At 35.7% G+C, this 72089-nt stretch overlaps 2 protein-coding genes and 1 pseudogene across 3 annotated transcripts in view; 1 reads left to right on the forward strand and 2 right to left on the reverse strand.

Moving 5' to 3' along the window:
• LOC126848170 (inactive tyrosine-protein kinase 7-like) overlaps nucleotides 1–4282 on the forward strand; it is a 5796-nt gene extending 1514 nt beyond the window's left edge. The window contains exons 2-6 of one of the 2 annotated variants that reach the window (XM_050588830.1): nucleotides 636–796; nucleotides 1527–1737; nucleotides 2056–2206; nucleotides 2702–2850; nucleotides 3830–4282. In XM_050588830.1, coding sequence (XP_050444787.1) covers nucleotides 636–796; nucleotides 1527–1737; nucleotides 2056–2206; nucleotides 2702–2850; nucleotides 3830–3930 — 773 coding nt within the window. In that variant the 3' untranslated portion in view covers nucleotides 3931–4282. Of the gene's footprint in view, nucleotides 1–635; nucleotides 797–1526; nucleotides 1738–2055; nucleotides 2207–2701 lie in introns of both variants that reach the window. The other variant, XM_050588829.1, reaches the window with a different exon arrangement.
• A 25248-nt stretch (nucleotides 4283–29530) lies between these two features.
• Nucleotides 29531–35732, reverse strand: LOC126859417 (uncharacterized). The gene is made up of 7 exons (XM_050610697.1): nucleotides 35619–35732; nucleotides 35037–35140; nucleotides 34872–34964; nucleotides 34214–34357; nucleotides 33125–33256; nucleotides 32804–32943; nucleotides 29531–29727 (listed from the first exon to the last, which is right to left on the reverse strand). Exons 1-7 carry the CDS (start codon nucleotides 35730–35732, stop codon nucleotides 29531–29533), a joined length of 924 nt encoding a protein of 307 aa, XP_050466654.1.
• A 17841-nt stretch (nucleotides 35733–53573) lies between these two features.
• On the reverse strand, nucleotides 53574–57459 carry LOC126859418 (band 7 protein AAEL010189-like; annotated as a pseudogene).
• Nucleotides 57460–72089: the final 14630 nt, after the last annotated feature.

Genomic DNA, 72089 nt, shown 5'->3' on the forward strand with positions numbered 1-72089 from the left:
AATCGTGCTCTCGAAAAGAGTAAAGAATAATTAATAACTCCCCTCTCGAGATAAAATATAAATATTATAATTAAAGGATCGAGGAAATTACGATGTAAACGTATTATCGCAGCGATAACAACGCATATCAATTTCTTCGACAAATATATAAAATTACAGTTTTACTTTTCGAAAATATTTCTAGCAATTTCATTATCATATATATATACGACTGTCAACAAAATTAAAAAATTATTTAAAATGTATTTTAGTTATTTAAAATGTATTTATACTATTTTCATCAAGAAAGATTCAATATTTAAACATGTTTTTAACATGCTAAAAACATATCCGAATGAAGTAAATACGTGCAAAACAGATTAATAAACACACGTATATTAAATCTAAAATATTAATTTATTTTAATTGTATAATTTTTATAATAATTATTTAGTTATACCATTAATGTACACGTATACATTTAAAGCTTGCGGCTAATAATATATGTATACTGAAAAATTTGGAGAGAAATTTTATCTTTTTTATTCGAACTGAAAAAAAATCTGTAATTATATCTGTAATAATTCTTTTTCGGTAAGAATATTACCGAGAATAATAATTCAGCGATTTCACAACACGGTTTATCTCTATTTCAGCGTTTTTGCATCTCAACAACGATACATTTGGAAAGGGGGAAAAGTCGCAGCGCGGCACAAAGAAGACTTATTTTTTCAAAGATTCCCCGCAAAAGTTAACGGTGGCCAGAGGTCAGGCCGCAGTGCTATTCTGTCGCATTAAGAATTTGGGAAATAGAACTGTGAGTCTCACACGAACACGCGTATCTCTCCGAGCTTTGTTAATTTCATCGATCTCGAAAGCGGTTTGCGTGCTACAATAACTTAGATGCTCGCGCAACGCGCATTAACCCTTTCGCTGCTGGCAAGTCAAATGTAGCGTGTTCATTAGACATTTATTAGATTCCATAGAGTTTTAGAAATAGGAATTTCTGTATGATATAATATCTGTTGTAACTTTTTTAATAAGAAGACTGATAAAAAAAAAAAAGTATATCAAAGAAGAATGGAGAAGCATCTGCATTTCTTCATCATTTATGACTTGCAGCCGAAAAGTCAGAGAATCGATATTCTTATCTATCTGTTCAAGCTTCTTCTCTAACAATGAGTCACCATTATGATAATTCCGCGCAATCATAAAGACGAGAGTCTGTTTCTCTCGCTCTTAGATTTTTTGCAGACAGAAAGAAAGAGAGAGATCCAGAATATCTCGCATTTTTTTTTCAACATTATAAAATTTGTGGAAATTGATACACGCGCATGAATTCTCTTCTACGAAGTTGTCAATTTACAATTTCTGTGTCTGTATAAATTCTCGTCTTCATCGGGATCGACTTCATTATAATGCGTGGTGAGAAACGAAACGCGCGCGGACGGATTAAATCAGCAGCAGCGAAGGGGTCGACGGCAAACTTTGCCAGCTACTTATACCTTATTCACGGGGAGGGTTTCCCCGTGCGTAATAATCCGCAGGTATCTTGGATCCGAAAGAGGGACCTACACATCTTGACGTCCATGTTCGCGACTTACACGAGCGACGCGAGATTTACGGTAGTCAGCAATCCGGAAACCGACGACTGGAATCTGCGAATAGATTACGTGCAACCGCGGGATGCCGGCATTTACGAGTGTCAGGTTAATACGGAACCGAAGATATATAGAGCCGTGACTCTGAAGGTTTTGGGTAAGTTTCTGCGAGGCGAGGTGGGGCTCGTTCTTCTTCATAAATCGCGCTTAAAGATCTCCCCGAGCGTCTATCGCGCGGCTGTTAGAATCAATTGTGTTTTAACTCTATTCACTGTCCACCGTCGGTTTGCCGACCATTTCATCAACGATCCGTTGAGAGAGCTTTAGCTGAAATAAAGTAGAATCTATCTCTCGGATGGATTCTGAAACGGATAATAATTCGATCTCTCTTGTGCATTTCTCAAGTATAATAAAGCCAATGGCATTGTTTCACAATTTTCCCCTCCTCTCGTCTCGTGATTATTGTTTCTATCAGATATACAGGCGAAGATCACGGGTCCCCAGGAGTTATATATCAAGAAAGGTAGTACAATCAGCCTGACCTGCATCATAGAACTACAGGATCTGCCTCCGAGCAACGTGACTTGGTATCATGCCGGTGCAGTGATCGATTTCGACGGTCCAAGGTACAAACAGATGTCTATTAAACTCCGTGACGCACAATTAGCTGATAGAATCATTGTTCAAATTGTGTATATTGCACGCATTTCGTATACGCAAACACGCATAGTGGAACAAGCAGTCGAATCGAAAATCTAATTAGAGTAATCTGGGGCTGGCTTCGAAATTATCTCTGTCAAGTCACGCAGCTGCAACATCACGAATCGTCTATTTCTATGCTATTTTACGATAATTCGTACAAACAATTCTATTACCCTGCGAAAACTCGTTGCTTCACCGCGACATAGATGCAGACGTAATAGAGTTTAACGCAATCGGCGAAGAAAATCGATTGTAACGAATTGCGATGTGGAACGAGTATTTCGTGAGGCACAGAGTATCTCGAAAAACGAGCGAGATAAAGCGTAGTTTTTTTTATAATCGACACGGATTTTGGTTTGCAAAATTCTCGCAAGTCAGCTTGAATAATGCTCTCACTTATATGCGTATACGTTCGACAGGGGTGGCGTATCGCTGGAGACCGAGAAGGGTAAACGGGGCACCACGAGCAAGCTCTTAATAACGCGCGCTCAATTTAACGATAGCGGTAATTATACATGCGCTTCGAGCAAAGTCACCCCGGCAAGCGTCATGGTGCACGTATTAAACGGTGAGCAAAATATCGCGGCGGTGGCAATATCGGTAGCGGGAGGGTGGCAGGGAGGGAGGGAGGAAGATTTGCGACAGTTAATTTCGAAATTCTCTTTTAGCGAGCGAGCGAAGCGTAACGTCGCGAAATTATTCCCAGAGCACTTTGCAATAAGGAGAATATTTGTTTTACTCAAATCTCCCGCGTCTCTCTCCTCGCTCTCTTAATTGCATTAAAACTCTTGTAAATAATGCCGTCCGCGTGCGTTCAAATATTAAACATCACTTATATACGGATTATTTTGATTCTATCGATACTTTAACAATATAATATCCCGAAGACTTTAATAAAAAAAATGTTTAAAATTTATTTCTTAACTTCTATTGTACATGATGATTTTCTGACAGATGTCAAGGAATATATATATAAATTTTTATCAAGACTTTTTCAAGCATTTTGAGACAATTAAAAATGCGATATTGTGACTCATGTGTGACCAGGAATAGAGCAAAAAGAATGTGTGACCTATAAAAGTTAATTATGTAAAAACTTGGTAGGGTGTGTGAAGCACGATTTATCGTTCAATAATGAACAGGCGACGTTGCGCCATGCGTTCGTTCGCTGCAAGATATATAATGAATATTTACCGCGAACGTATCATTTAGCAACGATAATTGTGTGTACACAAATTATTTAATGATAATTTCAGATGTAGCGTTATATCTATTTGTTTCTCTAATGAATACCATTATTGCATATTCGGAATTTAATAACGAAAGAGATGATGTATCCTCGGGACGATCCGTTTATTTTTGAGGATCCTCAAGCGCAATTCCTTTTATGTTCTACCGTCCCGCTGCCGCACTTTCGTAGAGCCGTTAATAAATTTAATGTTTGTTAGCGAGTACTCGAGAAAAATTGACGAGATTGGGCTTGTAAAGATTCGAAGGAGGGACACAAAAGCGATACGTAAGCCGTCTGGCGTAATTCTCTTTTACAGGGGAACATCCCGCTGCGATGCAACACGGCGGAACTGGCGATGTAAATAGACGACTCGTTCTGCTCGTCCTGATTTTTCTCGTCGATACGATGTTTCGGTGAATCGATCTTGGCGCCACCGATCTCCTGAAAATAAGTTACTCCCGAATTAGCATCTCTTAAGATGCCTTCCTGAAAATGAGAGTAATCAACGAGATAGCGTATAATTTACAGTAAGAGCAAATTTTCTTTTTATTGAACGCAAAGATATCGGTCAAAGTATGTGTTAATGCTAATTTAGGATCATCTACGTATGTTTGTTTGAAAAGCCCAAAGAATTTTCATCCAATCTCTAATGTATGTGAATTGCGAGATTTAATAAACCATCTTAATATTAGATTCTTTGGGTTTCGTCGCTCAAATATCTTTATCCGAAATGTCAGTACGAATGTAATATGTATGTAATATAATAAACTTTTTGGAGTTACACAAACCGTCTTTGTCTCTATATAAATCTTAATCCCTTATTTCTCTTCCATTTAGCACGATCAAGAATTTTTATATAAAAATAGTTAATCACAAATTAATATTAAGTATATAAGTATATCTTGTGGATTCAACAATTATTACATTACATTATTGATGAAATTTGATTCTTTGAAATATTTCCTGACATAGCAGGTTATCAAGTATTTCGTTGTTGTCATATAATATAATAAAATTGCGAGAATATTACAAATATACAGTCCTATAAATCTGCAAACACTAAGAAGCTATCATTTTTTTCGAGATTACAATAAATCGTGATAAATCGCAGTATCTGACGATAGCAGCTTGCAGACCACTAAGATGAATATAAAAATGCACCGCCGAGCGTTCCTAACGTTAAGTGCAGGAATCGAAAAAGCATAATCCGTGAAAGCATGTGCGTGATATGCATTCGCCGCCAAGGTAATCGGTCGCGGGGGGTCAAAGAGTTAACGCGCGTTGCCCCTCTTATCCGACGGTATATTAGAGTCTCGGGATCGCCGCTACCTAGTCCGATAATGGAACGGCAGTTCTCTGGAAACGTCCCAGAGGAACTGCGGATTCTGTCCGGTCTCATTTTATGCAAATCGCGCGCGAGAGCATCAGTTAGGCTCCGCTTCACCGCGAAGCGGAGTCGCCTCATCGCCCGATGAAAATTCATGGCGAACGTAACGGCGATCTCTTCCACTCGCACTGTCGTCGCGGGAAGCAGAACCCTACTTCCTGCACGTTCGTGATATCTTTCCGGAGTAACTCGTGCAAAACTGAGAAAAAAAACATAGATCCTACATCTCTCTCTCTCTTTCTCTCTTTTTCTTGTTTTTCCAAGATCGCTAGTGTATATTTTAACAAAAGTAAGAAAAAAATAAATTATAAAAAAAAATCCCTTCAATCTTATGATCAATTTTAAAAGAATATTGAGATGTAAGAATATTGAGAAGAAAACCAAAAGTTGGTTTTTTTTTGTCGAGAGAATTTCCACAGTATTTTCGATATCTTAAAGTTATCAATTTATTTTACAAGCTGTTAGATATATATATACAAAAAATTGTTACGTATAAGTTTTATAATTATAATAAATTCTTTTAAATAACACGTCTAAATAGCAAAATTTTGTGGAAATAAATATTTTCAAAAAATCTCTGAAAAACATTCTGAACAAATCGGTATATTATTTAGATGAGCGAAAAAGCTCTTTTGCAAGTTTGGAAAGTTCTGCAAACTTCGTTTGCAGATTTTCCGTCCGTGCGGTATGACAATCGGAGGAACGTTGGCGAATGTAGTCTAAGAACGGCGGATTCTATTTCGGCAAAAGTTACGCGAGACGGTGCGAGACATACATTGAGATGATCGAATTTTTGAACGCGCTCGCGTAGTTTCGCTCGCGTGAATATCGCTGTAATGAACGAGTTTACGCCATAATCGCGTGAAGCTTTTGAACGCAAAGCAATTTTCCCGGATATTTCGCGAAAATCCCGGCATGCGATAGTTCCGCAAAAGCCGTGGGAAACTCATTCTCGCGAGCCATCCATGAATCGGTATTGTGACCCCTTTCTCTTTCTCTCTCTCTCTCTCTCTCTCCCGTTCTGGATCGCTGATTTTTATTATACACGTTCTTTGTCACATGTACTTCAAAAATACATAAGGAAGCCGCATGAAAATAAACAAAACGCAATGCAAATGTGTGGCGTAAAAATGTATCAAATTTCGAATTTCCGAATGATGTTATACTTCTCTCGAGAACAGTCAAGGATCCCTTTTGACGTGAGCTCAGGGAAGTTTAATCAATAACAACAATGTTGTTTGACGTTGATCGTGTCCGCAATCCATCGCGATATCGAATCGCATAAGCCATGAGGAGCAAGTTGAATTATTTGCGGAATGCACTATACACGCAAATGCGGCCTTTATTGAGGAGTTTCGCCTGTATTCGAAGCCTTATAAGCGAAAGAACGAATGGCGTATCCAACGAAGCTGTGCGATACAAAGGGATAGGATAACGTGGGTATAAGATACGTTTATAAGCAGCAGGAAGGAAAATCGACACGGGGAGGACGTTCTCTTCTCGCGTCTGGCTCAACAATATATAGGCTCCACATTTCTTCCACATAATAGTTTCCAAACCGTTTCCAATAGCACAATAGATTATTTCAGAAACTGCACTAGAAGAGATTGATATTATATACGCGAAGAACTTAGTTATAAAAATACTTAATGTTCTGAATTAAACAGTCGCGAGAAAGATCGTATCGCGAATTCTATTTTCGCCCGAATATAAAATTTAATTGATCGAAACGAATGCCTAGCTGAAAAACACCATCGATAGAATAATCTTTCAAAATTGTTAAACAATCTATTTCCCCAAAACATTTTTCGATCCTTTATGCGCTTGACGAGAAATTTAATATCTCGAGGAAAGTAAATGTTTGCTTGCATCGGCAAATATCTTTTTATTGGCATCGGTTTTTCGGAAATAGTGATACTCTTCTTGAAAGTCAAATATAGAAAGAGAGAAATATATATATATATATATATATATATATATATATATATATATATATGGCAGAAGAGAGGGAAGAAAAAAGCAGAAGAAAGTTTCGGGGCTGTGCATCCAAGAATTTCGCTAAGAAACTAAACTGGGCGGCTGCTGCTATTAGATGCTTGTACGGCACGAGAGCAGAGTTTTATTGAGTTAGCCAACGAATTTCTGCGACACGTTCGTGAAAGTTAGTCCCGTAACTGCTGATCGTCCGGGAAATTTCGTCGATTGTTTAGCCAATCCTTCGCTTTTATTGAGTTCATTAAAAAAAATCCCAAATAAATTTTCCTTTTTTTCGTCAAAACTCGTTGAACTCGAACAGAATAATTTATAATTGTGTACTTTATATGCTCGAGTAATACAGAACCGCGAAAAAAGTTCAGAGAAAATTACGGTTAATTGAAATCATTGCGGTAATAAAATAAAACGCCGTGAAGTAATAATGACGTCGTTACTTTATAATGGCGATGCGACCGTTATGGTTGTAGTAATGCTTCAATTTATGATAATCTACGGTCATAATAATTATGTCATTAGAATGCAAATCATAAACACAATAACATTAATTATTTTATTATTATATCTGTATTCACGATTAAGACTGTCAATAAAAATCTTTTTTTTTGCGATACGTTGAAATATTGTATATTAAAAAATGTTATTTGTTAGATCGATCACACGAGAGGAAAGATTCTTTCAAATAAATATTTTTTACGCATTGTTCTTGATATGTGTTATCGTGTATGTTAAAGTATAGCTAAATATTACAGCGATTACTAGATCTCTAGCGGGTGTCTTGTTTTCAGCATAGTTGAGCTGAGAGTATATATAGGTAAATTTCCTTCAGTTTGTCAAAGGAAGTAACTTAACGTTCTACCGTTCAAAGCTCAACAAGCTCGAGGGCGTAACTCGTCTTATATATCGATCGCGGTGTTTGCAACAGCACAAGCGTGGGATAAACGCGGTTCGTTTGTGGTGCAGGATCATCTGCGATTGACAAACCGTGTCGATACCCGGACATCGTCGAAGTCGCTTGATATCGATCTCGATCCTTAACGGTTCCATTGAGCCAAAAGCACTTTGAGATAGGCGGACGATGAAACTTACAGGTATCTACACTAAATAATACCGTTCAAAATCTTGTTATCGCTATATAAAGTGATGAAATAAGCTTTTCTTCAAAATATAAATACGATAATATTTGGTTTCTATTATCAAATACGTTTCTTTTTTATTATGAATAAATTAAAGCAGTTTTGCAATTTATCAGCATTCACAATCATTCACTATTTAATCAAATTTTAATATTCTTCTTCATGAAATTGATATTAAATATTAAAAAATAAAGGATTTAAAAAATTGAACACTACATTTATCCACAGTTCAAAAAAGAACATCTGAAGAAATTTATCATAATCCCACTTGAACGTAAAATATATGTATATTAGGATGGTTCCTGTAGCAAAATAGTTTAACGCGGGAAATTATTTGTTAAAAATTATTCGCGAACTTCAAATAGAAATTGCAATAATTTCTTCTTTTCAATGCAAAATTTTTTTAATGAAAACTCTTTGTTTCGCGCTGTCATTTGCGGTAACTTCTCACCCTCGAGAACAATTCATTTATGTCACTTGAAACTGGAGGCTACTTAATATGAATAAACATTAGAATAAAGGCTCTTCGGAATCGATATCAAAGAACAGATCGTAACGCGCTTTGATGCAAATATTTAGCATGAAAGTGGCAATAGGTACTAGAAGTAAATGCTCGATTACATGAGATGCATTTTGTAAAATTATTTATTAGCATAATAATTTGACGAGAAAAACACATCTGTTGCAGAGTGAATGACACCAAGAGATGATCTCTCAGAGATTTAAAATTTGATCGATCGCCAAAAGTAAAGTATATTTTCGCGAAAATAATTATTCACATTGGTGCATCTAATGCATTTCCGATGTTGCCAATTTTTTCCTTCTTAATGTAATATTTCTTATTGATTTAATATTGTAAAATGCATAAAAGTGGTGCTAGAAATATTCAATTTAATCGAAGGAGCTGAGAAATTTATGCGAAAAAACTTCTTTTACATGTTTTTTTTTTTTGCGGAGCGTTATATCGAGCATTAGTATCGTCAAAGAATCTAAAATGTTTCTTATTTCCGGTCCAAAAGAAAAACGCTGTCGAAGCTTTCCATGATTGGTTTCAATGGGACCGGTATACTCTTTCACAGACGTGGGGATCCCGACTTAAGGTACGTTCTGCATTCAGCGCGGCGGAATAAATTGGATGGATGCAAATAAATTGAGTGAGCGCGGAAAATGAACAAGTTTTAATACAGGTGAATCTCTCTCGATGCGCTTGGAGAATCGTCTCGCTCACTCTTGAAATGAGATGGCCGGAAAAAAAAATTATAGAGGGCAGATAACAATTTCGCGTCATAATTTCGAAGAGGCTCCGCCCCTGAAATTTTGTTTGGCAAAGATAAAATTTTACGCTACGTAGGATTTTGTAAAATTTCATTTTAGTTTAATAAAACTTATTTATACATTTGAATGACTATATTATATATCTCTCAACTACATGCATATCTTATAATTTGATATAATTTATATTTGACGCTTTTTCTCATCTATTCGTGATTAGATTGTTGATTTATTACATCTCGTTCCATCTACTTTAAGTTCTATCCTTGTTGATAACATTGATGTAATACGTCTTGTCATCCGATCAAATCTTGAAATATTAGAATATCGCCTGGAACCATTTAGACAATCAGTCACATCAGCTCACAAGCAAACGTTAAAATTGTATTTGAAAATCGCCGCTGATATACTGAAGACAGTCAGCAAGAAAGATTAAGACAAATATTAAAATTATGGAAATTTATATTTTAGATTAATTCCGCTTCTTTTATTGTTTCTCTTATCATGTCCTATTATGATCTTCTATAAAACTAAGGATGCCTTTTGCATTCTATTTATCGGATCATATTTATATCGAAATTATCTCTGCTGTTTTTATCTAATTCTCACATATTTTAGATCAGATAAAATATAATTATTATTATATATAATTGTTTAATTTATTAATTTATTATATATGATTATAATTTGATAATTATATATACTAAATGCGATGACACAAATGTACATAATCCAGCGTACATATTTCAGCAAAATATTCATGCGGTCTTTTAGGTGTCTCAAAGATGCAGAGTGCGATAATTACTCGTATTATAATTTGTTCGAAAACAATAGTGGCTGTATATTCAGTACATATTACGATTAAACGACATAATAATTGAAAATTAATATATCGCTCGCACCGCGCGCATTAAACTCAAGCACGCATTAGTTTGAACATCGAATTATAAATTGCAACGCTTATACATATTTATTCAAGTCATTGTGTAACCACATAGACGGTATTAATAGTTTCGTAATGGCATATATCATAAACAATAATGCTGTAACGAGTACAAGTTTATTGGCGCAAACACTCGCGTGTAAATCATAAAATAAAGTAAAGCATAAAATGTACGAATGCATGAAAATATAAAACATCACGTATAATGAGAAATGAGCCGGTGAACGGAAATTAATGATACGCGTTAATAGGAATAAAACAATCTGTAACATACGTATATACAGGATGTGTCAGATCTAATACCTGCTAATAGCAAATTCTTAAGATCTCATTTAGAGATAATTTTTCTTCAGCGAAAATGTCGAGAGAAGTCATTATTTTTTGCAAAATTTTAATTTTTTCCATCATATCTTTGTAACTAAATCTTAAATTATTTCTCTCTCCCCATTAAAGTGAACTCTATTAGAAATTAATTAAAGGATATATTTTTGACTTTCTATAAAGTTTAGTTAGCATAAAAACTTTTCTTTTTTAATGGCTTATAAATACGAAAATTATTGATGCTTTGACATTTTTACTCAGGAAAAATTATTTTAAAATAATCTCAAGAATCTGCTATTGGCAGGTAGTGCGGTAGATCTGAGACACACTATACACTACAGTTTGATACAGTTTTTGTATACATATTTAATTGTTCTAGCAATAAAAAGTTTCCGAATGATATTTTACAGAATCGAAAACTATTACACAATGTGTAGCATAGGTAAAGTTAAAATTATTCTTCGCCAAACGCGATTTAGAGAGAAAAAGAGAGACAGAGAGAAAGGGGAGAAAGCCAGTTAATCCCTATTTCAATCCGCTGATAACGAACGATAATAATTATCGCTAATGCGGCATTCGAGCAAACTAATCGCTTGTAGTAAAATACACCGAGCGACGCTAATGCGAGAACAATTACTTTACCGCGAACGCATGGCTGCAGCCATACAAAGCCATTGTTTTACTCGCGGCAAAACGAAAAGCTTCTTGCACGGTTTCCCTGATAATTACGTTTCTTCAAGTACGAGCGATGACCCGGGCGGGATCGTGTCAGGCTGGAGTGTTTAAAAAGTCCGGTAATTGTTTCTTCCCTCAGCGGTATGAACAAAGGGTGACTTAAAAAGGTTTCCAGGTATAACTCACTTCTTGCACGAAGCTCAACTTATAGGGTGTCCTGAATTTATTCTGTGTTTTCCTTTCTTCACGAATTGTCCGATATGTTCAGAGTTGACATTTCACCTTAATAAAATTTCGATCACGTCTTCATCTCTTCCGTAGTTTATTTTAAAATTCTATTTAAAGTATATTAAATATTCGACTAAACTCTATTCTCTGCTGAAGTAAAATGCTTAGTAATAGAATTTTAAAACAAAAGATTTAGAAAGTTTAAAATTGATTACCTCGCGAAATTCCTCGAGTTATTCAATTCTTTAAAAACTTAAAAATTGCCGAAAAGGAAAGTCTTCGAGATATTCAAAGGATCCACGGAACATCCGATATATCTGGATATATTCAGCGAAGTTGTTTCAACTAGCGGAATGACTGGAAAAAGTTCTGATCGATTATGCAGTAACCATTCCCTATTAATATTTATTGCTCTCGCGACTCTTCGTGCTTTCTATTCTCCTCGGTTCTACGATGATTTATCGAGAAACTTTCGGTCGGCTCGTCTATCCTTCGTCGGAATAATAGACGGCGGTTTAAAGTTTCGGAGACACCGCCAACATTTTTATGAACATTGGCACGCTCGTTGAAACGTGTCTTCGATCGCGAAGCGGGACGGTTACTTTTGCGAGCGCGATTGCACTGTGGCGGAATGTAAGTAATTTTAACGTCTCTTTGAGTTCTTTTGTGAAGAAAAATGGCGCGCAAAGACAGATTCGAGAGATGAAAATGTGCATTTTTATTTATTCTTTCGTAGCAAATTCAGAACCCTCTCGGGCGTGTAAATTCTCTCGCGAATTTTAAAATATGAATTTTAAAACGGTAAATTTAATCACGCGTGAAAGCGAGTTAATGTATATAATTAAATTAATTAAAGTGATAATAATACTTAAGCCTGTTGATTGTCTCGATTGGATGCGGGCGCAATCGATCGCACGTGTTATGTGCAGCTCATGACGTTGTCAAACGCAGACGACGGTGGTTCAGTCGATCGAACACTTTCAGCATCATTACGCGAGGGCTTAGAAGAAAAATGGATCAATGTAACCGACGTACAGCGATGATAAGCAAAAGATGGAACAGATTTTGGGTTATATATATATATAAGCGGCAAAACGCTTTCGCGATTTACGCGCGCCCGCAAATCTCGTTTATCTCACGATCGATGACGATGCGGCTTATAAACAGGCCCTGCTCGAACGAGCAAAATTTTAACGACAATTCTATCATAATAGCAGATTATATGTTATAATTCCTACGATTATTATTAAAATTCTAACGTCAATACAATTGTCTCGTATGCATGAATATTATTGAAATATAAAATACACAGTTTTCAAAATTGCAGAGCAAATTTGAATCAATATCCCACGGGCAAAAAAAATATGTAAAATTTTTACGCAGTTACTGTTAACAATGTCAATTCTTAATTTAACGATACATATAGTGTATGAGAGTCAAAATAAATAAAATCATTCGATCGCAGAACCGAATACAGCACCCCGAAGCAGTTTTATGTCTCCCACATTACTCGACTGGAAATTACCGAGAAAATATGTAATGGTTTTGTCCCTCTCTCTCGTTAAATTAATTGTTCAATTTCAGTTTCCTGCCACGTGACATGAACACTGTGTTGCACGCGAGGGGTGTTTGCCGCCAGCAAATCGAAGAACGAAACGAGAATCGAGAATACATTTATAGACCCTCGTAAAACAGATCACGGCTAAAGTTTTGTAATGCTATACTTGCATTTCCGCGACTGCTTGTCGCCGTTATGCCATTTGTCCGACTGGCTTTCACGGTAGTACACTTTTAAACAAAACTGTTCGATCCCTCTAGCCTGAAGACACCACTGTAAAATACATATGATGATTCTCTTTTCGTATAAAAAAAAAAGCTGAGCAAAATTCCATTTAAAATAAAGATATAATCATAAAAGATAAGTCTAAAGAAAAACATGTCTTATCAAATTACTGTTGAAAATATATTTATTATTAGCATCATAGCTAAAAGCCTTTATAACATCGATTTCATGATTTCTTTCGGCATAAAAAGACTATATAAAAATTAAAAAAAAAAAATATTTTTTTTAATGTAAAACCAAGACATATGAAAACCAGCAAACTGTTTTTTCGGAATTTTTTAACATTGTAACTAATAATTTATACTTCTTAGATATAATTCTTAATAAGGCTTTGACAACTGTTTTATGTCGGAAAAAAAAATCATGAAATCGATAAGCTTAATGAGCTAGGAGTAAAGGGTGCTCTTAAACCGCGATGCTAAAATAATAAATACCTTTTTAGCAGCGAATGGACGAGACGTGTTTTTCCTCAGACTCATCTGTTACAAGTATAGCGTTGGTATAATCCGCGTTGTTTAAAGAGATTACGTGTGTTCTCTGTGGGATTTGTAAAATTACACTTTATAGAATGACCATGTGTGTACACAGCAGTGTGCACATATATATATAGTGTGTATACTGGATATAGAATGGCGGGTACTTTGTTCATTTTAACAAGCCGTGCTGAGATCTCGCCTTCGAAGTTATAATTAAATTTTCCTCGTTAAACACAATTCGCGAATAGCGAAGGAGAGTGCGGTGGATCAAATATTGTTTTCGACAATTCGTTTATTTTATTCAACTTTTAACGAATTGAATTTCAAATATCGCGTTTAATGCAATAGAGCATACCGTAGCAAAATTTTTGACATTCAAAACGTTGAAAATGATATCGGTCTAATTTCACTTTTCAAAGAAAACTTAATTGCTGTAATGCACCTCCAAAAAAAAAATAAATAAATAAATAAAACATATATATATATAATAATTATAATTTATTACTTTGCAGAGCACGAATTACAAATTTCTGGAATTAATCCTTGCGCTGCACGTAGAAGAGACGCATTTTATGCAAAGGTTCATGCTACACGGAATGCACTGGTCAGAGGGAATTCTATAGAGCCATAAACGATGCATGATTGCACACGAGCAAGGAACTTTCTCTACGACTTTAGGAGAATCGTAAATGGTTACTAATTCCCATCTGCGTATCAATTCTATCATCTTTCTTTGTCTTTTCTCGCCGCTTACTTCTTATCGTCCTCCCTTTCTTCGCACTTGCCATTAATCATTATGACAGAACCGATTAACATTCCAAGAAATTTCCTTTTATTATTGAACATTTTTATTCTTAGTTATTTTCATCCTTCTTTTGAAAAATGTTATGGCAGATGCAAGAGATTTCTCTCTCTCTCTCTCTCTCTCTCTCTCTCCACACACACCACACACACACACACACACATATACACACACATTGAATCTATTTTTATAAAATATGTTTCCATCTTATACAATTATTTATAAATTTACTATATTTATTTCAACATTTAATTATTAAAAAATTTATTTATTTATTTATTGAAGTGTGAAAAAAATCTTAAATTACATTTCAGAGATTACAAAAGAAAATTAATTAATATCACAGACAAATATAACAACACACAAATATAAGGCATAGAAAATAATTTAGTCAAGAACACTACTTGAACTTGCTGCAATTTTTTCTTTCTCTGTCTCTCTCTTTCTCTCTTTTCAGTCATTTCTATTTATAATACTATCGATAATATTGTAAAATGTATGATGAAGTGAAAAATATATAAGATGAGAAGTGCTATCGTTGACAGGAAACCATATCCGTATATCTGGACGTTAAACTTTAAACAGTTTCTTCAGTTTATCCTAGGATCGTATTTTTGGTGTGTGTACACCAAACATATCGAGATATATCGCCAATGTGTAACCCCTGTACTTTCGAAGATTATACGGCGATAAAATTAATGAAAAATATAGATGCTGGCACACTTAAAAGTATTATGTATAATATAATTTTCTGTTAAGTATGGAGATATTTTCATGCATTTGCCCTTAAAAAGTAAAATTTTAATAGATAATGACTTCTCTCTTTCTCTCTCTCTCTTTTTCTCCCGCTTTCTTTTTTTTCTTCCTTTCTTTTAAGAGAATATTCTTAGAAAATGTTGTTCTCTTTGTTTCATTTTAGGACAGAAATAAACGCTTTAGTCAGTTAGTCAGAGTTTCTCTAGCAAATTTTAAAAAATTGAAAAAAATTTTGTTAATAACTATGTGCACAGCAGATAATTTTTTCAAAACGTTAAAAACGGATAAATTATATGTACAATAACTTTTATTTAAATTGTTTTTAAATGAAGTTTTGTTTGTCATTCATGTTATTCTCTTTATTTATATTATACATATTAATTTGAAAAGTATTTTTAAAATAATATTTCACTGCTATGTCAACAGTTTCTAAAAAAAATCATTTTTGTTTGTAATAATAATAAATAAATTTAGTAGTCTATTTGCAATATTTGCATAAAGAATTATTCATTTGCGGAAATTGTAAGCAAACTGATGTTAATTTAATACACAATAAAATTCCGTAGAAAAAATTTATTGTCAAAAAATAGTCATCACATATCTACGTACAATTTCACATCTAGCAATTGATTTATTAACAACATTAATTAAATTAATAATAACAATAAATCAGTCTTATATCAATAAGACGTTTCTCTCTTATGGGAGGGAAGGAGGATATAATGTTATTATAATGTTCACGGTTGAAAGTTATTTTGCGTTTAGAATTAAAAAAAGAAAATTTAAATTTATATAATATATAATTTTAATCATGAACACAATCTAAATCACGTTATTATTTGCGATGTAATTAATCTGCGATCACGGAGAGTTTACGATAGAGGCTTATCATTCAATTTATTTTGGCGACCCAACTTTATTTTCCGAAGTTTAGTTATTGAAGTCGATTACCGATTCTGAGATTTTGATGTAATACACATTATGTGTAAGAAAAATAAAAATATAGAGACAAACTTCTTCGTCAACTCGTTCTTAATCAAATTTTTCTTTTTGTGTATCAAAAATGAATGATTTTTTTTTGTATCTCTATGTATGTATTCAAAAGAAAGAGAGATGTAAGTATCACCAGATATAGTATCAAAGTATTAATTTACGCATTGCTCATAATTATGATATATCTATTGCAATACATTACCCTAGTTCGATTTTCCGCGATATGTTTCCCGATGCACACCGGTTATGCACAAAGAACAACTTCGTCATAACGTAACGTGAAAGTATTCGTTACGAGCATCTGGTACACCGCTCGACGAATATCAAGAACATGTCGCTTCCACGTCGTCACGAGCTGACGGTTCTACGTTGCATTATCATGTCAAGTACGCGGTGGAAAACGAGTTGCAACTTTTGAACGTTGACTCCGCTGTGATATAATTACGATAACTCGACGCGTCTCCGCGCAGAAGAGTGACAGCATTTTCTATAGACATGCTATTATATCCAACGATATTTTTGCAGATATTTCAAGGTGTAATAGAACATTACACGTTATATATATATATATATATATATATATATATATAAGAGGAGGAGAGAAAGAAAGTAGAAATATATATATATATATATATATATATATATATATATATATATATATATATATATATACGAATAGATGTTTTCTGTAATTATACAATTTTCTATATTTTTCTTATTATTCACATATAAATAATAAATAAAATTTATCTTCATCGAATATACAATATTTTTTGAATTATGTGTTTTTAATGGACTGAGTAGTTCCTGTTGCTCATCCATTAATCGATTTCAACATTACCTAGCATACTTAAAAATCCTGTTTTTAATGCTATACTTAATAAAATCTAGATAACTAACTACTTCGTCAAGTCATTTATCTTCCCCCTGTATAATCCTATGAATAAGTCGCAACTTGTACATAAAGTTAGTGTATGTCATTTAATTAGATGTTAATTAGACAGCTGACAGAGAGCAGTTATCTTTTTTTTTTAATCGCTCGCGATAATACGAATTCATCACGTGCATCACGCAAAATTAGATCGCGATCATCGGGATAATTATGAATCTTACATTCTCGAAATCCAACTACGATTCACAACTTTCGTATGCTCCATCTGACTCAGATTGAAGTCAGCTCGTGGATGCGTTGGCGCTTTATCGGTTTCGCGTTACTGTTTATGCCCCCACGTGCAGCCTGATTTATGACACGACAAAAAAGTCATATATACCCGGTTGTTTCGCGCATACACATGCTATTTACGCAGCTCATAAACTCCGTTTTCGTAAGTTACCGGGGGAGCTGGCAGTGGCGGGATGAAGGGTAGCGTATTATCGTCGCATCATGTATGCGCGCACGTATGCTGACACATTATTTCACGTAACGCGGGTCGTGTCCCGAGGTTGTGATCTTATAGGCACCGTATGGGCTAGAAGCAGTACATTATTGTCGCGTTGCGACTGTTAAGTCACGTCCCGGGCACACGCATCGTCTACCGCTTTCGCGATGTCTCTTTCTCAAAATCCACTTACGTAAGCGCAAGAGGAATCGGGGAGATTCTCTTCTCATGGGAACTTACATCTTGAATCATACGTCGTCCTACGTATATATTTATGTGAAATGATATTTAAGCTATGTGTGTAGTACCGCGTTTTATCAAATCGTTCTCGCAGACTTAAATTTATAGTTATAACGCGTTAAAATTTATAGTTGTACTTGTAATTATTTATAGTTATAACGAACGCGCATAGATATATGTATAAAGAATTGTAACATGATAATATAAAAAATAAATAAATAAATAAAATATAAAATTTCTAAAGGAAATAATGTCCCGGTATTTTCATATGGGATGCAATTTAATATCGGATCGCGTGAATTTATCACGATTTTCCACTCGTAAATTCACGACTAACATGGCAATTTTCCGTTAAAAATATTTTCCGTTCACCGGTATACGCTACAATCATCCGAGAACGAAATATTCCGAATTTCTGTGTCAGGTGCACTTTGATGTGTCATAGGCGGAAAATCTACCGCGCGACGACTCATAAATTCGCGCGTTGGATTTACAAATGAGTGTTCTCGCACGACGCTTTCACGCAAATGCAAAACAACGCGCGACGACGACGCGACAAATTGTTTTCGTAGCCGCGGAAAAAAAAAAAAATTATCGGTCGCGATAGAAGCGCTGAAAATGCGACGAAGAATGGATTTGCGAGAAAGTTTCAGGAACGATACGTTAGCCGACAATCATTCACGTTTATGTGGCGTGGCGTGGAAATATACGCTTGCCGTACCCTGGATGCGGACGGCTATTTGTCCTTGTCAGAGATTTCGGACCTGAATCGTCGCGTTCCTTTTATACGCTCGTGCGATGACGATACAATTTCGGCATTACAGCTAGACGGTTGATTCGATATGAGCGTAAATATCGTCAAAGCAAAAGTAAATAAACAGACAATATACCAATCCGCATATAAAGCAAACACATATGGAATATGTGTTTGTGATGTTACACTGCATCGTCACATATGCTACAAAGATATTATTCATCCCTTTGTCAGAGTAGTAAATATATAATTATAATTATGTGATAACGAACGTATATTAGTTAGTGAATGATTAGTCGGGACAATTTAATTTCTTTGCTGTATGCAAATTTTCGTTAATCAAAATTTATATCTTCGAATTCCACAAAAAAAAAATATACATTATATATGATGATAATAATATTAACAAGGAAAAAGCGAAATTTTAAAATAATGTCGCTCTAAATCTCATTCATAGTTAGAATTTATTAATTTATTCAATTGTTCATATATTCAATCATTAATTTATAATTAATTAAAAACCGATGTCATATTCTCATATTTTCGCGGATATTTAAACACATTATTTTACAAGCGACACGCTACAGAGATAGACAAGAATAAATTTCGTGATCGCTTATATGTATACTCCTGCGCATACAATTTGTAATACAATATTATCTCAGTACGGAAAAAATATCCAGTATGTAGGTTGGTGAAAAAAATGGTGTTACATAATCATAGTCGGTGATCATTTCTTGCTGTAAATAGAAGTTAATAAATTCTCTTTGGAACAAAACGTTATATTGATGCATTTTTGCGCACAAAGATTAAAAAATCTTTCCACCTATGATGTCGTTTAAAGCCACGACCAATCTGGTTTCAAAAAATAAGAGAATGAGAGCTTCAGAGAGCAGAGAAAGAAATCGAGAAAGAGGAAAAAAACGCGAGGGGTAATTAACATCCCATTTTATAGTGAATCCGTTACTGAAAATAAATGGCGCTTTCGCTCGCGAACGAGAAGCGCGAAATACTGCCGGAATAAAAATCCCGAATTGTGGAGAAGAGAGCAGTTCAGCGCCTGGTAAACATTCCAGCCTTTCGAGTACTAGCCGGGCTAGCGAATGCTCGAAAACTTCGATGGCAACACGATTGCACGCGCGCGAAAGCATTGGAGCACCGCGCTATATTAGATTATTATCCATTATCCCCTATTACCTGCATCTCGCAACTGCAATTTCCTCGTTTGTACGCGATGCACCCTCGGCGCGCGAGCCACTTATTTTCCTTTTTTTTTTTTTTTCCCTTTTTGTTCTCTCACCCTTCTCTCTCCCTTTATACACGATCACGCTAATTTCGCACGCTCTCATGTCCGACGCCGATTAATTTCGCAAAATTCCGCTCAATATGAATATCGCCCGTAGATAAGGAGATAAATTACGAATGGAAAATTATATCGCGAAACGTATGTACGCGCGGGCACGTTCTTTTTTTTACGCGCAGAGTATTCGTTTGATTCGTACGAACAATTGAATCGGTCGATTGCAACGAACAAACAACGCACGATACATCGAGCTCGTTAATTTCGATATTATCCGTTCGGCTAGCGCATTGTTTATTTGTGAAGTTATGTTGCTCTCGGCATCGCGTAGCGCGCACGAGGATTGAATTTATCATCGGGGAAATTTTTTTGAGGCAATAATAATATCCGTCGTAAAAAGCAATTGCAAAACGCGCTATTACATTATTATTATTGTTCCTATTGTAACATCTATTATTTTATATTAAAAAAAAAAATTTCTTTTTAATGTAATAGAATAATCTCGGAGAAAAAAAGAAACGAATCAGCCGCTTGGAAATGCAAATTTCTCGAAACGAGCAAAACAAATTTTATTCATCGTTTTCATTGTATATAAAATAATAAAAATAAGAGGATATGAGGATATATACCGGCAGTCTTCGCACATAATTATCTCGGTACGTTTTTTTGGATTTCTCTTTTTGCAGAAACGTATGAAGGAAATACTGCGATAAAGTAGCGATATCGTATTACGCTAGATTTTACGTTGGGTAATGAGTTTCGCAACCCATTTTGTGTCTCAAAATAAGGAACATGTGACTCACCAACCGCGGTGGCTCTTCATCCGTATGGGTCATATGTCCCGGTTATGCAAGCTGCTAAATCCAACGTATATACGTATTCAAAGCGCGTCGTCCATTATCAGCCACGGGATGCGACTTTCCATTGTGGCCATCTCCGAGTAAGTCTGAAACAATGGAAAGTTGAAATAAGAGACACAATGAATCATAATATTACTATTAATGCTGTGGCGATTTAATTTCAGACAATCCAAACAATCGTTGAAGGACCTCGCCCATTAGGAAATTATCTGCAGGAAAAGTATGCATATAAAAAAAATAAGCAGTTTCTCGCTTTACGTTGGACACAGTCGTACGGACCGTATCTTATTACTATTACCTAGGACAAGGATTTATGTGCGCGTTTTGTGTGCGACATTAAATTTTATTTTTCTCTTTTTTAAAACGACCTCAAAGACACTTTTTAAAAAGATTCATTTTAAAAATATAATTTAATATTTCCAAAATTTTATTTCTTCCACTAAAGGAAAGCCTCTATAATAACATTTCGTTAGAAATAAAGCTATAAAATTGTTAGAGACAATAATTACGAGAAATGATTTAAAATAATCAGAAAATAGATAAAAGAAAGATTAACGATAAATTAATCTTATGCCTAATACAAAATATCAAGGTGTATGTATATTGTGAGAAATATTTTTTCGAAAAAATTAAAAACTTTTATTATAAAGTTATATGTGTTTGACAATTCTAGAAGTTTAAGAGAATCGGAAGCGACTCTTCAATGGTGGAGGCGAACTGTCACGACTCGACAACCGTGAAACGCCAAAAGTGTGTTTCCCGTCGTTCGAGAATGATCAGAAATGATAGCGCAGCGGGTAAGAGAGTTAGGCGGGGGGTCAGATTGTTCCGTGAGATTGAATGTGCGGAACGACGGGCGGGCTTCTGAGGAAAGCGGCCTTGCGTGCTACGACCGATAACGATAAGTCCGTGGCTTAGCTTAAGGAAAATAAAGATAAATGGCGGTATTTCGTGAGGGACAAATTGAAAACGGGACGAGCGAGTCGGCATCGGCGAGCGTGCCCCATATATATCGGTATTAGTGCTTTGCCCATTGCCAATAACCAATCGTCCCCCTTCCCCCTTCTCCCAACCAGCCTTCGAGGATTTCTCCTGCTTAATTGCAACAAGCATGGGCTCTCAATCAGCGGGGAAGCGCAGCCGAGACTGCCAATATCTCGGCAGATAGATTAGCGTGGCGGATGGATTCGCGGGTTACGGGCAGCAGACAATGATAATGGCTACGATGACACTGTCATATTGTCCTAAATAGGAAATTATTAATAGTATGCGAGATACGTATTATTGAAAATATTATTCTCTCATGTTGCATGGAAACGTGTTATTAATTTAAATTGCTTAATCTAAAATACAGATTCTTGAAATATACATATAAAGCAGAAGGATTTACGCGGTTTATTCTTTGTGCATTTTCGATGCGGTTTCGGAAATTTTACAGTCGTGTATGTGTATGTGCGCGTGCGTGAGCATGTTGCGTTCGTTTATTATATATTCTATTTTATTATATTATATTCTTTCTATTTTGTCATACGATTTTATGGTATAATACATGTACATGAACGATATATCTGTAGGCTGTTATTATCACGACGAGAATGTAGAACTCGTCCCGTTCTTGAAAAATGGAATGAAATATGATTGAATGGATAATTGGTGGCGTGATGATTAGCGTTTTAGCTGAATCTCCGTTATCTCCCTAATGCATTACGTCCGATAACGAATGATTGCTATTGCACGCCGTCATCTGTCGTACGGGCGCGCGACAGAAATCTCAAATTGAAAAGCGTACGTGATAATAACAGCATGATAATACGACGGGAATTGAATAGACGCGAAACGACAAAATATCCTTTCGACCTGACAAGCTTTAATCAATAACACGCAGTTATTTAATCTGCGCGTTTATATCCGGGAATAGGATCAATTTTTCCGCCGGATCGCCGCGTGTAATCGGATTTCCTTCGGCTGCGACTTTAATTAAAACTTTTACTATGTAATGTATGAAATGTCGTATTAAAGTCATTAGAGTTGATCAGGCAATTACGCGAAACTTGTACCCGCGCAGCGGCATTCGCCAGCGACAGATACGTGTAATATTTTCGGCGTGAAATGGCGCGTTAATCCCTCGTTGCGCTTCTCGTGCACCGACCGCGTTTCCGAGGTATCGCACAATGGTTGCGCGATCTCATTAGAGACGATTAAAGCGTAACAAGCGCGTATGATTTTATCGAATGCTCTTAATGAAGTGTGGAAACGATTAATGACGCATTATCACTCCTATCATATTAATTATGATCATACGACGTGTCGGCGCAAAAGCCACCTCCTCCTTCCAATCAACGCTGATCACACCGATCCACCAATCAATATGCATATATCTGTGCTTATTATTAGTTGCGAAAATTTTAGAATATCTCCTCTAGAAATTCCTCTATGCATTTATTTTTACTTAAAAAATAAATTTACATTTTCAAATTTTTACTTAAAAAATAACTTTACATTTTCAAATTTACATATTGATATAAAGATTTAAAGATTTTTTTTCAGTTTTTATTTTCAAAATGTATGCAGCAGAAATTATTGTCATTATATACGCCATTTTGTAAGATCTAATTATCTTTAGACGCGCCATGAACTTCATTGTTAGTTGAAATGCTGCTGAACCATGCCAAGAAAAAGAATGCAATAGAATAAATTTTCCCGACTTAAACAGCAAAATTAGTAAATTTTTTTTTTTTTTTTTTTGAAATAAAAAAGTGTTTTCAATTTCAAGAGATTCTAAATAGTTTTAAATTCTTCTCAAAGCGCGCGACATTCTTAATATATCCTTTCAGAATCTAATTACCCTCGTTGCGGTGTCTCAAATTAGAAATCTTTTTCATTTCGCGTTGCGGCTTAACTCGAAATGTCAGTTAATCGCACAAAAACAGAAATATAAAGTAAATATCCTCCCTCTGACTTTTCAAAAATATCAAATTTTGTTTTAAAATAAAAGGTTTGAACCCTTTTAAATAAATTAAAAACTTTGCGAATCTTTATAAAAAATTTTTCCGGTCGAATATTATTATGTGTATATTTTTTCTGTAAATCTTTAATTATCCTAATTGTATGTAATTAAATCATAAAATCGGATTGCGACGATAATACTCGGTTTACTTGATCGCGCAAAAAGGAGGACGCAATCGAGTAAATATCCCACCAGCTTAACTAGAAAACTAGCGGGTGTCACGAGCAGCGCCCTTATGTTCGCCACCTCAGAGGTAACTTATGTAATTACCCGCTAGCTCGCTCGTTCTTTCCCCTCTTTCCCTCTCAGGTTGCGCCTTCTCAACCAATTTTCGCGCGGGGCATTAACAGCTCTGAAATCGAAATTTGTACGGGTTTCAACCGCAATTCACGCGATCGTACATTCCCTGGCGTGAAATTTACCGCGAAAGCGCGTCAACGCATTTTAGCGAGCTCAAGTGGCGATCGAGAGCAAATGACACGAACTCGTGCGAACGAGGTCGACTGATTGGCATTGCGATTAATTATACGTTGGGCTTTTAACTTTGAAACGTGTTAATTTAAGTCAGAATTAATTTCTTATTTAAATGGCAATTGACATACAAATAATGTATTAATATTATATGTACATCTATATACATATTTATTAGATTTTTAAAACGCTTTTAATAAGCGGAATTATTTTAAATAATATTAACAAATTCATGAAACACAAATCGCAAAATACACGGAAATATAAATCAAAGTAATATAAAAATAATAAATAATTATTTTTTTGGTAATATTTACACAAGCAGCAATTATTTCTTTAATTCATATATTTTTTCTATCACTCTCTCTTATCGTCTTTAATTCTTTTCCCAATTCAATTTCGTCAACATTTTAAAAATGAGAGCACGGAAAAATACACGTATCACTAGATTGAAAATTTAAATAATAGAGAGTTATAATACATATATTAACTCTGTTAATTAATAATACATATATATCGCGAAATTGTGATATGTATTATACGTGCAATATTAATCACATTTTCAATCACAAATTTTCGAATTTTTACAATATTAACATAGAATATAACCGAGTCTGAAAGCGACATTTAATATTTTAATACAAAATTGTATTTAATCTCGTATATTGATATTTATCAATCGCATAGTGTAAAAAATTCCTTTTAAAAAAATTCATTACATGTACATGTAATTTTTTAAAATGGGGAATTGATAAAGCAACACATTTTTAAAACATTATTATATTCTCTCCGCAGGGATGTTTATATCTAATTTATATCTAATTTTAATATTTACTTATTTGCATATTATAATAAGAGATAACAATCGCTCTATATTTTTATTATTCGAAATGCGGAAAATGTACGAAAGTGAAGCAACAGGTTTAGCATCGTCGTGGAGAGTGACGCGTGAAATTGCCCGAACAATTTTCAAATTCCCCCCATTGTTTGTGATTTGTGCATTGCGCTAATTTGCGAGATGTTGCGAGCGTATCATAACTTTGTGCGATCGTAATTTTTTCGCGTTTTTCTTTCGTGGAACAAAGCGCATGTCGCGAGCGATTAATGTTCCATGCATATGATTGTTATATGAATGCTGTAAAAAAGTAGCAATAAAGAAACAAAACAAAACGAGACCAGAGAAAAATTGATCGACGACAAAATAAGGCTGAGTAATCTAGAGTTTATTAAATTTATTATTTATTATTTGTTAATTTATTATTTGTAAGATTAATTATTCATTTATTTCTGGATGATGTGTCATTATTTTGTAGTGTAATCATAAAAATAAGATATTTTCGATTATTTTTGAATTATCTTTTTAACGTAAAAAATAATGTAACAATACATTTTATAAAAAGATTAGAAAAAAAATATTTCAAAAATACAGCAGTTTGGAACATGATTAATATTAAAAAATTAGCTACCCCCTGTGACAGGAGAGAACTACTTTAACTTTCAACAAATATATTTTTCTACATTTTCTCCAACAAAGTTTCTCTTTCTCTCGACGAAAATCGACGATCTTATTCTTGTTTTGAAAGCATCATCGCGCTTATAAGTAAATGTTGTCGAGTTATTGAAATCGATATATTTTTTTATGTTTTTACCATTTTAGTTTACATTTCAAAAACTTGAATTTATAGTTTAGATGCATCCTCTCAGAACCCCAATCATAATTTCAAAGTTAAGTTCGTACATACATAAAAGTTTCTTTCAGTTGAGTAAATTTATCGAGAGTCGTTTTCAGAGAGGAAAACTCTTAACTCTCAGCTACCACTTACACATTTATCATACGCTACATCATAATGATTCACTGGATGGAATAAGAGATTTGGAAAACTGGATATATGAAACAAGCAAAACGTATAATCTCCGTTATAAAAATATTCAGAGAGTGCATAAATGCCGACCTCAACGTGCATTGTATTTGCATTCCAATTTATCTCAGTGTTTCTCATATTTTATGCCCATACAATCTTCATTTTTTTCTTAGGTATAATTAAAAAGAAAATAATGAAACTGTTACTTAATTAAATTCATCTTCAAATATAATAAAAATCAACTTTAGTAAGTGAAATTTAAGAAAAAAAAAAACTGACAATTAAAATTATCATCGAATAATATGTGTAATGAGCATAATAAATTTTGCCGAAATAACTATTTCTCATTCGGTTCACAAAATGCTGCCAAGCATACGCACTGAGATAAACCGATTAAAATAAAATTATTCAACATCTGAGAGTTCTTAACCCAATTTGAGAGGCACTGATTTAGGTGACCGCGAGTAGCTGCCACGCATAGTTTCGGGTAACCGAACGCCCTCTCACTCCGATAAGAGGATGCAGATCTGTGGACCAGGGATGGGGGAGAAGGAATGGAGATGGGATGGAACGCGAGGGGTCAAACGCGGACCGCGCTATTCTGGTCGGTGACAGCCGCCGGGACGTAGGAGTGTCAGAACGTGAATGGAATTGCGCGAGCGGATCGGGGCCGCATATTCCTGCCGTTTACATTTATATTCCGCTCGAACCGCGCGATATCCGCGCGGTCGATCCGTCGCGAGTCGACCATGCGGAGTGTATTTAGAAGGTCCTATCACTTCCGTCCCCGCCGCCAAAGTTCCTATATCTTGTCACAATTCGACCGACGACACTGCGCGTCTGACGTTTGTTGAATCGTTTTAACCCCTTCAGATCCATTTTTCATGCTCCTGTTTCACTGTCCGACGCTCTGCTATTGATGCGAACCAGATCCCCGTTGGATCAAACGGCGGATCAAGGTTGTGGTGGCGAAGAGGGTGGAAGGAGGCGAGAAAGGGAGGGGGATATGTATGGAGGTGACCCTTTGAAACAAAATTTGCTTTCGGACAAAGCTAGAATTTTTAGCATGAGTCCATACCTGTGCATTAAAGCTGGCCTTTCGATCCTTTGATTCTCTTTACCCACAATAGAATTTGTTATCAATCGCTTTTTGCGTGATGAAAGGGAGGCTGTCAAGAATGCTGTGGATAAGAGTGTGTGTGTGTGTATTCGATATAAATAAAAATTTACCGTTTTTGTGTTTGTAAATTTATATTAAAATTTCTATAGGACATCTTTTCTTTCACAGCAATAAATTTCAATGATGCATTCTTTGATGAATTTAAGTTTTTCGATTCAACGAGAATATCAAAAAAAAAAATCGACATTATTTGCAAATTATTTCATATTGACGTTAAATATATTTATATTTAAATGGACAAGAAGTTTCTAAACTAATTAAAGAACATCATTAAAATTTAATGCTTTAATGGTACAAACAACACACGCATACATACACACCCGAAGCTCACATATTAACGATTAGATAAATGTTTATAACGTTCATATAAATTCAATTAATCATTTCGCTGAAGATATTTATATGGTCGCTTGCTATTAAAGCAGAACCGATTATCACGCACGGTATGCATTGCGTGAAATTTCCTGCAAATAGGAATATAAATACCTGAAATGGGAAACAACGCGCGCGCAATACGGTATGCAAAACGACACGTTTCAGCATAGTTTATCACAAACGAGTGTCGTATTCGTATTGACGATCGAAATCATTGATGCAATCGTTGATGCAATCGTTTGTGAAGCTGCGCAAAATATATCGGAGAAAGTATCGGCTGCTTGCCAAAGGTCTCTCGAGCGTGCCTTTTGTAAAGCTTATGTACTTTGATCGTTCACTTCTTACGCTGCTATTAGCAAGAGAACGAGATGTTAATTAAGAAAAGGTCGGGCGTAACGGAGAAGAAAAATGTGCGCGCGACTACAAATTCAAAGACCAGTGCCTTTAATTTCTCTACAAAGGTAAAGACGTACAACGTACCTTTAATTAAATAATTTTGCAATGTCGAGAATGTTAATGTCTGTATCATTTAAGGAGGCGAAAGCATAGTATCGTACTGAATTTATAAAATAAAAATGTGAGTAAAATAAAAAACGGGAGGAAAGTTAAGTATTATATTTGACCAACACATTATCATAATTTATGTAAATAAGTACAGATTATTACTCGAATAATTTTATCCAATCTTTCAACCTTTGTAGATAATAGATTTTTTTGCTCTTAAATCATATATGCATTTTGTCGTGATAAAAGATCAATTTAAATATAATTAATTATTACCGTCAATCCATTATTTCTTCTTTCTACTTCCATTTATTATTTACGCAAATGAAATTGTCGGCCCGTCGGCTCCGAGAGAAAATATCCTACGCGCGCGAAAAGAGCAACGCTTCCCTCCGCGCTTTGCCGTATAAACGTTCCTTTAATATCGTCAAGCGTTTAAGGGCGTGTGTCGTATTTCTCGCGCATTCCTTCCACAAATAAGAAAATACCGAACGCGTTAAAGTCCAGCGCGCCTCGCTCTCGCGACCTCGTCTTTCCACTCGAAATATCACGCGAACGCGGAATGTCTTTACGAAGTTGCGCGACAGCTAGAATGTTCGTTATAACATTACGTAACAGTAATCCGTTTCGAGCGCTAGCAGATTGCCGGCTGGCCTAATTTACGACGTCGACGTTGGTTATATCTCACGATTTTGCCGCAACGCGCTCATAATGCAACGCGACACAGACCTGTATGCTTTTTGATATATTGCACGTACTGTCTCGCGAGGCAAGGCCAATAGTGCGCGTTTGCAAAATAAATAATGTGTATCCTATACATGTTTCACAAATACATGAAAGCGTTAATACGAGATGCGTTCCCCCGATTATCTCGCATGTATGGTGAATTATTATTCTTGCGATGCAATATTCAATGCAATCTCTAATGGCCATTCTAAATCATAGTTTATTATTATAAAGACAAGTATACATATATATATGTATACTTGTCTGTATATATATTTAGGTTACATCAAGGTATTCAGATTATTACGTAAATGTTTTTTCAACGTATTACATTCATTGTGATTATAATATAATATGTTTTTGCTTGGGAAAGCTGAAAATGTACAATCTGGTTCTCATTTGTGAGATTATATGCATGCGGAAATTGCGACACAAGTGCTAATTTTTAACTCGCCAACTCTGCACTCGAGGAGGATAAAAAACTGCAATTAAACCGTGGATGTGTTATAAAATTTTACTCCATTCCCATGCTGTTTCATCGTCTAAGCGCGGTTTTCAATCTCTTGAAGACGGGTGTAGGGTACTTCCTCGGTTTGGCGAGAGTCTTGAGACGTCGGGAACATCTTGCCGTTAACGCCATTGGCGAGACAACGAAGGCGTCCTCGCGTAAGTCCGTCTGCATGCCCGCAGGACGTTGAGCGGGTTTCGCCAAAGCGATTACTCTCTGGGAAGCTGCGGCATTAAACCGGGTTATACCGTCTGAATGGTCAGTCCTATCCATTAACATTGCCTTGCTGCCGCTTTATTTTTATCAACGAGCTCACCGCGCACACGACGCAAGACTAACTGCATTGTATTATGGAACAAACTATTTCGCGCGGTTACCGTAAATGTAATCTCATCTGAATTTCATTTTGCACGAACCACAGCCGCGCGATATTTGTTTGATTAGTTGGTTGGCAGTTACGTTACACGACTATATAATGGCAATGTGAATTAATGTTCTAAACATGCAATGTGTTTGCGCCAGCATCCGTTAATTATAATCGCGCGCGGATATAAAAACATTCATAAATAAATAAATTTTTAACAAACTGTATAAAATGTTTAAGGATCGACCTTTAGAAACATTTATATTGGAATTGTCTTGATCGAAAATAGCGATTTGAATAATTTTGTTATGTTTTCTCTGCTTTCTAAAACGAAGAGATAAAATCATATTTGTCGAAATTGAGATAATTCAATAACATGTGGATAATTCTTTTTAGAACGTTAACAGCATTAACAGCGTAAAGAGAGAATTATTTGATTAATATTTAATATTTTAATCTTCTTTCGCCTTTCCTGAAAAGTATAATATTTTGATTTATGTCTCTTGCTTTATAGCCAGAGCGCGCGTGAAAGATATATTACAAAAGTTGAACGCGATCGAGAGTGTTTTTCACTATATCTCTCTCTCTCCTCTCTCTCTCTCTCTCTCTCTCTCGTGTCCCGTATTTTATTACAGACGGATTTCAATGGAACAATGCATTGTGCACCGACTCGCTCTCGTAGCGTGCGATTATTACGAGAAAATTAAAAGCGGTCGGCTCTCGTCTTACGTATCGCACGCCTTTTCTATTATCGCCGAGAGGCTCGATGGACTTGTACGTTTTGTATCAGGCAACGTCTCGCGCGCGAAATTAAATTCCACGTCAGCGACGAGACGTCGGTTTACGCTCGACGATAGCTCGGAGAGAAACTCGAGGAGGCATCCCCTTAGAAATATGTTGCAGAGAAAGTTACAACACAGGCGGCATAAGACGATACTCAAGTTGACTTAGAGAGAGAAGGAAAAGATAAAGGGAAAGAGAGAGAGAGAGAGAGAGAGAAACAGGGAGACTCCGATTACCCTCGATACACAGGTTTGATCCAACAATCGATTCTCGACTGTTTAGACCCGTTTATTTACGTTCCTACCGCGACGGTTCAAAGGAAAATTAATCTACTGTCGCACGGCCGCCTAGTCGATCGATAGTAGAAGAAGACGTCGTTTAATCAGACGCGGCCGACGAACGCGCCGCAGGACACGGTATACACAAGCGAGATAAGAACTGAAATGACCGATGTATGCAAAAAGTAACTGAATAGAGCTCTAAATTAGCAAGAAATATAAAAAATAAACAATACAATGAAAAAAATATTCAATATTAAAATAATAAAAACAAAACTCATATAACAATCCAATAATAAAAATACAGACTTAATAAAGTAAGGTATACTAATGAAAATAATAATTAACAAAAATGAGATATAATAATAGAGAAATATAATCGCATTTGATTCATATATATATATATATATATATATATATATATATATATATATATATATGCTTAATAATAAGCATTATTAAATAGAATTGCATATATATCTAGAAGAGAAATTATAGAGAATAAACGATGTGGGTGTGCGTGCTTTCGCATTGCAAGCGACACATTTTCGTTAAATAATTATAATATACCGACAAGTGTGGCGAACATTATGATACGAAATAGAGCTATAGGCAAGGCGGTCTGTAGACGAGCAGTACACCAAGTGAAGCAGCATTTGCAGGCAGATCGGTAACAAAACACGTTTCGTGTACTGCGAGCTTAATGTGTAGACCGTGTCCCGTTTATCTCCCTGTGTCTATATCAAATGCTACAAAATCGTTACCACACGCAGTTATGGTTGAACGGAAAGATAACGCGAATTCCGCATTATATCACGCGAGTTTAGTGATATTTGAAATTAATAGTGGAATATTCTCGCGATATTGATCAAAAATGTATATAATACATGAAAAAAATTGTTATTGAATTTTCGCTCAATTAACAATTTCACATAAAAATATTTTCAATGTTGTTAATATTGTAATAAAATCTAACTGATATTTTTCATCAGTGTTTGATGAATATTGAAAGGTGTATGCCTGTTGCGCACCCGTTAAAAAAAAAAAAATGTATATATATATATATATATATATATATATATGTAATAAAATTCATATATATGAATTTTATTTTTATTCCGTATATGTAGAATATGTTCGTGAAACCTCAATGTTACCGCATAAGCTATTGAACAGTCGCGCAGCCACCGAGGAGTAAATCCGTCGTCTTTCCCGACGTATAGAAATGGGGCCAGCGAAATCACGGATTTACTATGCAGGGTGTCCCAAATTCATCGGATATGTACGATAGCCGTAATAGTCCATTAGAAATGATAGAGGATTTATCCCCCCAAAAATTGCAGAAAAATTCTGTTAAATATATTTCTTTCAACAAATAAAAGATCTGTATTTTCTGTATTATTTAATATTAAAAAATAAAAGCATTTTGCCGAATTATATTAATACGAAATTACAAAAGTTTGATTTTTTAGTTAACTCTAATGAGAAATTTAATATTATTTTTTATTTCGAGACATTTAATTTTTAAGACATTTATATAAAAATTTCTATAAAAATTTATATAAAAAAATTTTTATAAAAAATAATGAAAAAGCAAGATTTCCATAAAATACTTGTAAGAGAAAAATACAGCAAATTTGTCATCGAATCCTTAGATGGAAAGATATCCGCATGCTGGGACACCCCATATAAGTCCAGTTACGAAAATCCGATAGCATGTAATAGTATCGGTACAGCGAACTGATATAAATGATAACGGAACCATTGCTCTTCCTTCAAATCGATAGCGATGAATATCGAGCGAGAAATCAGCAAGGGACTGGTGGACGGTAAAACGATTAATAAGAAGTTGAAAAAAGTGCGTGCGTATATTACCGATGGCTTTCATCGCGGCCGGCCGAACGGCGCCTGGTATTTGCAATTTGATCTCCGGTCGTTCTTTTTCAACCGCGAGGCTCTCTATTCGCTTGGTGATCCGATAAGCGAGCGCCCGCTTTGACACCGTCAACGGATCCCTGATTTTTGGTATATCTCGAACAATCGGAAGAGCCAAAGAGTATATACGCTCAATGTCGAGCGGTCTTATCCTTTTCTTTTTCTGAAATGTTGGAGACACACGATCGATTGACCCCGTCGTCAGAAACCGAACACGCTCTTATCTAGATCGATTAGTATTGATTTATGAACGAGAACGACATTTTTCTTACGGGCTTCTTTTTGGGCCTTACGACAATCTTCGGAGCGGCCAGCCTTTCTAAAACCCGCATGTGCCTTTGCCAATCTTCCGGTTTTGTGAGAGCCTTGCGCAGTTTGGCCATTCGTCTCCTCCTGGATTTAGAGCGAAGTATTTTATCGCGGGAATTTAAAATATTTTGTTAAGGCAAAGTCAACTCGGAATATTGATTAATATTTCATTCATATTTTAGTTTAAAAAGCTGCCAACACCAGTCTCTCTGCCCATTTATTTTAATTATATTTTAATTATTTAATAATATTTATAATTCTGTGTGAAAAGAATAGAAAACAATAACAATATAATCATTAAAATATAAAATAATGCACTTATTGATTTTCACGATGAAGAAAAGTTTCTTTTTAAAATGTTAAAGAATTTCTAAATGAAAAATGTGCTTATAATTGTCATGCATTGTGGTGAAATAGCCTCACGTATTACACGGTAAATGGATCGCGGGAAACTATTAAATTGATGCTTTTGAATCACACACAATGATTGTAACCGTTGCAATAAATGTTCAGCGTAAGTGCAATTCCGAATATCATTGAGCACTATTAATAATTAATTCTAGAACACACACAGTATCACGCGCGAACACCATCAATTAAACACAGAATTTGAAGCACCTCGTTCTTTAGCGAAATCGATATAAAAGCTGTTTAAACTTATGTTTTATTATTTGCTAATGTATTGCTGCAATTTTATAAAATCAAATTATTTGAACAAAAAATTAACATCGTTCTTTGGATGTAAACATTTGCGCGGTTTGATTCCGGAACAATTTACATGCAAGTTTTATTTTATTGATATTTGTAATGTGTTATGAAAAATTAAACAACCGTTACTGTGTGTATGTGTTTATGTATATGAATATGCGTTTCATTTTATAATTTCCGTAGCGGGATTGAAATAAACAATTTTTCCGTATTTTTCACGTTTACCGCTGAGATCGGTTACTTGTGCAAATCCGAGGTAAGATTATTTCTAGGATGCGCGTGTCGTTCTCAGAGAAAAACGTGACATGTGATGGTGGGAAATATCGACTCTACTTTTTCCTTGCTTCTCGTTCTTGACGCGCGTTGCAGAATACGCGATACCGCTGGTACCGCGACTTTCGAACCTTCCCCAACAGATCGCCCACGGCTGCCCTCATGGTTTTCGTAGCTGCCAATTTCACATTCTCCAGTAGAATTCTAATGTTTAAGATGCTTTTAAGTCAGCGTACGTTTATCATCTACCAAGTTTTAGCTATCAATTCTCAGCTGATATATTAAAACTGTGTTAAATAACAATTGTAGTTATCAAACATATATTTTTATTTTATATACAGGGTGTCCGGAAGCTTTTGACACACCCAAAGTGTGACGGTAGATTGGGCCAAACTGAAAAATCGAAAAGTCGTATACCATTTTGCAAAATTCCCAATAACTATTGCGAAATAATTATATGTTTGAATTCGCAATAACTATTGCGAATTTTACACAATGGTACAGGACTTTTCGACTCAGTTGTCAAAAGTTTTCAGACACCCTGTATAATTCAAATAATTTTACGATATATACAAATAATATGAAAAATAAATTATAAATTATTGCTTTTAATTTTCTGGAATCGATTATAATATAAACCGGTTTTTTAAATATAAGATTGATTGTGTATTCAATTCAAGATTCTCCCGTCAAGTATTTAGCAAACGGATATATGCACCTTCTTTTGGGTAACGCCAGATCGACAATACGTCTGCTGCTTTTCGCCGCAAGTGTCTTGGGGTGAATACGCGGGGAAACTGGCGGCGCCATGCTGCGATAATAAATTTTGTAGAGGTCTCGCGATAACCTGACGAGGTAGTAGAGCGGACGACTGTGCACTTACGCGGCATCATATTTCTTAGTTAGGAATTTCGGTTGCGCCATAATCCGGATGCGCTTGGTAGCGCGGCTCCTTAGAGCTGCGCGCCGAACTGTAAAAGGGCTCACCTGAAAAATATATAGCTACGTCGATACACAAGTATATGAAGAATAGAGGACACACAAAGGCGCACAGAGACACACTATTCGAATATATATACTCCATCGATCGTTCTCTGAGTTGAACGTTTTTCCACGGAAGAGCGTTCTGCGTCTTTCATGCAACGATCGTTTCATTTTATGTATATCTCAATGATATTTAATACTATAGAAAATGTATTCAAGTACCTACAATAGCTGAGAGGACGAGACGTCTCATTCAATTGTATTATTTTAATCTCGATTCCGAGTTTACTTGATAAATAAGTATGATATAAATATAACTATTTTGTGTTATCAGAATTGTGATAAAGATGCGCAAATGTGTGTGCGAGATATTTTCAAAAAATTACATTCGGCATGTGTTACGTGAAATAATAAAATTTTCGTAAAAATGTAATTTCTTATTCTAATATAGACAAAATAATATAGATGATTGTGAATATACCAGGATATTTGTATCGATTTTGCGAAGCCTTCTCCAATTTGGACGCGCTAATTGCGCGGTATGTTCCTCACGCGATAAATGAGCAAGAGCATATTTAACTCTCTGCGAGGGCATCTTCTTATCGGTGCTCTTTCTCTAACGTTTTTAACGTTTTTAACAAACTTTTTTAATTCTCGGTGCAATGATGAGCAAGCGTTTGTACTATGTTTAAATTAAATTATACTCGCGTCAACGATCCCCGAGCGGAAAAACAGCGTATTTAACGGGGGGCTCATGGGAGAGATATAGTGAAAATTAACTCGACGCTTGCGGCTAACTAACACCGTAATTTTTTCGCCACCACTGTATGGCACGCGGAAATATTTTACAAGGAAATTTTTTTTTTTTTGGGGGGGAGTTTGGGCAGCGCGTGACAGAGAGATGTGGGAACAAAATACGAGCGGGTTGAACGAGCTCGAATTTTGTTACGCCGCAGTTTTCAAGGCTGTCGGCATTTAACGCGATCCGCCTATATCTGTATGTATATATGTACGCACGTGTGCGTGTTACGTGCTTTCTGAAAGCGGCGAATGATGCGTTTTCCGACAAATATTCATCAAGCCCCGTTGCGGGCGTGTCGCAATGTACAGATAACGCGTATAACTATGTGACAATGTTCTCATTCTGCATGACAACAGTAGTAAAATTCGTCGCGTAAACCTCGAGCATTTGCATTCGACGAATATCCGACAAACTCCAAATCACCGGAGAAATCTGCCATGATAAAGTTTTCCCGGTATGTGTTTGTCTAATTGACCGACCGGATTTTCACACGCGAGATATATTCTATACAGAGATCTACGAAAATATACGAGCTCTACATACCGGTAAAATTAAATGTAAACCTCGCACCCTTCGATCCTACTTAAAATGCATACGAGATGATTGAAAACAAAGATGGAAAGCGGCCAATCACGATGAACCGCGACGAATAAACGCGTAACATTATGCATTTTTAATGCGCGATGGAAAGAGTTGAAAGACTCATAATCCAAGCAAGAAGATACTGAAGGAAACGAAAGATGTAATTCTCCGGCCGTATGGCTCGAAGTTTCGATCTAACGCGGATAAAATTTCATCCAATAAAGACGTCTTAGGAAACCAATTGGTTTTATTTGTATCGAATTGTCCAGAAAAAAAAAAACGCACCGGGCCACTCGAGGACTATCGACATTCCTCTTTCTCTCTCTCTCTCTCTCTCTCTCTCTTTCTTTCTTTCGCACTTTCGTCTCCAGCATCTTTTCTTATAGCCATCTTCTCCTGCCGGTTTCAGTTCGTTCTATCGTTTCCGTTTCTCTCTGATTCCGGAACTGACCTCTCTTTCTCTCTCCCTCGCTCTCTCCCTCTCTGTCAACCCCGCATGGGAAATCTCAAATACGAGTCTGTTTACCTGGCACTTGAAATCCCAGCGGATGTCGATGATAAGATTTCACCCCCTACCACCCTCGGCTTGTACCGGTTTGCCACGTCACGTTTACTACACCTTCCCCTACCATCTGACACAGTTCTCCGTTCGGATTATGTAATTTATATCGCGTGCGTTAACTACCTTTGCGAGTCTGACCCTTGCAAGCGCAATAATAGCTCGCCGTATCAGAAACTTGCCCGAGAACTAAACTTATCCTGCAAGCGCTATTTGCGGCATGATTGGTCTCATGATGCATTTATCATTATGTACGTTACGCTATACATTAGTAACAAATAGAGATAATTAAACGTTTCGCCTTCGGCCTGTTAAATCATGAATTTTATTCGTTTGTATTTGGCATGCAATAATATAATGTATTTCTTATCTCCGAAGCATGATAAGGTTTCTCAAAAAATTAACGAATTTTGAAATTAAATCAATCAAAAATTTTTCATTTTTCATTTTTTGAATCTCTTATTTACGGTTATTTTACGGTGAAGCAACTTGTAAAAAATGCATTCTTTTTTCTGAATAAATCAACACTCACGGTGTTAAAATGATAAATATCTTTTTTAGAAATAAATTGTAATGTTTTACGGCTGATGCGTTTTAATCACAGTTTATGCGCAAATTAATTTAACGGAGTGCAAGAAAAAAACTCGGGTTCGGAAACTATACAGTTGTTTTTATATATCATTTGAGACGTTCATGATCGATAAAAAACACCGTATAATAGGAGATATTCCCTTTAATAGCTTAATTTCTCTTATGTAAATATTTCGCTCGTATTTATTTAATGAAACGTCAAATATAATAATTCCCTTTCTTTCTCTTTCTCTTTCAAAATGCAATCTCTGATTGAATGAGTACACACGCGATGCGATGATGAATGTGTCACTGTCTAGAGCAAAAACGTTGTTTTACAGTGAATCCAGTATTTCGACTCTGGGAACATTCGTACATGGTGCAGATGAAATTGGGATTTGTCGGATTTGCGGATATTCCAGCATTGCGTTACGGCCTTATAGATATCCGGATTTTTCAATGTAGCAAGTAATCTCGATCGATGCTCTTTTTTATATATATCGCATCGCAAAAGAGCTATATTAATTTGCTCTGGAATATTTACCATCGCATATTTCAATATTGAAACTTTTATAATAAATTGTGTGTCAATTAACTTGGATACGCAATACTCTATTTTGATATTTAGTCGCGCCTCGGAATTTTCTCTCTTTACTTTACTCATCTTAGACGAGAGATCCGTATAATGCCTTGGAAATTCCGTAGTTAATTTTAATAACGATATTCGCTTCTATTTGCTCGACGGGAACTATATTGAAACTGCCACAAGAAATCGCTCCAATGTTTATGCAACATCGACTCGATCACGATATCTTCTCATAATTCGTATAAGAAATTCGCGCTAACTCGACGCGAGATAAAAGCTATTTACGGAAGTAAATCGGCCGTATAGTAATTAATTAGCGTGTCAATTTAAATTAGTCGTTCCTTTCTACGGCACGACAATTATCGAAACGTCTTATACGTTCTAAGGAAGGTGTGAAAAAATTATCGGTAGGTTCGAATTCACGCAGTGCACCGTGAAATTTTCAGGAGCAGCCTCTCTCTTTCTCTCCTTTTCTCTCTTTCTCTTCCTGAATGCGCAAACTCGTTGGTCGAACTCGAAAAACTTGGAGGATGACCCCATTCGTCGTCGGGATCAGCGCGAAAGATACGACCGAGCGGAGAAAAGTTATCTCGCATCTACAATCGTGGGAATGGGACTCGGAACGCGCGTTTTTCTTCCTCTTCTTCGTTCCGGGATGTCGAATGGCATAATTTAGTCACAATTGCCGTAGAGTTCATAGGGCGGCTGGAATCGCTCGACTCTGTTCGTGTGAAATCATATCGATGCGCGCAGAATCAAGACATTTTTATACGTGCGTATTCAGCGATCGTAAGAACGCGCGATTTTGCCGCTCTAAGCAAAATCATTTGTACGTTTGATAAATTTGTTAACGACAAATAGTTCCTGTAAATTTTATCGATTTTAAGTCAACGGCAATAATTTATTTAATAAATATTTAATAAATAAATATCTCGTATTTTGCCAACTCTATCTCTCTGATATAATTTGTATATGAAAATTTGATATTGCATAACCATAGATTGAAGTAAACATATTTGCAAAATATATAATGATAAATATTTCTGATTCATGAATATAATATCTATATATATATTTTTTTTATATAAATATACCTGCCTATTTTTGTTTCCGCCCATGTAAAATATACAAGAAAGAAGTTATATAGACTTAGCCACAGATAAATTAGTCGTTGCATGTGTGGTACCAGTAAAACTAGCAGCTACATAAATATTTCAGAAAGTTTGTTCCTCATTTTAAAAATTTTCTTATCGCATATCTTATCAGAAGCTATCAAATTTTTTACATTCACTCTGACGCAAATCAAATATATTAGAAGCGCATATCTTGTAATAAAAATTTGAAATGGACAAGTTTTTTTTGACAATCGAGAAAATTCTTCAAATTTTTATTTTAAATAAGTTAACTTTTTCTCAATTATTTTATTTATTTCCTTAATCACAATCACATAAAAAAAAATCTCAAATCAACGCTATTCTGTAAAATAAAATGCACTTATCTTTTATTTATATATATATGCACTACATATTTTATATGTTATATACGTCATATCTTTGTACGTACTCTATACTATATATATATGCCACAAACTAGGAAAACTTTGTCTTTGTGTCGACAGACATTTCGCAAGTAACTTTAATTAGTATCGATAGGTGTAGAAAATATCGACAATGCTCTGCGAACTCAGACGATGGCAAATAGCAATTCTCTGGAAAGTCCAGTAGAAGTTTAACGATTAGTGACTCTGTATATTCGTAAACTCCTTACGGTACCTTAGATTGTCCTGAGATCCTTCAGTGGCCTCATCGATTCACTTAATGACCATTGAGTTTGAAGAGACGAAAAGCTTATTGCCGCGTAATACGATTCGATATATTGTGGATCCTTCATTTTCTTGCATTCGCTCGATGTAAATAAAATAGACGAATATATTGGGAATAATAATACGCGCGTAATTTAATCCGGGAATAATAATAATAACAATGTGAAACATAAGCTTTGGTGAAAAATTGATAACACGATCGTATCGTATGGTACGAAACGTTGTTCGTAATTAATAGCGATCAAACATGCAAATTCTTTCTTTAAAAGATATTTATTTCTAATATCTAATGCGAACGATATTAAAGGTCGCAAATAATGCTTTACGATTCCTTCATGCTGTATATGAGAACATCGTATAATAATTGTCTCGCGCATTAGTTCTATTATACGTTATTCCTAACTGCAACGCCATACTTTCTCATTATGTATTAAGCTCGCGTGATGTTAGACGATTATCATTATCGGATAAGGACATTATCTGGCAACAAGTACGTTGCATCCAAAATTGTACGATGCATCCGCGGCTGTATTAAAGGCAGAAACATTACAGACCGCAAAAGCGAAATAAGAGAGATGATAGAATGAAATATATATGTATTTACACACATACACACACACAGAGTAGGCGGTTTCGCAAACTCGGGCAGATTAACGGAAAGGCGAGGTAACGAGCCGAGATAGCTCCTCTGCCTCGCGAAAGTTGTCGCGAAAATTTTCAGGCGTCTCACTCGCGCATTGCGGCTCGTGTTGTCGTACGGACCCTGGAAAGATAACGCCGCGGGCGTGTGTGCAGGTAAGCGCATGCACGGTATGCGAAATCTGGTGATATAGTACACACGGAACACATACACACACATATATATATATATATATATATATATATATATATATATACGTGTATTTATATATATACGTGTATATATATAGAGGCGTAACCGCGTAGCACATTTTGTGTGGGGCAACGATGTTCCAGGCGCGTCTGGATGGACTTTGTGCCGACGAAGTTTGTTTAAATCCCGTAGTCGCGAGCTTCCCGAGCTTTCCTACTTCCCATTTCGTCATAACGGACATCTGTCGTTTCTCTCTTCGACGTTATTCTCCTCCCGGCAATATTCGCGGCGAGAATGGCAGCAGCCAGGAAAGTAATATCCGAAAGATTAAAAAAAAAAAAAATTATCACAACGTTGATATTAATAAAAAAGGAGTAGCGCGATATATAACACGCGCATCGGAGGAATAATCGATGCCAATTTTATAGCGCAAAAGTACATTCGTGTTGTATTAGTCGTGGAAAATGAGTTCGCATGACGCGCCGAATCCAATGACCAATAATTTCGATTCATGGGGCATTACGGTATTGCACATGCACGGAAGTTAATCGTCCTGTCATGCGACGCTTTATAGCGCGCGAGGATCCGCGTACGCGCGTTTATTATTGGGACATATGATGCGAAAGTGAGAAAAAGAGAGAAAGAGAGAAAGAAAGAGAGAGAGAGAATGAGCGTATGTTCATAATTTCTCTTCTTTTTTCGTTTAAGATTTATAGAGGAGCGCAGTCATTTATCCATCCGCTTATTAAAAGCTTCCGGTGCACGGCTTTGCAAAAAAAGGGACAAAAAATCTGGGATTCGTTATAGTCGATCGATATCCGGTGCACATGATAATTCAACGTTTAACGCGAATTACTGACGTTACCAATAGCGCGTATGCATCATATATTTATAATTGCTTGGTAACGCAATATACGCCGCGTTTTAACCGAGCGTTTTATTTGCCTTTCCTGCATATTGTACATCGAGCAGAAAATTCCTATCGTTATTGTTGCCATCCGGAAATCCGTTATAAGCGTTCAAAAAATGAGATAAATACATTTAGAAAGTATTGTATCTACAATTTTTTCAGAATTATACAGTTTCCCTCTGTGAAAAGATTTTTCTATTTATCAAAAACAATGAAAAAAAAAAAAAGCGCGCAAAATAAAATGAAATTGGAAATTTAAGACACTATTTTGTGATATGTTATATTGACAGCGTTTGGAAATAATTGTACCTATCAATATAAAAAAAAAATGATTAAAATACTCTCACTGATGATTATTCAATATTTGTATTGTTATAGCATAAAAAAAAGATAGCATTTAATCCTCTTTATACTCTTGAAAAAACGATACTTGGTTCTTCATTTATGGCACGCGTGACTAATTAATTAAAAATCTAGAATTCTATTAAATCATAGTAATTAGCGGCGATTACATCTGTTCTTTATAGAAAACTTGGTTGAGAAATTGCCGGTTTGTGTTTACATACACGGACGGTAAGTATTTCGCCGTTAAATGGAGAGAGAGTTATAGCCGGGCAATAAATAATGCATCATGGATGCGTTATGCGGTGTATTCAGCGTATTGTGCTACGGGCAACATGCTCTGTGCTAGACATATTTAACGAAGCAAATAAAATTTTGATTTTGCAGCATTTGGTACGACACATTAGTTAAAACTTAATAATCTTATTGCTCTCTCGTCCGCGATATTTAACTTGTTAAGCCAGCATGTAACGAAAAATCTGTCATGAAAAGCTCACTTGCGAACAGCTTTTATAATGCAAAAGAAGAATATTATTCATAAAAGGGTAGTGTAATCATATTGCATTTCAATTATATATTCGTAAATGGAATATTTCGGAAATATTGCGCTTGTAATGATTTTGATTTCACGCAACAATTAATGATTACTGTGTGATATTAATGATTATTGAAATATTAATAATAAACGTGATGCAACTGAAAATTACTGATTTAATTACTTTTATTAAATTTAATTGGTAACAAAATTAATGATAACGTACAGTTATTAATTAATAACTTTTAATAATAATTTATAATAACAATCATGTACTATACATGTAACGATAGAGTGACAAGAATTATTTTTCTCTCAAATTGCCAATTTAATAAACTCGCTAGAATCATCTTAAATATCATCTGTAATGCCATCCTCAGATATAAACGATAATCGGAAACGATAATCGTCTTTAATATTGCTTTCCTCGTTAATATAGTCTTCAAATTGCAATATATCGTTATGTAATAATATCTCGGAGTGTTTTTTCTTCGTGATCAGAACACGGTAAACGAGAATTTACCTTCTGTCGCGTAACAAAGTAACGTTGGAAGGTAATATCTCAATAATATATTACTTGTATTCCACAAATAATAAAATATTCAAATTGCATAAAATTGAGAAAAATATGATCATAAATAATATAATATTTGATAATTAAATCAGTAATTTAAATTTCAGTATTACCGTGTGTTGTATGGAATCACCAGCTGCAGGAAATATCGTTCCCTTTCCCACGCAGCGAACGGTTACATCCACATTACTATTCCTGTTATCGATTTATTACTCCTGTTTTATTGATATGTGAAAGAGAATATGAAATAACTAAACTGAATTTTTTTTTCTATTATTAAAAAGCCACCTGGTAAATCTCAGGGATTAAATTATAACTTTTTTTCAAAATAGATTATATAAAGATTTGATAATTTTTCATATTTTATATAATGCACAAAAACTATATATTTTTAAAATTATTGAATAAAATTATTTTGCAGAATCTTTTATTAAAAAGTCGAAGCTACAAATTTATTAGTTTGTATATCGATCCTTTCGAAATTTATCGGTCTAAATCTATGCCGGTTACAAATTATACCTGTACCGTACCAACTTAGTACACTTCAACACCATTCTCCATCACAAACAGATTAATTATTTGAACTTCCAATTCCAATATCTCGCACGTCCGTGCCAGGGACTTGCTCCACGATCTCAAATCACGCTATTCGAAAGCGGCATTAGCGGTTGATGATCGCAATGGGAATCGAAGCAAGCCGCTTCGCAAATCAAATAGCTCTATCGGAGCCTCGGCAATCGAATGATTTCGAACGCTCCTACGCTCCACTTCGTCCCGAAACTTTTACTCAACGAAGGTCGAGGGATTAAGAGAAAGATGTAAATAGGGCACGTCAGCCATTTTCATTCATTGGACCTTCTTTTGCGAACAGTGAAATAAATTATGGCCTACTGGAGAGCCATATGTAGATATAGTAAGGTGCGCCGAGCTATTTCGGCCAGTCGTAACTCATATTTACGACCAATGGGAGTTACGCCAACTTTAAGAGGCTGCATAATGAAATCCAGTGGTAGTAACTCCCCTTTTCCCCATCCCCCCACCAACCTTTGCAACTTTACTTCGTTCGCGCACTTTTCCACCTCCGGTTTTCATTTTTATCCCTGTTACGCTCGCGCTTCGCTTCATCTTTGACACCTACGAGCCATCATCCGCCTAATATGCACTCCCGCCTCCCTGAAGAAAGAGGGGAACGAGACGATATATCACTCGCGCCCTCGCCAATCGGCGACCTGGAGCTTTCCTCCGCGGAAAGCTCAGGTTGGAAAGATATGGCCAGAGATATTCGAGTAACGTTCGTGTCTTTTCGGGAACACTCTTGACGATCGCAGATTCTTATTCTAAGCGCGTAACATCTATTCTTCATCACCAATTAAATGTGAAGTGGATGGATCAGCGAGTAGATAGACTCTAGCAAGTTATTATAATAATTCAAATAACTAAAACATTTGACGAATAAAAAATATTATTTTTTCTACTGCATATTAATATTTTTCGATATTAGTTTTTGTAAAAAAAGTAGCGTTAAAAATTGTATAATAAAATAAAAAATAATGTTACAATTAAAAAAAACAAATAAGCATGATTGGCACATCTATTATGATAAGAGAACTTGTAATCTAAGCAAAGTTTTTTTTTTATTAATTAAATTCCGCAAAAGATTAAATACTAGAACTATTCAATGTCTACGCGTCCATCTATTTTCTGCCATGTAGTTATGTAGCTTTAACAGCCGTATCGGTTTATTCTGTAATTGTGCTTCTTGTGTTTTAAGGCTATGTGCACATCGGCAAGCGATAAACTCCAAACTTGCTTATTAAGGAAAACTGTGACAAAGTCGCAATTTAACTTTATATTTGTACTCGAGAGTAATTCGTAACTTCTAACTCGTAATTCTAATTTCAATATTGACAGAAAACTTGTGATTGCTTTTTAGCCATCTCTTACAAAACTATATATATATTTGAGAATTTATTCTTTTAAGATTTCAAATTTAATTAAATTTAATATTTAATTAAATACAATTCAAAGTTACATTTGCAAGACAGGATGGTAACGCTAAAGCGATATTTGAGTTTGAATTTCGTCTAACGAGTTGACTCATCTACTTCACCTTTCCCCGATGTGCACGCGGTTTAACGATCGCAAAGTGCGAGATCCATCTTCCGGGAGAGACGTGCGTCGGTTTCCTTCTAAACAAATAACGAACGCTCGATTACAGTCGGGCCGCGGGAATTTCCGTCTTCGTCGCGCTAGGTATATCGCCGTACATCTGCTCTCGATGACGCTGGAGGTCAGAGCAACTGGCCAGCAACGATACCCTAAGGTCGGTCACGACACCGTCGTTTGTTCCCGCTCCATACGAAGCCCTGGTCACGTTTCTTCCGCGCTTTATGCCGTCCGAGAAGTTCGAAACTGTGGGCCCGGACGGCGACGGGCGGCGAAGAGAGCAGAGGATAAGAGAGGGGTGAAGGGTAGAAACATAAAACTCCAGACAACATAACTCACCCATTTCCAGACTATCCCTTCGAGAAATTATTTTGCAGGTGGATGGGCGGCCGGCCGTCCCGGAGAAGTATTTCTTCACACGTAAGGGAGGATACGCGGAGGAGAAAGATTGTTTGCCTTTCCCGGATGCGAGAGCAGCATCCGCGCGATTCTCTCTCGACGAGAGAAGCCGGGAAGTTTTCCTCTCCTTCTCTCTCTCTCTCTCTCTCTCTCTCTCTCTCTTTTCTTCGGCCCGTTGAAACATTAATCATATCCGCTTTCGCGTCTTTCCGCACCGCGCCGCGCTCCGATAAATTGCCGATGCGTCTGCGGTTAATTAGGCGATTAGGCAGCCGCGCTTCCGCCAGGCGGATTTCCGCCCCTTCCCCCTCCCACCGCATTCTTACATCTGATTGTAACGTTGTAACGGCGACGTGATCGATCGATCGTTGGCTATGTGTCTGCGTATATAAACAGGATAAACCCGATCGTTATATAGGTAACGGTGCCGTTCTACAAAAGTTTTTCCCAGGCGAATTATCATGGAATTAATCTAAGATGGAATTGTGCGCCTTTGGCCGACATTAATTAATCCGAGACATCATTATCGCGAATTGTTCTGGCAGGGAAAGAATAAGCACATTTTCCCTTCCTCTCGACTTCCTTTTCCTAAAGTTTCGTTCGCGCGTTTCCGCATTTATAATTCAAGAAAGATATAACTTACTTGGTGCGCTAATTACGAGTACTGAATAAAATGATTAGTGACCTAATGATGGCGAGATTACTAAATATTGCACTGTGATAGTCGCGCATTATTTTACCGATCACGTTTTCGCGGAGGAGAGAGAGAGAGAGAGAGAGAGAGAATTTAAACGTGACGGTTAAACCGGGAATGAACGTGTCGTAATTATAACAATTCACGTATCTTAGCTATTGCGTGCGAGATAATTCCCGGCTTGAGTTAATTCAATTGTCACATATGTGTATTGACAGACAGACCTCCCTATAAAGGATCTAGCGACGCCGCGGGAACGTAATAATGTATTGCGCGAAATATGCTTAATCATTTCGTAGAATCATTTTGTACTTTTTTTCTTAGATATAAAATTAATAAGATACATATACATCATTTATAAATTTAAAAAAATGTTTTTAAATATGGATTATAAAATTTTATAAAAAATATAATTCTTTTGTGCGTCTAAATATAATTCAAATAATTACAAATTTACAACATGTTTGGTAAATAAATAAATAATACAAATATTTTAACGCGAGCGTTAAATATTTTTTTAAAATGTTTAAATAGTATGTATATATATAATACTTATCACATATATCATATACATAATAGTAAAACAGCACGTAGAATGTTTTATTCTTCGCAGAAATTAATTAGCAGTTATATCCAATAACAAATTCCAATATCAAATAACAAATAATTAGAATAAATAAATAATAAATTACTCACTCTACGGTTGTACTCCGTCATCGTCTCTCAGGTTTCTCCATCTTCCTTATTCCCCACCGTTGCTACTGTTTCACACTCACTCGAAAACGCAATTAATAATGATCGAGCACTCCTTAATAACCAAAATACCACAGTCGCACGGGATTCGTGATAGTGATTACACACGACGCGCACGAAAGAAATACAATCGTATAAAATTACAATCCGTTCGACACTCGCTGTTAACTGCAAACATGAACGCAATGAGCGAACCCCGAATGACGTAATGAATTCGGCGGGAAGAATCCGGCGAGAAGATCAGATAACTTCACGCGTTGCCCACCGCGCCCCCGCAATAATCGAGCGATTTAGACTTTTGTGCATTTTTTGTACGTAAAGATATTTCCGAAAATATAATAGTTGCTTTACCGACTGCTCGCATGACAGATTTCAATCTATAATTTTGCAGAGTATATGTATATGTATGTGCATTTCAACAATACATTACTGATATAAATTATCAACAAATTTACATTAATCTGCGTAACTGATAAATATTCTTAATTCACGACTTATTGTTAATTAGTAATTAAACACGTCGTGACATTATCTGACTTGGAGAATCGATTCGTTTCGTACTCGCGTACTTTCAATAATGACGAACAAATGATATCAGCAATTCATAATCGTTTCAAGAATTGTACATTTTTCATATTAGATAGATATAAAGAATAACGTCTGTCACCTTTAAGTACTTTTCACGGTCGCGTCTCGAAGGGTTATGTGGTGGTTTTCTCAAGGCTCGCCGCGCCAAGGCCACTGCGTGGAATGTAAACAAAGATCGGTATGCGTTTCAAAACAAGCGCGCTGAAGTTTACGCGTATTATTTGATTGTCATTCTACGAAATATTTCGCACATAAAATATACTCATACAAAATTTCTTCTTATTTAAATCATTCGATTTATTTATGCTTTACTGTACTGCGTTCTTAACTCAGAAATAAAGTACAAATTACATTTAAATCAGCACAGTTCAAATGCGAAATATATTTGAATACATGTAACCTTGCCAATCTAGTTGGCGGCGTCCCTTGTGAAGTACACTACATATCGAATGGTGTCGGTAAAGTATCGTAACGCAGTATCGTCCCGTACAGATATATCGCCGCACGGAAGTTGAATGAGATTTAACAGCGAGTTACGCGAGTTTCGTTCGCGATAAGATACATTACGACAGTTCGGGCGAGATTAGTCGCGCGATGCAAAATCGCGCCGACGTTTCGGAGATCATTACTAACGGAAGTTATTCTCGCTCTGGCGAGCGCGCGCTTCTTTTGAGTATACGTTCTTATTGTTAGCTATATAGGGTGGGCTTGGCAACCGACGCGCTGAGAGAAACATCACCGTGTCCGTAATACGCTCGCTATTGCGCCACTCGACTGTGTGCTATTCCATTTCTTTCTACTGCCTTCGATCCACTTCCTCGTAATCTCTATCTTTCCATTTGCGAGAGAACCCATTTTCGCCTGTGATGTTTAAATACGGGATTCTGATGTACGGTATGTATAAAGAGTCGTATATTTTTCTCGATCGCAAATATCAGCGAAAAAAAACTATTTGTCTTCATATCTGTATTCGTGCGTGTGTGTGTGTGTGTTATTAATCGTTTCCGAGTTATAATTGATTGAAAGTCAGGGAAGCTTTCATGGATTAAGCTGTAGGTTTTAAAACACACACATATTTCGCAAAATTTATAGATCGAAATCTGTCACGCGAGAAGTCGGCGAGAAAGCGACTATCATATTTTCGGAAATATCATTACGTGAATATTTATTGTTAATCTTATCTCGTATCGTTATTTACGTTAAGTTATAATGTAAGATACTAATCATTCTCTCTAAAACACGGGCATATCTTATCTATTATCTACATATCTAAAGTGCGGAAAATTCATAAAAGTGTAAATCGCTCGATTAATACCGCGGGGGCGCGGCGGGCGCCGCATGAAGTTACTTGACCTTTTCGCCGGATTCTTCCCGCCAAATTCGTTACGTCATTCGGGATTTGCTCATTGTGTGCATATGCAGTTAACCGCGAGTGTCGAGCGGATTGTAGTTTCGTGCGATTGTATTTCTTTTGCGTTATTTTGCCTTCGCAATAATAATAAAGTGCGCGTCGTGTGTATATCACGCATATCACGAATATCGTGCGATCATAGTATTTTGATTATAGGAGCGCTCGATCATTATTAATTGCATTTTCGAGTAAGTGTGTCATGAAGCAGTAGCAATCTTGGAAGAGAATCGAGAGACAACGACGGAGTACAACCGTAGAGTGAGTAATTTATTATTTATTTATTCTAATTATTTGTTGTTTGTGGATTTATTTATTCTAAATATTTATTGTTTAATTATTTGGCATTAACTATTCATTTCCGCGAAGGATGTATAAAATATTTTATATGTTATTTTATATGACGGTATGCAATAATGTTTTATTCTTTTTAATCTGATTTTACTGAAGTTAATCAATTCTATTTTAATTCGAATTTTCACGGTAGTTAAAAACGCTAACAATAAAAATTAAATGTTGAAATATTATGAAAGAATAATTTAAATCGAAATGAGAGAAATTACATAATAATGTAAAATAGATTATTATCGCAAAACAATTAGATTTATACATAAATAATAAATTTAATAAATTATAAATGCCTCGCACTTTATTGTTCCATTGTGCGATGCTTTCCCGGACTCTCGCAAATGATCGCATGACTTTGCACAATTCTTCTGATGCTTATCTCAGGAATATATAATTAAATCATTAAATAAGTATTTAATAAAAATTAATATTATAAATAATATTTAATTAAATAAAAAATTGTAATAAATACATTTTTATTTTTGTTAGTTATAAAAATTTATGGATAATCTGTAATTTTTTATCTCGCTATGAGAATGGAACGAACCATTGTCGGAGAGTATACTATGAAATCAGTGTGAAATATTTTGTGCTTTTTATTTTAGATGAATTTTGATTATTCTTGATTTGAAAAATCGTATTTTACCTCGTGAAATGCGAAAAAAAAACAGACAAAATATAATTACATCGGCAAAGAATTTAAAAAGTGCGCGATTAAAAATATTTAAATTTAAACCTCTATTTAAAATAATAATTATTATAATTGCAAAAAATACAAATCGTGCAAAATATATATTTTAATAAATAGCCGTCGTTACAATGGACTCGTGAGTTGTCAATCGAAAATGTGACTTAATTATTCATGTAACTCGATAAGCATTATTTATAATTGTAGGGAATGATCGGGAAGAAAATAAAATCGATATATTGGCTACTTGATGCTTATTATTTGATATATTCTTTGCAATTTTAACCAAAACTATAATAAATAAAATAATTTTTTTAGATAAAAAAAAATTAATTTTTTTTTATTAAGAACATTTTTTATGTAAAATTATATATAAAAGAATTATAATTATGAAGGGAAGTTCCGCAGACGCATCTACAAGCCTTGTAAAAGAGAAAGAGAATCGCGATTTATTGCGAGAAAGGAAGAGAGAACAGGGAGGCGATTGCTTCGCCTCTTTAATTATCTCGACCCTTACAAAATCATATTAATAATAGCGAAGAGAGGTGGAAGTCCAGAACGCGTCATCGCTGGAAATGAGACCTTCGTTCCTGAACGATTATCGCTTTAAGGAAAAAAGTCGAGATGCGTACAAAAAAAAGCTCGTTTCATGAATACGCCCGATGCGGAGCGCGCGTACGACAATGGTATTTGCAGGCTCCATTGTTCTTTTAATTGGTTGGTATTCCTCGTACTCGGAGATGCACCGGTTGGGTAAAAACCCGGTCGGCACGCTGTGGGGTAACTGTGAGGCAGGTCGGCTAGGAACAAAGTTATCGCGTTTGTTGAATACTCGTCTCCCCATTGAACGCGACTTCAGGATGAGGAGGGAGAAACGGAATTCACCCTCCTCAGGATGAATATTCGCGCGAAGGATCGAATGCGCCAAGAGCAAGAGAGAGGATTTCTTTAATATATGACACGGTTGCCTTTTTGCGCGGACAGGCCATTCGTTTTGTCGAATATCGTTAGCATAATGCAAGTTCCCTCTCTTTCTCATTCTCTCTCCCTTTCTCTCTCTCTCTCTCTCTCTCTTTCTCCCTCCAATGAGTTGCTACGTTGCGCGATTAGCGTTCCCGGTAGCAAATCCCGTGTAAAAGTAGTGTACATAGACAAGTATGCATAATCGCTTTCCCGAACCGTGCATTATTTATCGCGATTAAATGGAAACGCGTCGAAACGCGTTTTGGAAATTATGGAATACGGTGCGAGAATTTATGAAGTAGACCACGTTCGAAATTTTGCACGCTTCAATGAACTATTGGATAATTAATCATTATCTGCTTTTCAAATATTCATGAAACGATTATCCCGATGTAATATCTCTTTGCTCTCATCACTTGCAAATTATACGATGAAAAATATAAATTTTGATTAATATTAAAAATGGAACAGAAAAAGAAATAAAAATAGAAAGAGGAAGAAAAAGAGAAATATTCGTGTATGCAAAGAGATGGGGAAAAACAAAGAATATTGCTCTCCACTTTTAAACGCTCCGTTCCTTGCAATCAAATTTTGTGCGTTTGGCGAATAATGGCATTTCCCTTTACGAGCATAATTGAATGCACATCGGACAAAACCGCGCTAGCTGAGAAAATCCTTCTACTGCGTTACGTACAAAAAGATCTATGTCGATTTTGTGCATCGTCATAGCCTTTCGAATTGGTACGCTGCAGAGAAAATTAAAAAAAAAAAAAAAGAAGTAAAATACTTGACATGCGGTTTTTCCTGGGAAATAAACGTCGGTAAATCGCATCACGAACAGTAATCTTGAAAAAGTCTGTGCACTCGAGCGAATAAAAACCGATGTACCATGAATGTCCGGAATGAAATAGGATAACAAAAGCAGCTAATACGTTTAACCTTTTAATGTGTTGTTGTACCATGGATATATTGAATTTCAAACTTTTGTCAAGTAAACTTTATTTTTAAAGCATAGATTTTATATCGAATTTTATATACTTAATCATCGACAAAATTGTAAAACCTTATTCAAGTCTGACTTTTTTAGTAAAAATATAAGCACATCTCTGTAGAAAATATATTATTTTCCATTCAAAAATGAAAAAAAAAATGTTTAAATATTAATATTTACACCACCTATAACACTTTGTATTTGATTTTATTACAAAAAAGTTCTTAAGTTTTAATTGGTTCTCGTCTAAAATTCTAGTTTTAAATCTTAAGAGAGAGAAAAAAGAGAAAGGCTACAGTTTTAAAATAGCTAACGTGGTCGAGTAAAAACCACAGAATGTTGAAAATGTTAAATGGTGAACGAGAGATAAAAAAGTGATCGACAAATATGGACTTTAAAGGAACTCTACGGTATTAATAAACGGAAGGAGAGATGCAATAGTAAATGGATCGTATGCAAATCACGATAGTGGCAATAATAAACTCGTTCAGTAGCCGATCGGCCGCACTATTTCCTTATCCTATGTGAGAAAATACAAGTACGATATCTGATGTGATACTGTTTGCACACAAGCTAAGTCAGTGAATTTAATTGAACGAAGATGCGCTTTGAAAGCGATCTTATCGTAGCTTATGTTTATCAAATCGACATCTGCGGCAAATTGAATCACGAGAACTGCGTAATTAATTTGCTTTAGTTGATGAATCGTCAAAAACAAATGGTATCTCTTATCGATCCGTATTGGCAGGATAGAGTCATCTATAACTCGTTTTTAGTTCCTTCTATAACATATATTTGCTTTATTGGATGTTTAAGACCAAATACTTTTTCATTTATTTAATTGCAAAATAAATTTAAAAAAAAAACAAAGATTAAGAGAAAGTTTTTTTTTTATTTAATGATAATTTTAATGATAAAGTACCTTTACAAAGTTATTCACATATTGAATATTAAAAAAAAAATGCATGAAATGAATAATAATTATTTTTCTTAATTTTTTTCATTGTATGCGTTAACAAAAATTAAAATAAATTAATTTTTAATTATATATAATTTATTCAGATTTCTATAAGATATCAGAAATAAGACAGTTATACATGTAAATATAATATATCATAAAATAAGATTATCCATACAATCAGAAATAAGACAGTTATACATGTAAATATAATATATCATAAAATAAGATTATCCATACAATTCTTCCAATTATTTTTCTTACATTGGAGTTGCTTTCAAAGCAATATAACATCGTATTATCTTTATGCTACAAATATAATTATCTTGTGTTTTACGTTAGTAATAAAAGAGGGGATCATAATTTTTAATATTTATCTTCTGCTTTATGTAAGAGTTCCGCCACCTGCACAGTTTCCTGATGACCGCGCTGGGAATGAGTAAAGGCGTCAAGAATTTAATCGGCAATGGGAATATTGAGTTCTTCTCGCCGTATATATTGTTGAGGATTGCAGATATCGTGGTAACAAGAAAGAATTGAAAATATGACGGATTTTTTCCATTCGTATTATCTTTTAATTATGACATTCGATTCGAGGAATTTTTTTCTAGTTCAAACAATGAGAATCGGATGCCGAGTTGTTAGTAAAACAATCAGAATTTTCTATCTCGTTCTTCTTATAGAATTTTCTACAGTAAAGTTTGAAATTTTCTAGTCATAATCATAAAATGTTTCGCAAAAGAGTTAAATGTCTGCTGCATGCAATAAATAATTAAAATTATCCTCACAATCGATTTTATGATGTGCTTAAAATTATATTTTATAATAATTAAAAAATTTTAATATGCCGCTTCGAACGATTAAATGCAAAAATTAATTTTGCTTGATTAATATTAATTAGCAACGCGCTCTAAACGACATAAAAAATTAATATTACGAAAACGAAATGTAATGAGACAAAATGAAGTTCAATTTTCGATAGTAGATAATTAGTAACGTTTGTTAATTAGCCTCCAACTTCTGGTTGAAAGGGGAAAATACGAGCATGCATATATGTATATATGTGTGCGTACGTCTGCAGGGTAGTAGGACTCGTGGAAATGACATTGCTGGCCTCTTTCAGGGAGTGGAAAGCTCGCATTTCACCTTCCGCCGCAATCACTTCGGCCCTCGCCTCCCTCGCAGCTTCCGCCACCGTGACCATGGTTCGTTGAAGTTGCACCGGAAGTCGGACGTCCTTTCTGAAGCAGAGGCATCCGTTAGATATCCGTTTCGGGCAGTCGAAAGGATCCGATTCGTGACCGAGCATGCGAGCGCAATCGTGTGAGCTGCGATTCTGTTACAGATTATACGATCCCTTAGGATAAATAATGAATTATCGCTTGAATTATCACCATTAACCTCTTGCGCTCCAAAATAATTTTTAGAAAAATAACACAATATTGAATAATTTATTTTTTAATTAACAAATGAAATATTTTTAATTTAATAAAATAGCATCTTTTATAGAACATTTTAAATTTTTAAATCACATTCTATCACGTATATTCATAAAAGTTCAATATAAAAATTCTTTACAAGTGATAAGTTTTTCAGTGAATGTGAATAAAATATATATAATATTGTTATGAACTTGTGTGGCAAAACCATCATGACGAGCGCAAAGAGCTAATATCAAAATGGTCATATTACCATCATAGTGTAATGCATATAACCATAATTTAATTATTCCTTAATAACTCTTCGTCAATGCAAATAAACGCAATCTATAAGCGTATCGATTCGTTCTCTGTTCGCCTGTGAAATTTTATCGAATACACAGAGAGCAAATAAACAGCCGCCGACTTGTTTTACGCGAACGTGGATTCGGTGAACATTTAAATTTTAAATCAAGCCGAATTCTACTTTTTTCTCCCCTCCCCCTCTTCCCTCCTTCCCCATACTTCCCAACTAAAACACATTTTCGTTAGCGCGTTATTTTTATCGGATCATTCCGCACGAAGTTCGCATTATGCCGATCAAGCACTTTCAGAATTGCATTAATCACTGTTGTCCATAATAATCTCTTTTTATTTTCGTGCGAACAAGAGTATTGTTAGCGCGAACAAGGATGGATTTCGTATTAAAACGAATATTTAAATTTGAGTAAATTGTTTTTAATACGCCTTAAGAACGACTCGCTGTATTGCGATCTTGAAACGCAATTTTACAAGGTATATTTTGCGAGGTAGAAATTAATTCGCGTAATAATATTCCTCTATTTCTCTCCGCCATCTCAAGTAATGAACAAATTAATTACGCGAATGGGCGAGTCGGTAACGAGGGGAAACAACACGGCCGTGCAGTCGCGCGACGTGCTAAAGTATCGAGATAAAATATTCACATCTCGACACGCTCGACTTTGATTCCCCAAGGATTCGTCCAGGGCATTCTGCATAGGACGGGGGATGGTCTCCCGTTCTGACAGAATCTCAGCGAGACTCCTACGTGGCGAGGACCGTCCATGATGTACTCGCGGCCAGTAACTGCGTCGAATAATTGGAAAAGTAAGTAAGCGGAAGGAGTGATTCGTCTCGTCGCTGTCGAGGTAATAAACCATGAACGAACCGGTGGTATAGCCGTTAAACTACCCTCGCGAAATGTCAAAACGTCGGCAGGCTGTCGACTATTCGTCGTAATTTTTAACGCATCACAAACCGGCTATACGCGATTCGTTCAATATGACTTTGAACATATTACACAATATAATGCACATTAACGTCCTTTTATTATAGTATAACGGCGAGTAAGGATCAAATTTAAAGATATAATAAACGAAATAAAATTTTACCTATGCAATATACGATATTATATCTTATATTGCTTTATTAATTCTGCACTATCTTAATTGATAATTCCATTAAGGGTCATGTATCTATGACAATAAATGGGAAAAATTACGCAATGAATTTCGTGACTGCTGTGAGCCCGAAAAAGACTTTTAACAATGCGTAATTAGCTTATTTTCATCACACCGTCGCGCATGTTTCCGTCTCTAATTCTCGCAATGACCAAAAATAAAGACAGAGATTACAACGAGCGCGAAGGCAAGCGAAGGAAAAAGGGGTGCGCGCAATCAAGTATTTAAATGTTGTGCCAGCTGCACGAAAGAGACGCGACGTGTAACCAAAGAAAAAACCTGTACGAAGTGCTTTCATCTGTAGAAATAAACTCCGCCGAGTAAAACTGTCAGAGTAAAGTGGAAACTGTCAGTCGCAAAAACGCAGAATAATGACATAAAATAATTTATACAATAATAAGATAATAAGATAATAATATACATATAATAAGATAATAATATAATTAATAAGATAATATTATACATATAAAGTAGTATACTAATTCACATTACACGTGTATATGTTATTGTCGTTTAGAACAAAGATGATATAATATTATATTTTGATATTATTATTTCTCATACTTATAATTTACGATTTTTAGAACGGTGAAATATATTCATATATAATTACAATTTCAATTAATTAATTACAAATGTAAGAGCTTAAACATAATAGTTTTCGCTCACACAGTTCTCTTGATTTTCTGTACGTACGAAGTTCTGTAATTTGCTCAAACAAATTCTCGATTTAAGCAACAGCAGCTCTGATTTCGTCAGCGAGAAAGATTAATCGAGCCATCACAAAAGTGATTAGGTAAAAGCAGGGCGGACGATGCGCTCGCCTGATCCTGTTCCCTGCTGCTGATCGTTTTCTTTTCAACTATATTGCAAGCAAAGCAATCATGCAAACGCCTTTTACGGAGATCACAGAGGTTAAATTGTGCGTGAAATGGAACGTCTGCCAGAAAAGTAATTTGTCCCTTTCCGTCCATACCCTCTCTCATTAATTTCATTGCACTGTGTTCTGTCAACCTTTTTTTGCGAGTTCCGCTTTTTAGAAGAGAAAATTTAAAACCCAAAAAGAAAATATTTGACATACAAAGCTCCGTTGTGTATGTGTGTGTGTGTGTGTGTGTGTGATCGATACTATTTCAAAATATTGATGATCAATACGCACTAACTTCGATACATTAACTTTAATGTAATTTCCTTAATTTCCGTGTTATCAGAGAGAAGCACACAAGCAGAGAATCATTAAGGAAAGTGAGCGATTTATTTCCTCATTGCAATCTCTTGTATATAATGTACCGTACCATGTATTGTAGAGGACTTTCCTTCCGTTAGTCTCTGTTGGGTTCGATCACCCTCCATGTGGTTTCACCAAAACGACGTCCTCCACTTAAACAAGACACGCAGAATCGATCAGCGCAGAGAACCTGCTTGTTCAGCGAGATTTCTCTCGCTCGTAATTCTAAATATGCCGCGTTATCGCAAAAATATATATAATTATCTTAATAATCTTTATTTTAAAAGAAGATATATTCGTAAGATAATTTTGAGAGAAAAATCTGAGGAAAATATAAAAATACTTATACTGTTTTATCGGATCGTATTATTATTTCGATCAATTTACTATATGATGCTTTTGGATCTAAAATCAATATCACACAAGTAAAATAAAATGATTTTTTTTTTTTGTTCATTATTAATACAATTTTTTATTTATAAATAATCGTATTACTAATCTAAAAATTTTATGTTGAAAAAAGAAACATTTTTAAATAATATTTTTATACATGTTTTATATATGATATTTTTGAAATGTTAGAAAAATTTATAAATTACTTATTTTTTTCGAAATGTTATTATTATCATCATTTATATTCTTTTTATGCTTAACTCCTCGATTCTAATTCCGTCGGAATGTCGCTACAACGTTGATGGTACGTTGATCGTTCCTTGGTTTCCGGGGAGTTTAGCCTACGTAAATGAGAGGAATGGTACTAAAAATTCAAGTACCGAAATATCGCGCGCCGAGGATGAACGCGATCGCACGCACGCACTCGCGTGGTATTGTATCGCGAAACCGCGCTAAATTAACCGACAGCCACGTACACCGGTTCTGTTCCTGTGTTTACGAGCTGTAAAGTTTTGTGTGAAAAGGCAGTATAAACTAGCTTGGTCGTGACACACGGGAAGCTGTTGTAAAAAAGTAAATTATTCCCCTTGATGCGTGTTATAACGACAGTGTTGCGAAATCTACATTTCAGATTCGTTTTACTTGTGCACGCGCGCAAAGTTTAATTAACGAAAAAAGTAAAATAAAAGGCGATTGTGGTCAATGTCAGCATCACCGGAATGCAATTAAATCCCAAATTAGGTGGTTAATATAAAACTGACGTATGCGCGAGACTAACATAAATAAAAATCTCAAGGATTCCTATGTAAGTTCTCTTTCGCATATGATATTTATTATATGTATAATAATTATTCGAAATTTTGTTTCTCTTTCATTCTCTTTTACTATCTGTCAATCCTAGAATCAACTCATAATAAGTTAATGCATCTATCTAAGATTTGGAGACATTTTGAGAGAGCACTCGACTTCCAATGTCTTTGATTAATCGAGAGGTAAAAGGGCCGAAACGTTTTCTTTCGATCTCGTGCGAATTTGTTCGCTCCTATAAGAAGTCACGTTAAGAGATCTCGTAGTCGATGAGTCTATTGTGATAGCGTAATAGCGTTGTTCCTGAATTGTTCGGATTCCGTTCTTTCCGTCGTTCGTCGTGTGCTTTTTTCCTCATACTTTTTGTCTTGTTTTTTTTTTTTTTTTCATTTTTTCTTTTTGCATTTGTGTAGTAGACTCGATTTTTAAAGTTATCGGATCGCTCGCGCCTCTCCACGCGCGTTACATTTCCTTTCATTACTTCAAACCCATGAATTATCCAATTTTCCGTGCTGTAGTTCGCAAAAAATGTCGGATTACGTTTCGAGCATCGAAATCCATTAGACTAATGAAATTGCATTCGCGAGATCGGACGCAGATACTCTTTCGGAGTAGTACCGACGAGAAAATCCCGACTCGTATTTTCAGATCGCCGCTCATTACGAGTAGTCTTCTTTAACGCTAAGCGTTAGTGATGATGAGGTCAATTAACATGCATCGACAAACTTTGGCTACGATGTAATCGAAAAATTTCATTATAGGTAACTTTCGCTGCCTAATAGTGTTTACGTCGATGGCAAAAATCATAATGTGCCGTCGTTGTTATTTATCGTGTTACACATAATGTCAAATAAATATGAACGTTATTGTACAAGCATATTGTAATGTCATAAATACTCATGTGTTTATACATACGTATTTAATATCATTGTTAATATTATATCGTACGCGCATCGTATATGAATATTGTCTTTAAATTAAAATACATATAGAGATAATAAAATAATAATAATAATAATAAATAATTAAAAAAAGTAAGCAATTAATATATGTAGACTCGACGCGGAACAGGAGTAACTTACATAAAAGCAAGTGGATCGTGTATATGTACAGAGCAAACTGCCCAGAAATAATAATCGCAACGTTGATGAATAGCGGAACCGTTGCTGATAAGAACATTTAACAGGCAACGTTTTACATATAATGTTAACAGGAGCACACAATTTATTAATGTCGAAAGAATTACGAGATCATTTTTGTTAAGTATTGCGCAATAGAAAAAAAAAATTTTTATCCCTTAGTTTAAACTCTTATATTAAATATGTATTCCAAGAGAAGTCTCTCAAATAATACATCTCCTAACATACGATGATTATTTCACCGTCCCTCGGGGATGACCATTATTGGTCCGCGTATTCGGTAGTCAAAAAATAGTAAAATATTTTGCACGATCCAAAAAACAACATATATAATAAAAATAAAAAAAAAGCGGGGGAAGAGGAATATTGAAATATACACGATTCGTGGAATCGGGATGGAGGGTCTGCATTTTTCCAAAAGCTCGCATTTTCGGGAATACGTTTCGCTATATACCATGAGGCCACAACCGTTAATCGACAACCGGCGATCTGCACATGGCAGGTTCGCACGTGCATATAAGCGCGTCGCGCATGCATCGATGAAAACGATCGCGGGAGTATCTTGACAGATCACAGACGAGAGTGTATCCCGGAGAGCAACCGCACACATCCACATACACACAGAGGGAAGGAGGGGAAGAGGAAGCAAAATACCGGATGGTGAAGAGGTTGGCGGTGAGAAAAGGTGTGAGTCGGAGGGCTAGCTGATGTGGCGATCCTGTGGGAGTGCTTGAACCGTGATCACGTTGTTAACCCACCCATACCTCATCTCTTCTCTGCCCTCTCTCCTTTCTCCTTTATCCGCTACGATCGTATGCTCTTTCCGGGCATATCGTGTATAAGTACATAGGTATATATCCGCGCGTATGTATGTGGACACATATTTATGTGTCGTTCCTCTCGCCTCGTCTAGGCGATACACGTCGTATACTTCATTTTTCGCTACCTATGGACAGTTTGCCGTCGATCTACGTCGCTTGGTTGCCTTCATCATCGCGATACACTACAAGCACGCGTACGTGTAAGATTAATAAAAGTCTACGATAATCGAAAATTGCGTTAGTCTATGAAAGGATAAAGTAATATTAATATGCGCTCTCATGCGCGTGCTATATAGATTTCAGTATATAAAAAAAATTTAATAATAATAATATCTTTATTAATTAATATAGACAAAACAATGCGTGCTAATGTAATGCGTAACTTGAGCAATAACAAAGAATTGAGTTGTGTAAATGCACGTAGAAATTGTTGAAGAAAATTGAGATAAATATTTTACATATATACTCAAAGCAACGTAACGTCACAGATATGTATAAAAATTAACAATATGAACAAATGGATAGAAAAAGTCAAATAAAATTAAAGGAGAAATTATGCAATCAAATTTTATGATTTGATAGCAAAATTTGTACACACATGACGTATGTCATCGATAATATTCGTTAGATGTATATGATCGCGTATACGTGGCAAGATTATCACGTTGAGATCTTCCAATGAACAACAATATTACAATTTCAGAGCGAATTTCCTTGTCAGGAATTGCAGCTAGCTCCACTGCGTTTACGTCACCTTCCATCTGTGATTCGCACGTACATACACGTCGAGAGAGATACTGTTTCAGAGACATTAATTAGTTACGTTTCAACATTAGACTGATGTACATGAGCCGTTATGCGATTGTACGTTGATGAAGTCAAAGGATATTTATCTATATCGATAAGAAATCATAAGATATAATTTGTATTTTAAAAATTGAAAAATATACAATGTGTTTAATATACTTTTTCCATGACCACAGAATTGTATTAAAAATGACTTTTAATTGACGTGAGGGATTTCCAAAATAACTATTTGCTGCTGTGTGAATATAATGTTATAGAAAAAATGTTTTATTGAAATCCTGTATGGCTTACAGGGAACGCAATTAACTTTTACATGAAAACGATGCAACATTTCACAAATCTAGCAGTAAGCGAGAGTTTTGCGTGTTAATTAAAAGCTGCATCACAATAAATCTGCATGTATTGATAATACATGTACGAATTGCAAACTGCAATTACTCGCAAATCCGAAAATAATTCGTCATTTGATGCATTAACTTGTAATGCACTAATCCATCGTGTTACATGCAACTGTATCGTTCTGGTATATCCATAATACAAGTATAGCCGTGTTCGGTTGGTACGTGAGACAATGCCACATGTTAATCTGTTTCTGGTATCATCAACGAAATCGTTTATATGATCACGTAGTAGTACTTAATGTTTAATCTCTCTTTGATACTATATAACACAATAACTATTAATTTTTCTTGAATAATCAATACGTTATATATTTCATATGATAATTAAATATATTTTCGATCATTTTTTTCAACACTTTAATCAGTTAAAAATTGCTACTTTATTAATTATATTAAAATTTTATTCAGAAAAATATAAAATACCCTAATAATCCTTCGTACCGAGATTCAAATATCAAGGCAATTTATGTCATTTCTTCTAAAATTATGCGATAATATATAATTGTTAAAATTGAGATTGGAAATTCCAAAACTGTACACGGATATGCAAGGAGAATCATTCATAGATAAGTAAGTACACGATCGGACCGTGTATTTTATACGTGACGTAGCAGACAAGGTTTGCATGCCGGGCGTTATCATGAACGAGGTCCAGCAGCTCGTTAAGGGTGACTCACGATAATATTGGCATCGTTGACCATTTCGGTAAACATTCGCACGTAGAGAGAACGCTGAACATTCGGGCTCTACACTACTGTCTCCACGTGACCGAGGGATACGTGTCGTGGCTGCGCTTCTCTTAACGGAAGGATGCGCGCTTCCGGATATTCCTGTCGTTCCTAGATGTTCCTCCATATTCGAACGGTTACGGAAGATCGTGAGACGTATACCATACCATGTGTTATCAACATGTATTATCATGTAAACAGCGAATACACTCGACGATAACGAGTCGATCAATGCTGTTCATCAACATCGGCGCGAGCTCGTGCTGTCGCGTGAACTGTCAAAAGAAAATGCCTCGAAACAGATAAGAAACAGTAGTTTTTTTTTCTTACGACAATTTCTAGTGCAATTAAATATTGATAACGCATCCAAAGATTCAGGATCATCGAGGCGAATAAAAATTTTATTCCAAAAAATAATCACCCGTTATTCGGTAACAACTGATATGTGACAGAATAAACGGTACAGAGTAAACGGTGTGCATCGAATTTCGCTTCCTGTCGGCAAGAGGACAGAACTGCCGGATGAAATTTGTGTAGCTGTGAGAAAAATACATGCATAGGGCGCGTGTTGCGAATACAGGAGGAGTTATCGAGGCTTTTCAGCGGAAACATGACTATCGCGAGTGTTTCGTGCGGCATACAAATCCGTCCGATACATTAAAGCGATATTCAGGTAACTCTTATCGTAATTCTGATTTAATTTTGACCATTTCTATACGCGTATCGTTGGAATAATCGGCGAGGGCAATTTAAATATATTTCGGCGGTACATTGTGTCATTTCGCGGGCGGTTTAACAAAATGCGCACGTAGAGGAGGGACGACGGACGGCGTTATCGGGACAGTTACGCAGGGCGCATTTTACGTAGGCGATCGTCTGCAATCCGGGCGCAATTTGTATCCGTTGGCCGAATCGTTTAATAATACGAACCTGACGATGCGGTCGTTGTCAGCCGCCACCGCCGCCGCAGGATGGCGAATCGACGGTGCGCGTGCCGCACGCAAACGCGACCGGAATGCGATTTATGCACGTCTCCGTAAGCGAAGGGTTTATATAGATATCCGCGATCGATTCGCGTAGGGCCGAATGGAGCAGAGACAATAGGACTAGATGCGACACTACCGTACATACAGGAATACTCGCGCGTCCCAAATCGCGATATAATTTCGCGTTATTATTCTAATCAGCACGGCGCTTCATTGTCGAACGGTGAATGTCAGATGATGCGAGATGATAATAAATACGCGCGTTGTACTACGTTTGCTATACACGATATGTAATCAGCGAACGTATGTATTAATATATTTGATAATTATTAGTTGTTCGTATTATATAAAAATTACTCGATCGGATATCGAAACGCTTTTATTGATATCTCTGAAAATCCTGCTTTTATTTAAAGCTTCGCGCTACTTGATCATGACAGATTATGGAATCGATAATTCGGCTACCGGATATATAAATCGTTGTAAATTGAATTATCGAATCATTGTAAATTATTATATTTTTTCGATACAATTATTGCTTGACACTTTACAATAGCTTTCAATGTAATAGCTCGAAGCCGCTGAGTATCTCGAGCACGTGTGCACCCACCATTCGCGAATGCATGGCCGCGGTTGCGTTACGTATGAGTAAGATAAATTAAGGAAAAGTAGATTATACGGAGTATGCTGAATATATATGGTGCGTTCGTGCATCGTATATCTATCATTTGCAAGCGGTCTCGACGACGACTTGGGAGGTAGTGTCGTGATATTTCAGAGCTTAGAGCACTCCGTACCCACTGTATGGAGTATGTATCATACGCGCGGAATATCCAACTAGGCGTAGTCAGAAGCGCGTTAATGATAGGCAGAGACAAGTGTATCTGTCTTAATCAGATTAAGGAGTTAGGTATTCCGTTTAAACGAGAAGCTTTTAATTTGCTCGAATAATTTATTTGCCCCGCTTAAAAAGAGCACTTTATGCATACGTGACTAATTACTCCCAAAAATGTTTGTAATGATATGTCCATAAATTTAAGTTTGCTTATTATATTTCTACACAATCTAGATCTTACCGCTCGTGATCTCTGCTCAACCGTGCTATATAAGATGCAAAGATTTACGGACTAAATAAAAGAAGAAAAATGAGAGAGAGTATATTTAGTGATTTATGAAATTCAATTACGAGTAAAATGGGGATCGCAAAAAAAGAAAATATAAATGTTTATCTTCTCAATCATGAAGATTGTACCTTTCTCCTATCTTTACAGTTGAATTCCATTACGACAGAATTACCCGCCGACCGTATTTAAAACCGTTAATGAAATCAGGACGTGCGCGCCCGACGCTCTTCTATGCGATCGTTAAAGCTGACGGCTTGTCGCGGACAAAAACCGCGACCACCCCTTCCGTGTTGCCTTCCGTTGCGTTTATTTTCGCCATGGTAATATATAACGTAGTGGGGGAGTTACGAAACGGAGAGATCATATCGTACAGATTTATCCATTCGTGGAAGATAGCTTTTACATGGTAGCAGTAGCGTTTCATTACGCGTGTCGGTTAATAATTTTTCTGGTGATACATTGCTGACGTACACATACATAAATATATCGTACATATTGCGTATAGATATAATTTATTCTTTCGCGAGAAACAAGCTTTTCACTATTGCGTAAAAATATTTACATAATGCAATAAAGATTTATACCCATTTGATATTTTACAATAGCATTGTCGCGTGATTTCTCTCTTCCCTTTACGCGATTATTCATGGTTACGATAATTAAAAAAAAAAAGGATGCAGATATTGAAAAAAGATTGCAGATATTGAAATCTCCTTTTATTATAAAGAATATCAATCATTTCTCTTTACTTTTGAAAGGTCCGAAGCAACCAATCAAAAATTAAAAATAACGTTGAACGGAGAGAAAACTTTTTCTCTCATCGTCCCATCTACAGTTTATCATCATAAATAGCGACATAGTAATTTTCTCAAAGTATTAACAGATGTGCCGCTTTCATGTTTCCCCCCCTCTCGACTGTAATTCTCCTTTTTCGTGTCGATCGCGTTTCTTTCCGTTCCAGCTGTGCCTCGTCTCTTTGCGATCCCGGGCTCCTCTATTAGGCCGTGAAATTAAATTACTGAAATTACACCCCAAGGCGCGCGAGCCGCCAGGTGGAAAATCTGCGAGATGGCCAGCTGCTGTCCCGTCAAGTCTTCGTTGGCAGGCGAGAGCAGGTTGTCTCGCTTCTTCTTTCTTTTTTTTTTTTCTTTTTCTCCTCCGTTCGGCGCGGTGGGACCAACGAGATTAAGATTCCGTTACCTTGCGTTAGCCTGTGTAATTTTCCTTGGGCACACGGGCTCCCGTACACCGGCTGCTCTCGATATCTTCTCGCGAGGCGGGATTAATACTTTAAGTTTCATCTCAGGATTCAGATTCGCACGTTAAGAGACATCTGAATAATCCTCAGGTTACGTCCAGTTATATCGAGAAATATATTCGTAGAAATTCTCAACTCACATTTATCATTTATCTCAAGTTGTTAGAAAAAAAAGAAAAAAATAATTCCCTATGTAATAATTTCCTTTCTAATACTCTATATGAGTTACGACGAGTGCTTCTCGCAATGTAAAATTGACAATTGCAGAGCAGAAATATTATTTGCAATACAAATTTTTCGCAGCGTGATATATATATACACATGGGTTTCCCAAAATTAAATGTCAAAACTTTGCATGTGGGAATCTCACGTTGTCATATATTTATTTACAATTCTCTAATTTTACTTTAGGAAAATTTTAATTCACTCTCTTTACTTAATTTCATGTTCTACAATTTTTATCTTATAGTACTTTTCAATAAATCTAATAATTTTAATGTTGTTTTAAATTTTTTGGTGAAAACTTTTTTTTCGATTTTTTTTTTTTTGCGATTCTCTTCAAAGCAAAGCAAAACGAGCAAATTTCTAAAGGACTTTTTTTCTTAGTTTATCGATTCCCCACACGTTTCTAAAGTTTTGACATTTAATTTCGGAACACTCTGTACATACAGGCCGAAATGTTTATTTCTTGGTGTAACACAAATTCACTTAGGAATGTAGAATTACAAAGGCATGCAACATGCATGACCACGTGAATAGCAATTGTATCGCAGATGGTAGAATTGAATTTTCCACAACACGTGTTAAATATTTGATACTATTTTTCTACTGAATGCTTCAAAAAAAAAAAAAAAAATCAAACGATAATTTTAAATAAAAAAAATGCTATATAATTTAGTAAACTATTTCTATTTCTATTTGGCACAAAATATAACATTTGCTCCGGCATAATAATAATATTTAATTTATAATTATATTGCAATTAACGATATCGCAAGTCGATATCCCGTATATCTACTGCATTTTTTATTTAAAAGCTCGACAAACTAAAATTACTTCTCTGATATTAATTACTATTTTCGACACTCTACCACATTCAAATTCAGTTATCACAGTGACTGACGGTTAGTGGCCAATAAATCTTGAAGAATCTTACTGTGAAAATAGTCTTTTCCGTCTTTGCATGAATGTGAGGATTGAGAATGTGCATTTGCATTAAAATACTCGTAACCACATAGTTGTCGTCTATATTGGTCGGATTTTCACACGTACACTTTCAAAGATCTCGACACAATTGTAAGAGGCTCACTGTTTTAAAATAGCTAAGCCCACTGCGGCGTCGACGGAATTCAGAAGAGCTTTCGCCAAATGCATTAATAATATTCTATCTATTCTATCGCTAAATTATGCTAAGATCATAATATAAGAGAATAATATAAAAGAGAAAAAAGCTTTTTTATAAAGCCTGCAATAATGTAGGTCAGCGTAAAATTTATAAAAATACTGAACAATATGTTCCACTAGTAAAATGTTTAATATAAATGTAACTAATTTGATATTTATCGCAAATAAATCATAATATCTTATTGAATATTTCAAGATATAATTAAAGAAACATATTTTTAAAACAATAAATAATTGTTAAATAAGTTATCGAATGAATCTTAAAAGTTTATTAACCGCAAAATTTATATATTTATTGGCTTTCAAAAAAATTGAAAAAAGAGCATAAGAAAAATATTTAACAATTTCAATTTGCGAAACAATTACAGTCGTTATTGTCACGTTTCGGCACAGTAATAGTGTGGTGAACAATACCGTGGAATTGCATTTTTTCGATTTTCCTGCGGGATGATTGCCATTGTTCGCCATTCGTGTGTATCCAGCGAATTCTATTTATACGGGGAGCGCTGGAGCCTGAAACATTTCGTTCTTGTACGATCGTAGAACTTTTGTCGGTGGTTCGCTGTCATCAAAATTCAATTAAAATCGTCAAAGACTGATTACATATACGTTGTGTGTAACGCTTTCAGTTTTTGTCCTCAGTTTTATTCACGTATATGCGGGCGAAGAAAAGAACGTGTCGCCTTTATTCGTGTTGGCGCTCTTATCGAGAACAGGATACACAAGTCACTTCATTTTTCAGCGCCGGCAGCCGGCCTCGGTTTCGTCGTTTAACACGGAAGAAGCTGCCATCCGCGCCGTTATCATAAGCCACCGGGTAGGAAATCCACGTTAAAACGACACCAGCGAGAACGTCGAGCCGGATAAAACGAAAGAGGGTGGGCGCCGCGCGCTGGTGCACGGGTGACAGCGAGGGGGGGGGGGAGGGGGGATGGAAAAGGCAAAAGACGTTTAATGCCCGCCATCGATAATGTCGTCTGAGCCCGGGCACCAGGGAGTACGCAGTTAAGGAGCGAACGAGGTATAGAGGAAGAGCCCGGCTCGGTGAAGCGAGAGAGAAAAGACGGGTCGCGGAAGACGCGACAAGCGAGTGACGAAGAGGCGGTGAACAAGAAGAGATATAGAATCGGAGCGGGCGGGGGCGAGGCAAGGGAGAATGACACGAACTAATAGCAGTCGAACGATTAAAACTAACGATCCCGTTGCGTCGACTAGTTCATCCCTGGGCTTGTCCCCTCGACCAGGATTAACTGCCGGATGACGAGCCCGATCCGGCCAAATGAAAATACGGCGCTCTGCTTTCCGGCCACCGCCTTCCATCTTCGTCCGCCGCACTAATTGGCAAGTCGACCTCATCGTTTCTTCGGGAATCAACTTTGGAATTGTTCTTCTTCGTAAAGTTAGCACCCTATTTTCACAGTGTCAACTTGGAAAAACGATAGTTCGAACTCTTCCTTACCAAGTTCTAGAGTTTTTCGTATGTTTTGGAAAGCAATTTAATGATTAACATGGGGGCGGTACGTTGATTTAACATTTTCATTAGATGAAAATTACTAATAACTTTTTTATCTATTAGAATCGATTTAAATCTTAATACTTATATAATTCCTTGAACCGTTATACAAAACTTTTAAGAAAGTTCGATTTTTTAAAAGTTTTAATCCATAGAAACTTAAGAACTTTTTATTCAAGAAAAATTTCTTAGAAAGCCCATTTGTCTTTATCGCTTTGTGACTGTAGAATCACATAGTTTTCATGTATACTACTTGCTGATGCTATTTACGTCGAGCACATTCTTGCTTGTACTACTGTGCGGACTGGCTGACTTGAAAACGCTGTTACTACTGTAATAGCGAAATCAAGTCATTCTCTTGCGTACATGTATGTATAAATCACTTATAAATTCACTTTGCTCGAATTAAATCGAGCGAAATCGATGGCAAGCGGCTTCTACTAACAGGAAAACAAAATCTATGAATAGAACAATAAAATTATATTTGCATTGAAAATATATTGTTTCATTTTAAAACAAATAGAATTCAATATTGGAATTACACAGCCTTGAAAGTCACGCAAAAATATTATTCTTTCCGAGAATAAAAAAATTTATGATATTTTTTTCTCTCTCCGAGCAATGCACGTGTTTGACCTGTGGCTACTTTTCCGGACGATAACGAACGAATCATCCATCGGAAGATGAGATTGTATATCTCATTATTCTGGTATTAACTTTTCAAATCATACATCCTCTTTTTTTCTTTCTCCCTTTACGCGAAAAATGCTTTTGTCACCGATAAGACGCTTTAGTCGGCACATGTTCTACGTATTTATTTTTTATTTAGTAAACTAAAAAATTAAATTTTGAGAGAGACAAAAAGAAATTTATTAAATGTCAATGTTTTGTCTAGATTTCTTTTCTCAATAGATCTGTACGTAGCCTTTATACGTAAAAGGGATTCTTACGCAAAAGAATCCATCGAATCCGTCAACATCAAGATTTATGGAACATTCGAGGATAGGATTGCTGGTAATTCAACGCGAAAGCGTATTTCGTTCGTCGTCGGCGACACTATGAATGCACGACTCCCGAACCAATTCCGCACGGCGATAGAAGTGCGCGAAATAGGTAATCCATCAGAAAACGACATCGTAAGACTCCTGTACATACGCGATATATCACAAGCGCTCTTTGCGTTTCCTCTCTTTGCGCACGAGAGAAAAGAGAAAACAGAGCAAATGCCGGAACGCGCCGGGAAAAGGAAACTACTAGGATGCCGGGACAATACCACGGAGTTCCCATCGTGACCGGCATTTTCGATTCCTCGCATAATTCATTTTTTTCTTCCCGATGGCTACCACCACTGTCACCCTCATCCCGCGGCTCTTCCCATCCCTGCCGATTCTTTCGTTATCGATATCGTTTTTTTTTTTTGCTCTGTCACGGTCTTCGAGGACACGCTTTCACCGGTTTTCGGAGTATTGATCGATCGCGTGTTTCGCGAACGAGACACAGGCGCGTTTGTTCGGGCTGACAGGGGGACAGATAGTCGGTTAGCAATTTAAAGGAGGATTCTTGTAACAGAACATGAAAAATAATAAAAATAACGATTCTAGTATATGCGATATCAATCTATCATAAGATTTTTATTAAAAATCTTTTATAGAGAAGGTATGTAGGTACTTTTTAGAGAAATGCTACAAAATATAATTATTTATATACAAAGAATAATAATTTATTTATATTTTCTTTTTCATCATTAATGTTGAATGGTATTATTTTTATACATTAATAAATTTAATTAATACTTAATGCATATACCAATAACAATGTAATATCCCGTGTGTTTTCAACCTTGTTAATAAATTTAAAGTTTGTATTAAATGTAATATAGCGACGGTACCACGTTATTCAACTAAGTGCACTACTTGTTAATTCATTACGTTGTTCGCGAAAAGCTCGTATAGCTAATAAAATCTCTCCCGGCAATTACGGTGAAAACCTTCCACAACAGGCGACCTTCTCCCTTATTGCGTTCTCACTTCAAAGTTGATATAGCGAGGCGTATTGGTGGCATACGTCTGTGTGTGGCAGATTCCACAGGCCTTCGCCTCTGTAAAGTTACCTAGAGAAGCACTTGAAGACGAAGAACGATCTCGACGAGAGTCTCCCTTGCCTCCGTACATGCCATTTGCCATCCTGCGTGTTATCCTTGTAATAGGGTTTTCACATGCGATCTTGTGTCACGAGATTCTACAAGACTTCACAAGTTATGATGAAAATTGGAGAACTGCGTACATATCGTATCTTGATTATCATAATAATTTTAATCTCACGTCACAAGAATAATGGAATATATCTTTCTCTTTTAGTCTTTTCTTCTCTAACATTTACATATTCTTCACGTAAAGTTTTAACAATAAAACTCTCATGCATAAAAATTATACGATTCTCTTATTAATAAGACTAATATATAATTATCTCTTTTTACACATTTTCTACAATCTCTACGAATGGGATTAATTTTATTTCCTTCAATAAATCGATTTTAATTTATTATTCTTATTTACATACCGGTAATAGATATTTCGGAATAATAAAACTCTGTTAATTTCATTGCGCGTGGCCATTCTGCGTAGTTATCGAATATGTCTCTATCGCGAATTACGACGAGAAACTCGATTTGAGTTTGCCGGATAAGGGAATGATTAAATACTACGGTAGCGCAACGTTGTCGAGCCGTTTACGCGTATCTGCTCGTTTATGTAATCGTATCGTTTGCGCATACATCCATATCGCGCGAGTTACTACATGAAACTCGATTCGAGTTTACCGAATTAAGGGGTTATTAAATAGTATAATGCCGATGCACACGACACGCTTTGTTTATTAGCAATATCGTGCAAATGCCTCAATATACCCTAACTCAAGATAATCGTGTGACGTATAATCGTATTGTGTTTTAAATGTGTGACAGTTCCTTTGAATAATAATGGTACATATATATTTGAGCGAATCAATCAATGTGCGATTCGTCGCGATAAATTGTCAAATATTATCTCAAACTCCAATTTCGCCGCCGTTCAAATCGATGCAAAACTATTTTACAGAAAATGCGCAATTTTTCATTGAAAATGATCAATATGTTATTAAAGAAGAAAAGTGAAAAATAAAATTTCTTTTTTCCTAAAATATTCTAATTCATAAAAGCGTAGAAAATTGATATAGGCGCTCGAAGTAGCCTTTATTCTATATCACAATTTTAATCGATTTGCCAATTAAGCGTATGCATAGGTTTCCCGTCCAAAGTCCAGCCTCTATGCAGAAGTTTTCAATTAACTCTTCTCTCGCACGGCAAGAAGGGGCTTGCATTGTTCTTTCAAACTTTC

Source organism: Cataglyphis hispanica, chromosome 3 (genome assembly GCF_021464435.1).
Source record: "Cataglyphis hispanica isolate Lineage 1 chromosome 3, ULB_Chis1_1.0, whole genome shotgun sequence".
Classification (NCBI taxonomy): Eukaryota; Metazoa; Arthropoda; class Insecta; order Hymenoptera; family Formicidae; genus Cataglyphis; species Cataglyphis hispanica.

Excerpts from the sequence above, each read along its gene's own strand:
- LOC126859417 (XM_050610697.1), bottom strand. The coding sequence starts at position 35,732 with ATGCCCTCGCAGAGAGTTAAATATGCTCTTGCTCATTTATCGCGTGAG. Across the intron at positions 35,141-35,618 it reads AAATCGATACAAATATCCTG|GTGAGCCCTTTTACAGTTCG; the intron begins GTATATTCACAA and ends TATATTTTTCAG. Across the intron at positions 29,728-32,803 it reads GGCCGCGATGAAAGCCATCG|CTTCCCAGAGAGTAATCGCT; the intron begins GTAATATACGCA and ends TTAATGCCGCAG.